Raw genomic sequence first — 72089 nt, 5'->3', positions numbered from 1 at the left:
CAAACATACTGAATAACTCAACTCAGTTCTCTTCCAAATCAGTCCCATTTCCCCCAAAATGTCCCACTGCTATACCGAGAAGAAGACCAAGAAAATCACCCAAGCAAGTTCCAGGAAAGGTTGTATGAGAGGCAAAGGTGGCCCTGAAAATGCTACCTGCTCCTACAAGGGCATTTGTCAGCGTACAGGGGGAAATGGGTGGCCGAGATCCGTAAGCCCAACCGTGGCGCTCGCCTCTGGCTTGGTACTTTTAGGACTTCTTATGATGTTGTTGTGGCTTACGATTATATTGCACACAAACTTTATAGTTATAAGGCCCAGCTCAATTTTCCTGACCGTGTACACGCCAAAACCAAGCCCAGAATTCAACTGGCTCTAGCAGCTCGTCACACAGTGGAGTTCCAGACACTGTGAATATGGTGAATGTATCTTTGTCCTTTAACAATGGTTTTGAAAACAGTTGCTACTCTGAGGGGCAAGTTTCATATCAATTACTTGATATCAACAAAAATGTTGACAAGGATAACAATAAAGGTGTAGGATTTGGTGAAGTGTGGAAAGATTTGAATGTGAACTTTCCGGGGATTGATGATTCCTCCATCTGGGCAGAGGCAAAAGCCACAATTTCATTCCAAGCAGTGAATGAACCGACAATATTTGCTGGCAACCTAGACGAAGGGGTCAAATATTCTCCATGGTATTCTTATACTTGAAGAAATGCATGCATATAAATGCATTTATACATGTATAGGTATTAAGCATATATAGTTAGTTATCTTTAAGTTGTGTAAAAGGTTTTCTATCTTGGGCATGATATGACCATGTATGGGGTGTTCATGATGTCATAGGACTACTGTGTAACAAAATGAAGAAAGGAAAACGTATATATTAGAATATCAATATATATGACTTTACTTAGTAGTTTGCTGGTGTATTCATTGTTGAAACTCAATTTTGTCCCGCCTTTCTTCCAAAATAGTTGTCTGCACTTTAATATTTTTAATAATTTAAGAACAATTATTTATATTTTCTTATAATTTAGCTTTTGTTAATATCGTTATCCAACTATAGTCATTGGTTATTATCACTATTATTACCGCCATTATTATTATTATTATTATTATTATTATTATTATTATTATTATTATTATTATTATTATTATTATTATTACTACTACTATTATTGTTATTATTATTTTCATTATATTGCCATCACTCAATTTTATAATCGTCATGATCACTTTAACATTTCTATTTATCGTCTTATGCAAAAACGCATCGCATTTATTTTACTACTTACTTTTGGACTTTATAAACGTTATCGCGCAACTATTACGATATCTTGTAATAAATATATTTTTAACATTTTAGCACACGCTAATATATAATTAACTAAAGAGTGTCTTTCATCTTAATTTTTTTTTTTTTGGGGGGGGGGGGGGGGGGGGGGGCAAACAAATATAAGGAATAAAGCATATTAAGTCCAAGATAAAAGACCTCGTACTAGCCCAATTCATACAAAAAACCTGATCCTTGACTGGGCCACTTAAAAGAGCAAAACAGCAACCCCAAACGGCCATAATGTAAACCAATCAACCCACAAATGTTTTTCAGACCAGCCCATTGTCACCAGCCCGCCACCGTTTAAACCGACCCGACCCATATCTCTTTTATTCATCATCAAAACCTAAAATGAATTGAGCGGCGCCTCTTCTCTTCTCCTTATCTCTCTCTTCAACGAAAATGGAAAATTCGCAGAAGCCTTTCGCTCTCACAGACCGTGCATGGTTGTTTGGGGGAAGGGAAATTAATGCCTCGTCCTTCCCCGTCAGGCCTCAACCGTTGAAGAGGTGATTTTTTCCCTTTTTTTTTTTGTTTTTCATCTGAAGATCCTTAATGGGTTTTGTCCATTTGCTAATTTGAATGCTTGCTTGTGATTGGCTGTTCAACATTGGAGGGATTTTTCCCTCTATTTCTACTCGCCTCACAACTAAATCGGGGATGAAATATAGGGTTTTCGGGTTCTATATAAAGAACCCCATCCCAGTGTTGAGGAGGAGTTCTGGATACTGAAATTCCTAATTGAGTTTTCTTTAAACTTAGTCCTGTTTAATTAAGAAGTCAACTTTAAGTAGAATGTCCACCGAGTCTAGTTTGGTTTCTCTTAGTTTTAAATTCTCTTCTTTTTTTTTCGTTGTGTTCGAGTGTGTCGAGGGTCTTGGAAGAGATTTCAATTCCACTCTCGACGAGAGTTGCACTCGAAAAGATCTGAGCATCGTTCGTGTTCGAGTGTGCATCGGAGATTCAAAGCTCCATTTCACTGCCTCTGAAAAAGGTAATATTCACTCCCTTTTTATTATTTTTCTTGTTTTATTTTTGTTTGTGTGTGTTCTAATTCCTGTTTGTGCTTTAGTTCCATGCTTAATGTAGCTAGTTAGTGTTCATCCTAGATTTTCATGTTAGCTGTTTGATTGTCTATTTTTGGTTCGGTTCCCTGTTTAATATAGCTAAATATGGCTTAAAATTAGTCTTAACTTGATGAATAGGTTGATTCTCCCCTTTGTTGCATTCTGAGTTGTTTGAAATAGTATCAACATTAGCATGTAATACCCTGTCCCTTTTTCTGTATTTTTATAGTTTTTGTTTCCGTACTGTTTGGCTTTCTTATTGTTTTGTTATGGTACTTGATTGTTGTTTCTTATCTAGTTAGCTGCATCTTGTTTCCTGTTAGTTAGTATTGTGTTCAGCATTAGTGTTCAATTTCCTTTTCTTGATTGGTTAGTCATACCCTGTTGGCTGTGGTATTTGATGTTTGTTTAGTTTAGTGTCATTATGTTAGTTATAGTATTTAAGTTCTTGTTTTCTGTTTAAACTTAGCCACTATCATGTTTTGTTTTCCTTTTCCTGGTTTAGTTCAGATCTATCCTATTATTTATAGTATTTGATCTTATGTTCCTTGTTTGATTAGTTTTGTCCTGTTTTAGTGAAAAATGTTTGATTTATTGCCTCTGTTCGGCAGGCCTAATGTGAGTTTTAGCTTCCTTGTCTCATGAAATATCAATTCTATCATGTTCAGTCTGAAGTTGTTAAACTCTTATTTTGGGTTCAATTTGGTCCATCCCGTTTAATTATAGTGTTCAGTTGTTCAATGGTTCAGTTTCAGTTCACTATGCTAGTTATAATGTTTGGCTTGCCCTGTTGGTTTGTTTTGCTCACCATGTCTAGTTATGATGTTGGCTCCTTTGTTTGTTTGGTTGGGTTCACTATGTTTAGTTATAATGGTAGTGTCCCTGCTTTGTTTTACTCAGCTTACTGTGTTGTCTAGTCCTTCTGTCCTTCTGTTTGGGTTCCTCATGTCTGGTTGTTGTATTCAAGTTCCTTATTCCTCTGTTAACTTAGTTCAGCATGCTTAGTATGAATGCTTAGTGTCACTGTTTTCCCTGTTTAAATTCCTCATGATTAGGCAGTGTTTAATCTCCCCATTTCGGGTTATGCCATTAGATGTATGTCAACTAGTTGGTCTGCTTAACCTCTGTTAACTGATTAGGAAATAAAGGGTTCAGATCTGTATAGCATGTTGTAGTTCTGCGCCTGTTTAAATTCTTTATATGTTCGTACATTGCAAGTATACTATGTTTTGATTATGTTTATGTGTGTATATTTAGAGTATGCTTTAGTTAGTACATTTATAGGGAGATTAGTTAGTCATTATGGATTAAGCTTGAACCCTCCCCGATGTTAGCCATGCCTGGGGTTCATGGAAATCCCTTGGAACTTGTGCAACACCGGGAAGACGGGAGCAAAAGCTTTCCAATATTAACCCTCTAAACATCCTTATGAATGTGTATACACGAAGTATACTCAAATATATATAATGTATACACAAGTCACTGGTTTGTTTTTTAATATTGCAACTGCTCTGTTACTGGACCTCTTTAGGATTTATGAGCATGAGTTTTTCATAAAAGTTGTTTGTTAGAACCTGAGCATGAGGGAGCCAAGTTTCTTTCTCAGTTCCTGTTTATACTTTAACAAGATGAATTGTAAAACTCCTTTGGGATGTTCTCTATTTGAGGTGATAATAAGTAGCAGTTTATTTGCCTGAGTGAGATGCTTCACTTGACAATTTAGATTCCCAACTTCAGTTGTTATCTATGGAAGTTGAATATCTTTACATCTTTTCACAAAAGCTGCCTCCAATTGCATGTTTAAGCCCTCGAGAATAGACAAAATGTGGATGTGAAATAGTTAGCCTGTTTGGTAAAGTCAAAACTGTTAAAAGAGTTCTCTGCCCAAATATACATCAACTGAGTGTTAGTGTAGCCTTCATTCTGTTTTGTTGGTGCTATGTTATGAATAGTTGTATTCTAAATGAAATCAAAATCTGTTGTCAACATACAAGTTATAGCAGAATATAGTAGTTAGGTGTCCGACTGATTTTTTTTAAGATTTGCTGCAACTTTCTGCTACTGTTGATGTGTCTACGTGGAAATTTAACATCATATGTGTTTTGGCCTTATTTAATAGTTATGTACTTTTCTAATCCTCTTTATCTTTCCTTTTGTTACATGTACCCTCTTGGGAGCAAATCGGGGTCTTCGTAAAAGACTTTCATTGCCACAAGAAGTCTCGTTTTGAGACTCAACATGCAGCTCAGTTTTGCATCCGTGTCTACTCTACACTTAGTTCCCTCCTTGTGAAAACTTTCTAACAGAAACAAAGAGAGGGGCTATTGTCCATTTTAGCTTGCCTCAGGATTAACTAACTCTTGTCTCCTCATATACGTTTATTTGGTTACCTTAAGACATTTGACCTTAGAACACTTAGAGTATATGGGGTAGTTGACATAAGGGAGAAACTAGTAGTTAATTCCGTTGATTTCTTTCTCTTCTTCTCATTTTAGAGTTGCTTATAGTACCTACAACGTTTTTCTTTGAAACATTCAAGTCTATACTTGTGACTTTCTCTTCTTGTCACTATAAGCTTTGAAAAGAAGAAGATGTGATATAATTTTTTACTAGAATAACTGATTTTCAGGGGCATGAGCATATATCTTTGAATTAAGAGTATCACGTTTTGTTCTTTATTATTTTAGAAGTTTGAAATGCCATTGATGTGCAAATGTGAACTCAAGTATATTTTTCATAAACAATTCTTCAAGTTTGGTCCAGTTGTGCGTGTTTTTATAATTGAGCATAGGTTTTAAAAAAAAAAAACCAAGTTCAAGTTCAAAAATTATTTAAACCCTGCAAGCAAGTTAAATATTTGGTGATTTTCTTCAACTGGAAATAAATGCCTTCACGCTCTTTTGATACATTAAAAATCAAAGTTTTTTTTAAAGTTAATTTGATTTCTCTTTTAATTTGCAATGGCTTTACGTTCACTTCGTTTGAAAGTTTATAAATAAAGTAAGCAAACTTTATGCATTACCGTATTTAAAAGCGAATCCGCACCTAGTTATAATAGATATTTTATTTTCTTTAAACTCTTTAGTAATACATTTTAACCCTTTTGTGTTTAACCTAAGTTTGGTCGGTTAACCGTATTTTAGCGGATCTTAAAGGATGCCTTACCCCTTCCCTTTAGGATAACCAAGAACCCTCACCTAGAATCATTAAGTTAAGTAGACTACTAATCGGAGTTGATTTTTAGCATTTACTTAATTAAAATAGGTGTCCTAATTCACCTTTAAAAATAATTAGGTGGCGACTCCTTAAATTAAATAATTAGGAATCACCAATATGTTATACTCCACTTTGACCCGATTAAAATAGGGTATAACAGCTTGGCGACTCCGCTGGGGACATTTAGGTTTTTAACCATAACGAACTTAGGTTAATTAAGTTATTGTGCTAGTTGTTCCTCTTATGTGTTTTTTTTAAGAATTCTATGTGATATTTTTTGCTTTAACTATTTCTTTTATGAAAATTCTTGTAATTATGTGTTACCGCTTTCTTTAACTGTCATTCCGTTCATATTTTCTCTACTTTTGGAAACTCACACTATCACACGTACACGCGAGGTGTGTTTTGCGCGCCCGCAAATTTTTTCAAAAATCCCAAAATTTAGGAGAGTTGGCATATGCGCGGGGTGTCCGAATTTCCGGTGACCGCGTAGCCTTCTCACTCGAGTAGTCCGCTCGGCAACCTTGTGTCTAGTAAGCCAAATCTTAGAAAACTTAAGATAGAGCTATGCCACAAATTCTATTTAGATCATACATGCATAAACCTTAGGTGGGTCGGTCCTAGGTATCGACTCCACAATTAGGAAACCTACCAAATTGTCGACGGGTTTCATAACCCAACGACCAACAAGCATATTGTGTGTAACGTGATAATGATAGAAGGATCCAAGCCTAACCTTGACATGTCGAGTTTGGAAAATCATTTCCTTTTCTTTTTTGTAAGATGGATTTCGTCCCTCAGATCCCCAAAATTAAAATGGTCAGTGGTGTCCCGAGCAAGCTGAGGATATGGTGGGAAGATTTGGACTTGGGTAGTAGACTGGCTGTTACGAGGATGTTGAGGTTCCTCCCTTCCCTATTCCAGATCACTCCCGACAAATATGTAGTTAGAGCCTTACTTCAATTTTGGGATCCAAATCGAGTTGTCTTCAAATTTAAAGACTTTGAACTCACGCCCACATTGGAAGAAATAAGTTATTTCACAAATTTAAAATACCAAGGGAGGGGTCAGATTATCCCGCACAGTCAATCAGGAAAGAAATTTCTCTGCTACTTGGGGTTGAAGAACACTAAGGAACTCCGATGCTTCGAGAATAACTGGGTCTCTTTGGATTATCTGTATGAGAGGTATGGTCGTCAGGATGGTTACAAGATGTTCAAGAAGGAATTCTCATGCACTCCCGCCCATTGGCAAGCTAGACGTCCCATTGTATTTGTTGCTGCCTTACTTGCAAATATTCTGTGGCTCGAGCACTTTTTGAAGGAGTTGATGGCGCGCAACTCACTTTAGTTCCCATGATTTTAGTAGAAATACTCTGAGCTTTGGGAAAGTGTAAATGGGGTGAAACAAATTTCTTTGAGGGTTGCAATGTCCTCCTCCAGATATGGGCAATTCAGCATTTTTACCAACTTTCGAATATGGCAGACATATGCTTCAGTGAATCAAACAAAATTGGTAGTTTTTATGAAAGGACAAAACCGTTTATATTTCCAGTTGGCACTCATGATTGGTATGAGTTCTTGGCTTCCCGAACTGGTGATCAAATCCAATAGAAGTACCCCTTGCTATCACGTACCACGGCCTACATAAGAGGTAGGAGGCTTTACTATGTTGAGCTTATTGGGTTGAAAGGACTCCAGCCATACGCTCCGGTGCGCATACTTCGACAGTTCGGTATAGATCAAGTAATCCCTCTCCAAGCTAATATGAGTGGTTCTGAAATCCTTTTTGGGCCATACTTCAATGTTCCTAGAGCTGGCCAAATTCTCGATGAATGGGTTAATATTGATCCGATAAGTATTGGGGCTGGACCGGCAGGAGGTATCCTGGAATATCATGCGTGGCTGCAAGAAGACTATGGTAACATAGATCCTAGCCCAGCAGGCGAACCAGGCTTCGAGGATAAAGGGAAGACAATTTGGATAAGACATTCTCTCTTAGGGACTATGGTTGTCACTCCCGAGATGTGGGCTCAAATGGCGAATATAATGCAGTATTTTGGAAATGCGGGAGCAGGTCCTAGCAATGACGAAGCATCATCTTCATTTCCGCCAGCGTGATCAAGCGCAAAGGATCTAGGCCAAGTCTTAGGATTGTTTTACATTATGTCATTTTTTATGTATTTTGGTTTATTGTCTCATCAGTGTATTCGCTTTTGTTATTTCAATGAACACTTGGCCTTTTATTTCCAAACTCAAGTGTCTCGATTAAATGGCTTGGATCACTCTATCATAATCTCGACTATTTGGCGTTAGGCCTACCTCTGGCACAAAAGAGGTCCCGTGCCCGTGCATAATAGGTCGCGCTATGATTGCTATATTTCTCTTTTACTATGTGATTTGTTTGCTATGTAATATATGCTTCATTCAATATTATTTGTCAAATGTTCGCATTAGTTTATTTAAAGCAGCAATCATTCACACTATACAAACGTAGTTTTCTTCATTTTTGAAGGTTTTCTTTTATTTTGATTATTTCCCCAAAGGTTGATTCGTGTTAACTGCGAACTGGCGGATCAACCATACTTCAAAGGATCGAAAGCACGAGCATCCGACAATATGAATGATTCACGTGAATCTGAACAGACTGGCTTTGGACTTATCACCGTTCCGAGAGACGAACCTGAGGCTTCGGAAGGAAGGAATGATGAACTCATCGCCCAATTGACGCAACAAATGGCCAACATGCAAAGTGAAATTGCGCGACTGCGAAATCTCACCAACCTGTCCATTACCCTCAACACTCTTCATCATGAACAGAGAACAAGTGCGACAATCCCACCATCCTCTTCACCTGTTGACTCTCCTGCCCCTCAGCCCTTTCCCTCAAACCCTCCACTCCATACAATCAATCCAAGCACTACTAATTGCCCCCCCCCCTCCCCTCATCCCATAACAAACTAATCTACAACAAACCATCTCACAACAATCTAATCCACAACAAGCCGTCCCACAACCGATTAACTCACAACAAGCCATCCCGTAACAAATTAACCTACAACAAGCCATCCCATAACAAAATGACCCGCAACAAGCCAACCCACAACAAGTTAACTTTCAACAAGCCAATCCGCTACCTTTTACCACTCCATATAGTCCTCAGCCTTCAGTCATCCAAACTACCCCACTTACCCAAAGCTACCAAGTAACTCAACACATATCATTGGCACACACCTCTAACCATAATACGCAGTATGTACCACCGGTATATGTAGCGGAAGCTCAACCTTTCACTACCCAATTACAGGCCGTGCAGCATCCAGAGGCTGATCCTTATAAGGAGATGGAAAGGGGAGCTGGGGCGAAAGCAAACGAGGGTGTTGCAAAAGAGATTCATAGTCTGAAGGAAGCATTTAAAAGCATCCAAACCCACAAGGGATGTGAAGGAATGGAATACGAGGATTTGTGTATTCATCCTAATATTGAGTTGCCTGCTGGATATAAGGTGCTGAAATTTGATATGTTTGATGGAAAAGGAAATCCTCAAGCTCACTTGAGATCGTACTGGGATAAGCTTGTAGGAGTAGGGAAAGATCAAGACATTAGGATGAAACTTTTTATAAGGAGCTTGACAGGAGAAGCACTTGATTTGTACACATGCGAAGATCCGCCGAAATGGCATAGTTGGGGAGAGATGGCACAAGAATTCATGGATAGGTTCAAGTTTAACACTGAGACTGTCCCAGATAGATTCTATTTGATGAAGTTGGAAAGGAAGTCAACAAAAACTTTCAAAGAATATGCTATGCGTTGGAGGGCAGAAGCCGCAAAAGTCCATCCCCCAATGGCGGAGAGTGAGATGACGACGCTCTTTGTACAATCTCTAAAAGATGCAACATACTATGAAAGACTGATAACTGTCATAGGGCAAAAGTTTTCTGAAGTTATTAGGATGGGAGATTTCATAGAAGAAGGTATCAAGACGGGAAGAATCACAAATTTGGCAGCCTTGCAAGCAACAAATAAGGCAATTCAATCAGATTCAATTAGGGGAACAGCTAAGAAGAAGAAGGACGAAGTGTCTGCGGTATGACCATCCAGGAACGTAGACCAAACCAGATGTTAACCTACCAACACCCTTCATCCCAGCCTTCATATTACAGCCAATATGCCCAAGCCCCTCAGTCTTATTATCAACCTCCAACCACTCCCCATCCTGTTTACCACACCCAGCCAACATATTACCCACCTCGAGCACCTGCCTATCAAAGCCCATCACAATACCAGCCAACCTACTCGCCTCAACCCCAATACCAACCACAAAACCGTCCAAAAAATGCACCCAGACCTCGCCCAAACTTTGAAAGAAAACCAACCAAAACTTATACACCATTAGCCGAACCCTTAGCCCAATTATACGAAAGGTTGAGAATCGCAGATATACTCCAACCGATTCAAGGAAGAGTTCTTAACACCTTTCCTGGATGGTATGATGGGACTAAACATTGTGCGTATCACTCAGGAGTTGCCGGACATGATATTGAAAATTGCCTTACTCTCAAAGATAAAATCAAGGCATTAATCAAAGAAGGAGTCATCCAGCTCAAATGAGCTCCCCCAAATATAAACAACAATCCTCTACCCAATCACGGTGATGCAAATGTGAACATGATTACCATTGATGAAGATTGTGACTTGGAAGGGACTATTGTATCGGTCAAAAAAAATGTTGAATCGTCAGCCTTTGTTGCTCCCGTAATCACAGTCCAAATGAGGGCACCAATTGAAGTAGAAGTGTTTACTCCAAGGCCTAGGATCACAGCCTTAGTTTCTCAGGCACCTTCTTTCAACACCAAAGCAGTTTCTTGGAATTATCCGTCTGATGAATGGAACAAAGAAAGGGGAAAATTGGTTGTAGAAACTGTTGCTACTGGATTAACAAGATCTGGGCGGTGTTATGCCCCCGAAGAGGTAGCACGAAGAGCACCGAGCAAGGAAAACGGCCAAAAGAAGGCTGTAATCGAGGCTGAAGTTAAAGAATTCTGGAGGAAAATGCCAACAAAGAATTCTGTTGTAGAACAACTAAAGAAAACACCAGCCCAAATTTCTTTATTGGCATTGTTGATGAATTCTGAAACTCATAGGAGCGTTTTAGTAAAGGTACTGAATGAACCTTATGTTCCAGCTGAGACCTCTAGCGAGAAATTTTCAGCCATGGTTGGAGAAGTCCTAGAAGCCCACAAAGTCTCTTTTCATAACGATGAGTTGCCACCTGAAGGTTTGGGGCACAACAAGGCATTGAACATTACAGTCAAATGCAGGGATAAATTCATTTCTAAAGTGTTGATTGATGGGGGTTCAGTTGTTAACATATGTCCTGTCATTACTCTCTGAGCTTTAGGAATTGATATCGGGAAACTTCGTGATAGTCACGTAAGGGTTAAAGGTTTTGATGGAGCTCAAAGAGGTGTTGTAGGGGAAATTGACTTAGCATTGAAAATTGGACCCGTGGAGTTTACGGTGGAATTCCATGTGATGGATATATCCACTAGTTACAACTTGCTGATAGGAAGGCCATGGATCCATATGGCTGGTGCAGTCCCCCTTCTACCCTGCACCAAAATTTGAAATTTGTCTAGAATCATCAGGAAATTGTGATCCATGGAGAAGGCAACAATTCGATCTATCCCGAAAACTCAATTCCTGTTATTGAAAGTGTAGAAAGGATAGATGGATCTGTTTTCCATATTAAAGAAACCATGTGTACTACTCAAGCTGAAAGGGTAAAATTGCCACGTGTGTTTATGATGGTGGCTTGGGAAATATTGAAGAATGGTTTTAAGCCTGGTCGAGGTCTCTCGGTGAACTTGGATGGAATAGTAGAACCAATTCAATTGCCCGGTCAGAAGGATACTTTTGGTCTTGGATATGAGCCCACTCTTGAAGAAATCTCATTGGCTAGTCTCAAAAAGAAAGGTGATATTCCCTTGCCAAAGCCTGTCCCTCTCTTGAATCAGTCATTTTTTAAGGCGTCCGTCACCCAAGTATCAGAGGAAGCTGCTGAAGACAACCTCGTGGAAGGTCTCAAGAATCTATTCGTTGTCGAGGAAGAAGTTGAATGCAATGTGATTCTGGATGATTGCCCTGAAACTCCAACTATCTGGGATGATAAGCCTGGAGATGCTTTAAACAATTGGACTTGTACCCCGCCCCCAGTTCTCTGGGAGTCTTGGTAGATGATTTGTATTAATATTTGATGAAACAACGCGATTCAAAATTGAGGCCTGAATCGTGTTTATGCTTTTGTTGTGTTTTGCCTCCACTTTTTGAAAGCTTAAATGCCAAATCCAAACTATGCTTTTCAATTTCTTATTTCGTCTTTATTTAATTAATTTCTCTTTTATTTTTTCAGCAATCAAACTAGTAAATCTGCTGATACTGTGAATGTGACACATAATGAAACAAACGAACCCATCGTAAATGCCGAACGAGACTCTAAAGAATATGAAGAGGACATGTAACCTGAAGAGTTAACTAAAGATTTTGAACATTTTGAGGATAAGCCAAAACCAAATTTGGATGAAGCAGAGACCATAAACTTAGGAGATTCAGAAACAGTAAGGGAAACAAGAATTAGCGTCCATTCAACTCCGTCACAAAGGGAATAATTGATCAACCTTTCGAGACAATATATAGACGTGTTCGCTTGTTCTTATGATGATATGCCGGGTTTAAGCACAGACATTGTTTCGCATTAGTTTCCTATTGATCCATCTTGTCCTCCGGTGAAACAAAAGAAAAGAAATATTAAACTAGATTTGAGTTTAAAAGTCAAGGAAGAAGTCTCCAAGCAATTTAATGCAAATGTCATTCGAGCTACAAGGTATCCGACTTGACTAGCGAATATCGTGCCTGTACCAAAAAAGGATGGCAAAGTCAGGGTATGCGTGGATTATCGGGATCTCAACAAGGCTAGCCCAAAAGATGATTTCCCCCTCCCAAATATTCACATACTTATTGATAACAGTGCGAAGCATGAGTTACAGTAATTTGTTGATTGCTTCGCAGGATATAACCAAATTCTAATGGATGAAGAAGACGCTGAGAAAACAGCATTCATCACGCCTTGGGGAGTATACTATTATCGAGTGATGCCTTTTGGACTCAAGAACGCAGGTGCCACCTATATGAGAGCCATGACTACCATTTTTCATGACATGATCCATAAGGAAATTGAAGTCTATGTAGACGATATCATCATCAAGTCACGAAAGAGTTCAGATCACTTGACGGATTTGAAAAATTTCTTTGATAGGTTGAGGCGATACAATTTGAAATTAAATTCCGAAAAGTGAGCATTTGGTGTTCCTGCTGGGAAGCTGTTAGGTTTTATTGTGAGCAGGAGGGGCATAGAATTGGATCCTTCGAAGATAAAGGCTATTCAAGACTTGCCTGCCCCGAAGAGCCGAAAGGACGTGATAAGTTTGCTCGGTCGACTCAACTACATTAGTCGGTTCATAGCACAATCGACAGTAATATATGAACCAATAATCAAGTTATTGAAGAAAGATGCTGCTACCAAATGGACGGAAGATTGCCAATGAGCTTTTGATAGATCAAAGAATATTTGTCTAATCCGCCTGTTTTAGTGCCTCCAGAAGCCGAAAGACCTTTGTTATTATATTTGTCTGTGTCAGCGAATGCATTTGGATGTGTGTTGGGACAACATGATGAAACGGGAAAGAAGGAGCAAGCAATATACTACTTGAGCAAAAAGTTCATGCCTTATGAGGCCCAATATACTTTGTTGGAACGCACTTGTTGTGCCTTGACTTGGGTTGCACAAAAATTGAGACATTACCTGTCTGCATATACTACTTATCTCATTTCAAGGATGGATCCACTCAAGTATATCTTTCAGAAGCCTATGCCTACTGGGAAGTTAGCCAAATGGCAAATTTTGCTAAGCGAGTTCGATATTGTATATGTTACCCAAAAGGCTATCAAAGGGCAGGCAATAGCCGATCATCTTGCTGAAAATTCCGTAGATGAATAATACATGCCCCTTAAGACATATTTCCCGGATGAAGAGGTGTTGTTTGTTGGAGAAGATATCTCAGAGGAATATCCAGGGTGGAGAATGTTCTTTGATGGGGCTGCAAACTCCAAAGGATTTGGCGTTGGAGCAGTCTTAATTTTCAGAGTCAGGCCATCATTATCCAATTTCAGCAAAGCTCAGGTTTCCGTGCACCAACAATATGGCAGAATATGAGGCTTGTATTCTCGGACTTGGAATGGCCGTTGTTATGAACATACAAGAATTATTGGTTATAGGTGATTCGAACTAATTGGTTCACCAGGTACAAGGCGAATAGACCACTAAGAACGTGAAGATACTTCCATACCTGCATTGTGTGAAAGATCTGTGTAAGAGATTTATCAAGGTGGAATTTAAACATGTTCCAAGGGCTCAAAATGAGTTCGCTGATACTTTAGCAACCTTGTCCTCTATGATTCAGCACCCGGACAAGAATTACATAGGTCCTATCAAGGTGAATGTGCAAGATCAGCAAGCTTATTATTTCTATGTAAATGAAGAACCTGATGGAGAACCTTGGTACTATGACATTAAGAAGTATCTCAAGGCAGGAGACTATCCAGAAAGCATAACCAGTGTTCAGAAGAGAACACTTCGAAGATTAGCAAGCCACGTTTTCCTAAATGGAGAAATCCTTTATAGGAGGACCCCAGATTTGGGATTGCTAAGGTGTGTTGATGCCAAAGAAGCGGTCAAGTTGATTGAAGAAGTACATGGCGGTACGTGTAGGCCTTATATGAATGGTTTTACTCTGGCTAAGAAAATTTTGCGAGCTGGCTATTTCTGGATGACTATGGAAGCAGACTGCATTCGTTTTGTGCAAAAGTGTCACCAATGTCAGATTCATGGCGACTTGATTCGAGTCCCACCAAATGAGTTAAATGTGACGAGTTCTCCGTGGCCATTCGCAGCTTGGGGCATGGATGTAATTGGTCCTATCGAGCCGGCCGCGTCGAATGGACATAGGTTCATTTTGGTAGCCATCGACTACTTCACAAAATGGGTAGAAGCATCTTCGCACAAGTCAGTGACGAAGAAGGTAGTGGTAGACTTTGTTCGCAATAACATCATTTGTCGATTCGGAATCCCTGTGTCAATTCTAACAGATAATGGAGCTAATATTAATAGTGGTCTGATGCATGAGATTTGCGAAACATTTAAGATTACTCACCGCAATTCCACCCCATACAGACCTCAGATGAATGGAGCATTTGAAGTAACCAACAAAAACATCAAGAGAATATTGCGGAAGATGATTGATAATTACAGACATTGGCATGAAAAATTGCCATTGGCCCTTCTCGGTTATCGCACCACTGTAAGAACTTAAACTGGGGAAACGTCTTATCTCTTGGTCTATGGGATAGAGGTTGTGTTACCTGCAGAGGTAGAGATACCATCTTTGAGAAATATCCAAGAAGCTGAGTTGAGTGATGCCAAGTGGATACAAAATCGATATGAACAATTGATGCTCATTGATGAAAAGAGGATGAATGCAGTTTTTCATGGGCAACTTTATCAGAACAGAATGGCCAAAGCTTTCAACAAGAAGGTGAGACCGAGACAATTCAAACCGGGGAAATTGGTGTTGAAGCGCATATTTCCGCACCAAAATGAAGCTAACGGAAAATTTGCACCTAACTGGCTAGGGCCTTACATGGTTCATCGAGTACTGACTGGAGGAGCGCTAATTCTAGCAGAAATGGATGGCGAAGTATGGCCGAAAACTATCAATGCAGATGTCGTCAAGAGATACTACATTTAGGAGCTTTTCATTTATTTTATAAGTAATATCCTGCAATGTCTTTCTTTGTAATGAAAACTACGTTCCCTCGGTGGGATACGTAAGAAACCCATATCGGGTTTGTTCTTTTAAGATAGAAATTTCTAAAATTTTCGTTTGCTTGTAATATGAACTACGCCTGACCTGATTCCCGCGGTGGGATACGTAGGTGGCCTACGTAGGCTTCGGTCACATTATTAGTAAACCTCGATTTTATTTTGCCTTGTATTTTTGAACTACGCTTGACCTGATTCCCTTGGTGGGATACGTAGGCAGCCTATATAAGGCTCGGTCTCATCATGTTGAAAGTTCAATATCGTTCTATGCCAGAAACTGGGACAATTTTAAGGGCGTCATTGCAAGACGACATCGAGAGACATGAAAGAGTATATGGTCGACAGAGTCATCAGACAAAGGAAAGACTTTGGAGAAAGGACGTTCGCTTTGTTTCACAATGTGTCACAGTTCCAAGTTCAGCAGAAATTATTTATCACTATATACATTTTTTTATGCATATTTCCTTTTGAAATAATATGATTTTTAATCAAATAGTTTTATTAATTGGCCAAGACTTAGAAATAGGCGGAGATTACAAGTCCAGACAAAGCTAGAAGCATGAAGCATCAGGAACTGGATCTTCAAAGTCAACGCGAATCAACCTCCCCTGAAACTTACAAATTTTCTTTGAGTGCAGGTTTTCAAATTGCGGAAGCTGAAAATATGTAATGTTTACAGCCTTGCAAGGACTACGCGTCGAACGGTTTGAGTTTTCTTATAACATTTAGGAGAAATTATGCCTCTCAAGTGTCAATAATTCTCGAAATTTACGATAAATTAATGCTTAAGTCTTACAAATGATTTTTCAAATGTATCGATGTTGACACCCAATTTTGCCCCTCCTTTATTCCAATTTATTTCCTTGGGTTTCTGAATTTATTAACAATCTAAATATTTTATTTTCACTACTATTTTTATTTTACTACTATTAATATCATTACTTTCATTTTCACTATTCTACTATCAACATTACTAGTATTACTTTATCACAAATTTTAAATGGATCGTCGTTGTTTCATTTTAAGATTTGTACTCGTTAAATTAATTTTACTTTATTAAATCCTTTACTTTCTACATACTAATTATTAATTGTCTTCACATAGTATACATTGTACTATTTATTAAATTAGAAGCCCAAAAAATAATTAAATAGAGGAGAAAGAATCAAAACTTTCAACCAATTTATGGCCCAAACGGAGCAGCCGATTACCCTAAACTACCCGACCAGCCCATCACCCATTACCCGACACGCCGGCCCACTTCTTCTTAAAACTGATTCAACGTCTAACCCTAATATCTTTTCATCAAAACAAACGCAACCGCTCCCTTCTTTCCTTTCCCTTTCCTCTCTCTCTCATCCCTTTCTTATTTTGAACAAAGGTTCACTTGCTTTCAGCCATGGCAGATGCCAACAGCACCATTTTCGTGCAAGTTTCCCCACATATCAAAACCAGAGCAGAGCAGACCCGACCTCAAACAAAATCTCACCACTTTGAGTACAAATCTGACCAAATCACGTGAACAGGACAGGTTCGTCCAAAAGCTCCTCAAACGTTCGAATTTCAAACAAGTTTGAGGAGATTTCAAACTTTTAAGTTTCAAATCCCGCCCAATTTCGAACCTCAAAAACCCTAACAATCCCATATAAATAATCATTTTTCGGAAGTAGAAGGGGGAGTTCTTGAATAGCCGAAATTCCCTATAAATAGAGTTCTTTTTAGCCGCCTTAACCTTTCTTAAAAATATTGACATTTCTTCACTATATCTGGGAATAGTCATTTGGGAGTATTAAATTGTTTTACTCTTATCAATTCGGCTGTAACTTTGGAGTCGAGTGTAGATCGGAGATTTAAAACCTCGTTCACTGCACCCGAAAGAGGTAAAATCCGTTCCTTTTAGTTTAATTTTAGTAATATTCAGTATTCTTTATTTGTATGTGTTCTTGCATGTTTTGATTAACCTTAATGGTCTGTTTAGGGTTCATCGTAGCATGAATATGGTTTAATCTCAGAAACTAATCACCATTTGTTTCGTTTTAGCTTAAGTTAATTAGAACTCAATATTAGTGTTAAAACCTGGATGTATATGATGATTAGTTTAGTATGTAATTCTCTCGTTATTTTTGCGTTTTATTTCCTCTTAATTCCATTGTTGTCCATTATGATTAATGCTATAGTTTTCGGGTTCTGTGTTGATTCCACATAAATCATTAAAAATCACCTTTGTCCATTTTTCTCTCCTTCTGGTGTATGATCTGCAGTCGTATTGATGTCGGCGTCGATTCGGTTTGTCTTTGAAGTAGCTTAAAGTGAAATCTTATTTGAGTATGAGTCAAAGTATTCAAGTATCTCTTTCTGTTTTCACACCATGTCACTGATTGTTTGTTAATTTCTCCATACTTTGGGTTGAAAGTTTGAACCATCAAATACCTTTTGTCTTAAATAATATAGTAAGTTGGAACGGTTTTTCATAATGTACATCTAGTTTTGTTTTGATAATAGCAAACTAGGCACTTCTTGATGTTTTGAATACATAGACAGTTTTGTTAAATTTTAAGTTCATTTCCTTGTCTTTATGTTCAACATGTCTACTGTTCCAAACTGCTAGTTATTTGACGTATGTTTAAACTAGTTCAGGTTTGAGTTAATTAGCCGCTCTCTTGTCCCTTCTTTTTTTAGTTTAAAATATAGGTTCTTGGTTGGGATAATGACTTTAGAAAGTTAAGGTTGAAATATCTAATTTAAAGTCAGATTCTGGATTTTCTTTAGGCTCGAGCCTTGTTGCTAGACTAGGTGTGGATGCTTAACTGGGCTAAAAATAACTAAAAATGGAAAAAGATTAGCATTGTAATTTTCGTTCATCTTCACAATCAGTTGATCCTCTATTTGTATGATCCTAGTGATGTTTAAATTCAGAATTTAAGTTGAGTTCGTTAAGTTTAATACTTTGTGCTATTACTTTCAATTTTCTAATTAAGGGATTGTCTACTCTTGTTTGCTTTTATCTGACTAACTTTAGAAGCATAGTTAATAACTGAAAACATGTCTTTATGATAAAGTGTTAAGTCTTTTGTATTTGTTATGTTTAAAAGGGTATGTTTTGTTCATTAAAATCCTTAAAGAGGGTCTGTTATGTCTAAAGTGTGCTAAGTCCAAGCTAAGACATTATCCACCAGCTAATGTAGAAACATATCCATTTTGAATGTTGAGTTCTTATCAAGTGTAGTTAAGTATGGATTTAGTCTCCTGTTAATACTAAAATTAGCTTAAAAGATCTTCTTGATAGATGTTTGGTACCTATGTATTGTTCAAAACAAAAAACAACTGATGTAATCTCTTTTTATTTTGGCATTTACTGCTTTTCCAAGTTGCGTATTAATTTGCTGTTAACTGTCTTTGTTGTCTCCTCTGTGTACAAAGCATATTTGAGTTCATTATTCTTCCTTCTTTAAGTTATGATATTTTGCATCACTGAGTACCTTCACTTTACTAATCATTTTCTTTCATTTTTATGCATGACCTTCGCGTACGAGTCCGAGGGACTTGTCTTCTTCCGCATTCGATGTTGGGCTTTATTTCTCTATGGAGTTAGCCCCCATCAATTGTGTAAAATGATTCTGGGCCGAGGCCCATAACAGCAGCCACAGTCCGCAGCAATATAATGAAAATTTGTTGGGCCAAAGCCCAACAGCAAACAGATCGCAGCAGTTCCATAAAATGGGCTGAGCCCATTTAATTTTATTTGCTCCTTATTTTATGCATTTAAATTATATTGTACAACTAATACTTTACTTGGCTTGTTTTCTTAGCTAGAATGAACCTTAGTGGAATTAATAGGTCAGTTTTAGTACGATGAGTAGTTAATTTAAAAGAGAAACTAACAATTAGTTCATAGGTTTCACTCCCCTTTTATGTTAAAATTATTTATAGTATCTATAATGTTTATTTTTTAGAATAATTGATTTTCAAAATAGCATAACTACATATTTTGAGTTAAAAGGAGCAAGATTCACTCTTACTATCTTAGAAATTTGAAACGTCACAAATTCTACACTAACGTTAGCTTATTTTGAGAAATAAAAAGGTCAACTAGTTCTGTGGATAACTTCTTCACTTTAGCTCTTTTTCAACACTTGAAATATGTATTTATTAAAACAACATTTACATAATCTATATTGAACTAATAGTCTTTCTATAAAACCTTTAAAATTTTATTAATATTAATCTTACAATGACTCTTTAAATTTGTTAGTCGGCATAACTTATTTTCTCCAAATATTTATAAAACGCTGCACTATCCCGCACTTTCTTCAGTTATTCATAACTAAACTCTTTTATGCAATTATTACTTTCCTACAAGTTTTATTTTAAATAGCATTCTATTTCTATCTATAACTTTAGTAATACTTAAAAAATATATTTTCTTAAATATTGCAAAATATTATATTCTACAATTTCAGCCTTAATTAATTAACATAAGTCCGGTCGGTTAACCATTGTTAATGGGTCTTAAAGGATGCCTAATACCTTCCCTTTAGACTAATTGAACTCTTACCTAGATCTTTTTGGTTTCGTAGACTTTACAATAAAATCAACTTTAGATAATTACTTTAATTAACCTTAGGTGTCCTAATTCACCATAAATAATTAGGTGGCGACTCCTGTACCTTAAATAACCCCGGAATTACCGGGATGTTGTAAACTATTTTGACCCCGGTTAAAATAGGGTATAACAATCGACGCACAAATATTTTCTACTGTTTTCAAACGCTTCGCGTAAATGCTTTCAAATGCACTGCACATGCACTATTGCTTTCAAATGCTCTGCATAAATGCTTTCAAACACACTGCACACGTATCGCACTACTACTTTCAAATGCCCTGCAAACGCATTGCATAAATGTTGTCGAACGCACCGCACATGAACCGCACTACTGTTTTCAAATGCACTGCACACGCATAGCACTACTGCTTTCAAATGCTCTGCATAAATGCTTTCAAATGCACTGCACATACATTGCACCACTGCCTTCAAATGCTCTGCATAAACGCTTTCAAATACACTGCACAAGTATTGCAATACTTCTTTCAAATGCACTGCGCATGCATTGCATTCAAAATGCTTTGTATAAGAAACACTGCACACGCACTGCGCAAATGCTTTCAGTCGCTTCGCATAAATGCTTTCAAACGCACATGCACCGCACAAATGCTTTAAAAATTCACTGCATAAATGCTTTACACCATGAATCATGTTGGTTTGAAAAACCTCATTTTCATCAATCATTGGGTTTTAAAAAAAAAACCTCATTATTCGGCTTAGAAAGCCCCATTTTCATAAATCATTCGGCTTAAATAGCCTCATCTTCATATCTGGTTTAAGGCCTCATTTTCATTAATCATCGCCAAAGGCATCATTCTCATGAACCATCGGCCTAAAACCTCATTTGCATTAGCCTTATCTAAGGCTATTTTATGTCGCTTTACCTTCAATAATTATCTACTAACTTTTTATCTAGCTTAAGTTTCGCAGGAGCTCTAGCGCAACGTGGAACTATTTCTTCGGCAGTGAACTGGGGCAAATTTGTTGGGAAGGATAATCAGACTTCCCGACAAAGGTCAAGGATCTACCTCGAACGCTCGTTGCTACCCCCACATATTCCGCCTACGTCCATAACCGATCATCAAGTTCACACGTATTCATAGTCCAAACTTCTCGAGTTTGGTATATTACCTCAATCATAATACCCAATGTCATCATAATTCAACACTGGGGCAATATTTTTTAAAAGATTTGCATCAGTCATGATTGCTCATTCGCAAGTGTCGTAGCTTCCCAGAACTACACACAGCCTGATTCTCGTGCAACTCGAGATATGTAGGCAACTCGGAGACCGGAGTTCGGCCACAATTCTCTCAAATTTTCTATATCCTTAGGGTCTCCCAAATTCTTTTAGTCGGGACAAAATGGGCTACTAAGTCAACGTCTTTACCCGAAAATTCTTTCATCATTACCGGCCAAAGAGGGACAAGTTGTTGACACCCAATTTTGTCCCGCCTTTCTTCCAAAATAGTTATCTGCGCTTCTAATATTTTTAATAATTTAAGAACAATTATTTACATTTTATAATAATTTAGCTTTTGTTAATATCGTTATCCAACTATAGTCATTGGTTATTATCACTATTATTACTATTATTATTATTATTATTATTATTATTAATACTACTATTATTGTTATTATTATTTTCATTATATTGCCATCACTCAATTTTATAATCGTCATGATCACTTTAACATTTCTATTTATCGTCTTATGCAAAAACGCATCACATTTATTTTACTACTTACTTTTGGACTTTATAAACGTTATCGCGCAACTATTACGATATCTTGTAATAAATATATTTTTAATATTTTAGCACGCGCTAATATATAATTAACTAAAGAGTGTCTTTCATCTTAATTTAGGTGGTGGGGGGGGGGGGGGGGGGGCAAACAAATATAAGGAAGAAAGCATATTAAGTCCAAGATAAAAGACCTCATACTAGCCCAATTCATACAAAAAACCTGATCCTTGACTGGGCCACTTAAAGCCCAAAACAGCAACCCCAAACGGCCATAATGCAAACCAATCAACTCACAAATGTTTTTCAGACCAGCCCATCACCGTTTAAACCGACCTGGCCCATATCTCTTTTATTCATCATCTAAACTTAAAATGAATTCAGCGGCACCTCTTCTCTTCTCCTTCTCTCTCTCTTCAACGAAAATGGCAAATTCGCAGAAGCCTTTCGCTCCCACAGACCGTGCATGGTTGTTTGGGGGAAGGGAAATTAATGCCTCGTCCTTCCCCGTCAGGCCTCAACCGTTGAAGAGGTGATTTTTTCCCTTTTTTTTTGTTTTTCATCTGAAGCTCCTTAATGGGTTTTGTCCATTTTCTAATTTGAATGCTTGGTTGTGATTGGCTGTTCAACATTGGAGGGATTTTTCCCTCCATTTCTACTCGCCTCACAACTAAAACAGGGATGAAATCTAGGGTTTTCGGGTTCTATATAAAGAACCTCATCCCAGTGTTGAGGAGGAGTTCTGGATACTGAAATTCCTAATTGAGTTTTCTTTAAACTTAGTCCTGTTTAATTAAGAAGTCAATTTTAAGTAGAATTTCCATCGAGTCTAGTTTGGTTTCTCTTAGTTTTAAATTCTCTTCTTTTTTCTGTGTTCTTTGTGTTAGGACATTAAAAGTCTATTACGCCATCAATTTAGCTAATAGTCATTTATACCACGGGGCAATTATAACCATTATGAATGTTTATGAGAAAACAAGAATGATGTTTGTAGAGGTAAGGAACAAAGAAAACTGTACTATAAATTTGTGTTGTAAAACCAAATGTATTACCGGAGGAAGAAATGGAAAATAGAGAATATGTTGATAGAAGTGAAATAAGAACAATGATAAAGACAAGGATAATAAGACATATATTGGTTGCATAATGGACTTTTAATGTCCTGGAGATAGAGTTTGTCTGAACCGTCAATCAAACGTATAAAAAGAAAAAACTAAAAAAGGTAAAAAGAAAAAATTGATTGTTTTAGATTTACATAGTAAGTCAGAAATTAATAATTTAAAAGGGGGAAAAAAGCAAATGCAAGATAGAGCTCATCATCACTTATTCACACCCTATGCCTCTTTTATCTATTTCATGATCAAGTCTCTTCCTCTTATGACACATCTCATACCTTCCAAACATTAATCATTTTCTAATCCTTCCATTTATCTTTGTTGTTCTTATTTCCCCTCCTATCACCCTATTCAGTCTTTCTCATTTCTTCCTCTGTTACTACATTTGGTTTTATAATATAAACTATTAGCTAGATTGATTGCGTAATAGACTTTTCATGTCATGTTGGTAATTTATTTGAATTGTCAATCAAAATACAAAAGAGGAAAAAATACAAGAAAAATGATAGTTTAGATTCATAGAGTAAAACAGGATTAAAAGGGAAAATTTAAGCAAGAGTAAGATATCTCATCTCCATATATTCATACCATATACACACCTATTGTCTATTCCATCATTTAATTATTCTAAGATAAACCATAGAAATGGAAAGGTGGAAGAAATAGAAAAGAGAGGGAAAATGTTTAAAATACTCCTCTGGATAAGCATTTGGTTTTATTCAACAAACTCAAAATTATGGTTTTCTTTCTTCCTAACACTTTTTTCAAAAACCATTCTTATTCTTTGCCCTTCAACATTCATAATGGTGCTATATAATTGCCACGTGGTATAAGAAATTTACTAAATTGATTATGTAATAGATTTCTCCTATCCTATCCTGCCGGTAGAGTTTGTCGGAACTGTCAGTCAAATTACACAAAAGAATTGCCACGTGGTACAAAAAATATATTGAATTGATTGTGTAATAGAATTCTCCTGTCCTGTTGGTAAAGTTTGTCTGAACTGTCAGTCAAAGATACACAAAACAATTTCCACGCTGTACCAAAAAACTGTTAAATTGATTGCGTAATAGGCTTCTCCTGTCCGATCGGTAGAGTTTGTCATCAATAAAAAATACACAACAACTGCCATGTGGTACAAGAAATCTATTAAATTGATTGTGAAATAGACTTCTCTCGTCCTGTCGGTAGAGTTTGTCTGAATTGTCACTCAAAACACACAACTATTGTGCAAGAAGTAGGAGAAAATGATAATCAGATGAGGTAGTAATCAGGAATCAAAGTTAATGAGAAAAAAGAGTAAGTAAGATATCTCATTATCATGGATTCATGCTCATATATACTTCTTTTATCTATTCCATCAGCAATTCTCTATACCACTCAACTTCATCTTCCCTAGCCTTTTCTCAAATTATTCTTTTTTGTCCTTCAATGTTCATAACGATGATCAAAACAACCATATGGTATATAAGAACTATTAGATTGATTTTATTATACGCTGCTCCAATTCTATCGCTAGAGTTGTCTGAACTGTCAACCAAAAATATGGAAAATACTTGCGCAAGAAATAGGAGAAGCTGATGAAAAATGAGGAATTAATAGTTTCAAAAGAAAAAGAGCAAGAGTAAGACTTCAATACCAAATTCATAAGATATATATATATATATATATATATATATATATATATATATATATATATAGACACACACACACACAATAAACAAAACTACATACTACATAAATTCCCCAATATATTTAAAAGGGAAAAAGAAAAAGAGAAACACTGATCTTAGCCAGAATCGTTAAAGTTGCAGAAATTAGTGAAACTCAATATATACACTGGCGTTAATTTATAGCACACGATATTTAACTTTCTTAGCACTGGCCATTTTAGTTGGTTTCTTGGAAGAAAGAGAATAGCATCTGTATGAGCTAAAAATTCAAGAAAAATTAGGACAAAGAAGACACCATCTAACTACTAAGTAGAGTCCTACATATTAATATATTCTAATATATACTTTTTCCTTTCTTCATTTTGTTATATCATTTTGTTACATAGTAGTCTTATGACATCATGAACACAACATACAAAGTCATTTCATGCCTAAGATAGAAAACATTTTAAGTTCCTTGTACTCAACTTAAAGATAACTAACTATATATGATTAATACCTATAAATGTATAAAGGCATTTATATGCATGCATTTCTTTCAACTATAAAAATGCCACGGAGAATAATTAATCTCATCGTCTAGGTTACCAGCAAACATTCCCGGTTCATTCACTGCTTGGAATGAACTTGTGGCTTTTGCCTCTGCCCAGATGGAGGAATCATCAATCTCCGGCAAGTTCAAATTCAAATCTTTCCACACTTCACCAAATCCTACACCTTTATTGTTATCCTTTTCAGCATTTTTGTTGATATCAAGTAACGGATATGAAACTTGCCCCTCAAGTAGCAACTGCTTTCGGAACCATTGTTCAAGGACAAAGATTCATTCACCATATTCACAGTGTCTGGAACTCCACTGTGTGATGAGCTGGTAGAGCCAGTTGAATTATGGGCTTGGTTTTTGGTGTGCCCACGGTCAGGAAAATTGAGTTGGGCTTTATAACCATAAAGTTTGTGTGCAACATCATCGTAAGCCACAACAGCATCATAAGAAGTCTCAAAAGTACCAAGCCAGAGGCGACCACCACGGTTGGGCTTACGGATCTCGGCCACCCATTTCCCCCATGTACGCTGACGAACGCCCTTGTAGGGGCAGGTAGCATTTTCAGGGCCACCTTTGCCTCGCATACAACCTTTCCTGGAACTTGCTTGGGTGATTTTCTTGATCTTCTTCTTGGTATAACAGTATAACAGTGTGACATATTCAGGGAAATGGGGCTGATTTGGAAGAGAACTGAGTTGAGTTATTCAGTATGTTTGAGAGGTTGTATTTGTAGGTAAGAAGGCTGAAAATTGAGGAATTTGGTTTCTCTTACGTGTTTATACACCTGTGAACTTGTGAAGTTCACTGAAACTTGTCGAAAGCAATCAAAAATGTTGCTTGTAGTAGCAAATAACAGGATGCTACGCATGCGGTTTTTTTTTTTTGTTTTTTGTTTTTGGTCTCCTGCAAAAGTTAGCAAAGAGTGGATAGTGTTTTACACCTTAGAATACTTCTTTAGGTTTTCTTCCTTTTTTAACTTTTTCAATTTCAACACTACCAACCAAACCGTTACTTCTTTTTCTTCTTCTGAGGTGGATAATCTGGAATATATTAAACAAAAGAGATAACGTAAACTCTGACGACAGTCTTACCCTGAACTTCAGAAAAAGTCAAAAAGTATGCATGAAGTAAAAAAAGAGTGAAAAAGAAAAACTTGATTACATGAGAAAGTTGAATGTGGATAAGTATGGAGTAAAGAGCCTGAGACAGCAAATGAGTGCTGTGAACAACCGTAGTAAAAGGCACACTTTTATAAGAGTTCATCTACATTAACTCACAATCTTGTGACTTCGACGAAATGACCTACTATCAAAGCTACCCTCTATCAAGTACAAGCTCTCTTCCATTTGGGAACGAGGGAAGGGTGTGTAGTCTTCTCTTCCCAACACAAATAAAGTCTTGATAAGTGAAATGACACAATATTGTTTGGTAGCAAATAAAGTATCACATGAACAGTAGAAGAGAAAAATAAGTTACATATGAGCTATAGGGATACTTTTAAATGCTGGACGGACTTTGTTCGCACCCTGACAAATCTTCCCCCAAACTAAATCTTGCATTGCCCATTCTCGAAGATTGAAGGGCCACTCAAACTAGTACTGCATTGCCCACCACCAAGACTAACAGGTTTATCTGGAGATCCATTATGTGGCACCCACATTGTCAAAGTATTTTTAAGGTCACATTACCCACAGACTTCTCCTTATATGCTTCTCTGACGGGTCCAAGTGTTCCAACTAACTCCGTCTGCATCATCCTTATATCTTCATACTCATTCCCTTTCATATGGACATATGATATTGTTCATTTTGAGCCAGACCAACACATTTTTTTCACAAAAGGCGTCATACCCTTGAAGAGTATCCATTTTTTATAGGTAAATAATATATTGTATAAAATATTTGCACTAAGCCAGTGCAACAGGCGTAATTATGGTCTGTGGTAATGTGACCTTAAAATAGTTTGACAACAAAAGCAATCAACAAAAAGTATCTAAGTTAAGGCACCGAATGTTTCTTTTCTTTTTTTTTCCTTCAAAAATTATGTTGTCTTTCTACCCTCTAAGAGTATCTCTACACCTTAAATGTAACTTTGTTTTTCCCTTTCAATTCAATTATGAGCGTGGGCCGTTGTTTGCACTCGTAACATACTATGAGTCGTGGAGAGCATCTACTTGAGTAAAATTATTCCTAAGATCTAATTCCATTTTTCTAGCCTCGAAAATCTAAGAAGAGATTTTGAAAAGAAAAAGAAAAAACAATTGTACATTAATGAAATGTGTAATCCAGCAAGTCCACAAATATGGGAAGTCACAGGTTTTCACAAACTCGTTAAATCAAACATTAAAAAATTACTTAGCAAAAAAGTAAAGAAAGTGATCATCACCGCCGTGCAAAACTATGATAAATCAAGTACAAATACTGATATCAAACTCCCATTAAATTAAATTTCAGCAGTATAAGGAGTAACTGATAATGTACAATGCTCTTGGTTTTGGGCTTTTTTAGGCTCCTGATGTTACAAGATCAAAAGATGTAAAATACAACTATACAAGTCATTGGTGAAATATTCTTAAACATAAAACTATATGTTCTTTTTTCTTTTCTTTTTCTTAAGTGAATAGAGCAAAAGAGCAGGAGGCGCTTGAATATTGAGTCCGGAGCCAAAATAGCATATTTTTACAGCAATTAGACCAAAATAGGCTGTCTTTTTTTTTTATACCCAAATGGGTATTTCGTTGATCATTCAACGAAATACCCCAGTTACTGTTCATAGCAGCAACTCTTTTTTTTTTTTTTTTTTTTTTTTTTTTTTTGCTATTTTGTGGATTGTTCCACGAAATAGCTTTTTTTTTTTTTTTTAATTTCGTGAAAAAAATGATTTTTTTTTTACATATCATGACACAATCCACGAAATAGATGTTTTTTTATTTTATTTCGTGAATAAAAAAAGAAATAGGAAATTATAATTTTTTTTTTGTTTTTGCATTTCGTGTATTAAAAAACGAAATAGGATAAATTTTTTTCTAATTTCGTTCGTATAAAAAGGAAATTGGAATATATATATATATATATATTATTTTGTGTATTAATGAAGGAAATTGATTTGTTTTTTTATTTTTTTTTGCATTTCGTAATCTAATGAACGAAATAGGTTTTTTTTTTTTGTATTTAGTGAATAAAAAAACGAAATAGGAAATTATATACATATATATATATATATATTGCATTTCGTGTATTAAAAAACGAAATAGGAAAATAAAAAATAGGAATATATATATATATATATATATATATATATATATATATATATATATATATATATATATATATATATATATATATATATATATATATATTTCATTCATGTACCAATGAAATAGGATGAATATATATATATATATATTTTTGTGTTTCATTTATAAAAACATTTATATATTCACGAAATAAAAAAAATCTTATTTCGTTTTTTAATAAACGAAAAAAAAATAGTTGTAAAGTCAAGACATAACTTTATTTTAAATATAAATATAATTCTAAAAAATATAGGGAGAAAAACTAGTTGTAAGTCGTCAAACTTTAGATGGTCATAACTTTGCGCTCGGACGTCCGATTTACGCGATTTTTTTTTTATTTTGGGTAATTTTCCGAGATCTATGCACACAAACTGCCACAAGGCGGTTTGGCCGAGCCGATTTTTAAAAAAACGCCTTTTATCACATTCAATTTCAATTTTTCCCCAAATTGGCATGAAATTTTCAGTTTTATTTACTTATAAGATGATGATACGCAATAGATTTCAACGTAAAAATCCAGGGATAATGTATCTGTGAATGTCAATTTCACTTCTGCGGTTTCAATTTTTGAAAATAAAGCTGACTAATTTTCTCGATATATAAAGTTGACTAAAATAACCTTACAGTTAAACACTAAGTTTTTTGAAAAATATATTTTAAAAAAATTAAAAAATGGCTTTTAATCAATACGAAATATGTTTTTTTTTTATTTTTTATTTTGCATTTCGTGGAACAATCCACGAAATATTTCATTGGTACATGAATGAAATATATATATATATATATATATATATATATATATATATATATATATATATATATATATATATATATATATATATATATATATATATATATATATGTATATAATTTCCTATTTCGTTTTTTAATACACGAAATGCAAAATATATATATATATATATATATATATGTATATAATTTCCTATTTCGTTTTTTTATTCACTAAATACAAAAAAAAAAAACCTATTTCGTTCATTAGATTACAAAATGCAAAAAAAATAAAAAAACAAATCAACTTCCTTCATTAATACACGAAATAATATATATATATATATATATATATATATATTTTCCAATTTCCTTTTTATACGAACGAAATTAGAAAAAAATTTATCCTATTTCGTTTTTTAATACACGAAATGCAAAAACAAAAAAAAAATTATAATTTCCTATTTCTTTTTTTATTCACGAAATAAAATAAAAAAACATCTATTTCGTGGATTGTGTCATGATATGTAAAAAAAAAAATCATTTTTTTCACGAAATTTAAAAAAAAAAAAAAAAAAAGCTATTTCGTGGATTGTTCCACGAAATGCAAAAAAGAATTAAAAAAAAAAGCTATTTCGTGGAACAATCCACGAAATAGCAAAAAAAAAAAAAAAAAAAAGCTATTTCGTGGATTGTTCCACGAAATGCAAAAAAAAATTTAAAAAAAAAAAAGAGTTGCTGCTATGAACAGTAACTGGGGTATTTCGTTGAATGATCAACGAAATACCCATTTGGGTATAAAAAAAAAAAGACAGCCTATTTTGGTCTAATTGCTGTAAAAATATGTCATTTTGGCTCCGGACTCCTTGAATATTAAACTAAATAAAGAGTCAAAGGTGTGAGTCTCAACAACCTATGTTACATAAATTTGTACATATCAAAATGAGTGTGTGAAAATATTCGGCATGGGTACATCAAGTTTATTTTTGCTAATTTTTAGTGTATTTTGAGAAATTCGCGTAAAGTACATGTTACATAAATTTGTACATATCAAAATGAGTGTGTGAAAATATTCGGCATGGGTACATCAAGTTTATTTTTGCTAATTTTTAGTGTATTTTGAGAAATTCGCGTAAAGTACTCATACTAATATCACCTCTGTTGTACAGATAGTCACTGCAAACAAAGTATTCATACAAAATAATAGCAATTGCCGGCAAGAAACTGCTGCATGGTGCATACACAGAAGTCCTGTACTCTTTGACTCACAAAGTAGACCGATAGATTTTGTCTCTGGTGCTCCATAGGGTCTATCGGAAATAGTCTCTCTACCTTTACAAGGTAGGGGTAAGGTCTGTGTACACTCTACCCTCCCCAAACTCCACTTGGTGGGATTATACTAGGTATATTGTTGTTGTTGCACTCCACAATGCATCCGAAAAATTCATAATGAAGGGCCATGTAACATCATCTTATGACACGTTAAAGGCAGCGTATCATTGTAATGGAATAAATCCTCTTCATGTCTTCTGACATAAAGTTGCAAGGGACATCATGGGAAAACCTTCACCGGGGGAATCCCAAATAAAATGTAAATACAAATTTGTCTGAAATCAACTCTGTTTTCTAGTTAGGCATATGAAAGCCATAAACTATGCACACGTGATGAGTACAAAACAGAATATACAAGTGGAAATTTATTTATTTTCTTTCGCTTTTCCCTCTGGTGGACGGTTAAAATTAATTCAAATGCTCTTTGACAACATATTGTTTGGCATTTATTTTTTATATGCAGAGGTGGATCTAGGATTTAAACTTTGATGGGTTCAACCTTTAAGATTCTTATGATTGATCTCACTGTATTGTTAATATTATGGATTCAAATCTAATATTTGTTAAAATTTTAATGGGTTTTCACATGTATATCTATACTCTATGTCGAAAATACTCGATTACGATGACTCATAGCCAAAAGGATACATACGCCTCTGTGTCACAGCCAATGTATATAAATTAAATCTCGGTAACTAAGCATGTTGCGAAGAATATTTAAATGAATAATACCAACATCCTTCTCAAAATGATGGCAAGAAAGTGGAGGCAGCACTCAAAATACCCCTTCAATTGCCCTCATTAATAAGGTTAACCAAGTCCATCACTCTTGAATTCTTTCCCATCTCAATTTCCTTCCCGCTTCCCGAATTCATGAAACATTAATATCCACAGTATGAAGTAAACAGATAATCATTTCTAAGAAATCTCCCAAGTGCCGCACGGTTCGAAACTCGGTGGATAATTCCCCCTCCCCCCCCCCCCCCCCCCCCCCCCCAACCCACACACCCTACTCTAATTATATAGCAGCTTTTCACTGGAGTCCAAACCCAGAAATTCATTCCTAAGTTCAGTAGGTTTGGGTGGGATAGCCCGTTGCAAATTGTAAGGAGCCTATCAACCTTGAGCAAGTGCGGCAAGCACTTAACTCTAGTGATGTGAGGAGGCATTTTTAACGAGACAGAAATGATCAAGCAAGTGGGCTCACACAGGGAAGGAGCAAATCAAAGCACAGATTGTTAGGGTGCGGCAAGAAGGGACACTTTGAACGAGATTGCCCAACGTCAAAGTCTAAGGAAAAGGCGAGTGCATCCACAGTTAAACAGGTACATGATTCTGATAATGATTATGTACTTACAACATCGTGCAATAATGGAAGTTATGGAAACGAATGGGTGTTAGACTCTGCTTGTACTCCGCATATGACGTTCCGAAGAGACTGGTTTAGCAACTATGAGAAAAGTGGAGGAACCGTAGTAATGGGAAATAATGCAACTTGTGCAACTGTTGGCATTGGCTCAGTTCGGGTTCGCTGCCATGATGGAGCCGTGAGGACTATTACACAAGTCCATCATGTTCCTGATATGAAGAAGAATTTGATCTCCCTGGGTACTCTGGATGAACAAGGCTACATATACATGAGTGAAGGAGGAACTATGAAGGTGACTAAAGAACCTTTAGTCATGCTTAAAGACAAGCTGGAGGATGGCCTTTACACATTGGCAGGAAGCACCATTGTTGGCTCTACAAATGTATCTATAGTGCAGTTATCTAATGATGACAAGGTAAGATTATGGCACATGAGATTAGGTCGTATGAGCGCACATGGACTGAAGATGTTGAGCAATCGTAACCTTTTGAAAGGTGAGAATATCAAAACACTTGAATTTTGTGAGCACTGCATTCTAGGGAAGTAGAAGAAGGTCAGCTCCAGCACTGGCAAGCACAAGGCAAGAGGAGTGTTAGACTACATCCATTCAGATTTATGGGGTCCCTCTAAACTTCCCTCGAAGGGCGGAAAGAGATATCTTCTCACTTTTATTGATGATTTCTCACGAAAAGTATGGGTGCGTTTTTTAAGGTAAAAAGTGATGCTTTTCAAGCATTTAAAGAGTGGAAAATTTTGGTTGAGAATCAAATGGAGCGCAAAATCAAGTATCTTCGCACAGACAATGGCTTGGAGTTTTGCATTGAAGAGTTTAATGATTTCTGCAAGGTTCATGGAATCTCAAGACAGGACTGTCAGGCACACCCTACCGTAGTGGAGTTACCGAGAGAATGAACAGAACTCTTCTTGAAAAGTCTCGTTGTATGCTTTTACAAGCCAAAATGTCGAAAGTATTTTAGGCTGAAGCAGTTCATGCTGCTGCTCATATTGTCAATCGATCTCCAGTATTGGCGATTGACTTTAAGACTCTGAATGAGGTATGGTCAGGTGAACCCTCTAACTATTCATACTTACGAGTATTTGGGTGTCTAACTTATTATCATGTTAATGAAGGAAAGCTTGAACCAAGGTCTAAGAAGGTCTTATTCGTAGGGTATGCGGATGGAGTAAAAGGGTACAAACTTTGGTGTTTGTCTTTACTCAATTTTGTAGTTAATAGAGATGTTACCTTTGATGAATCCTCTATACTTAATCCTCGTAAAGTTTATATGGAGTTTTCCGGAAACGAGAGCAACGAGCAAGTGGAGCTTACCAAGGAAAAGGATTAAGAGACTCAGGTTGACGATGAGTCAAAAGATGTAGATCTTGAAGAACTTGCTCTCTATGAACCATACACAATTGGAAAGGGAAGGGAGAAGAGGAAGATATGAAGACCGGAACGCCTGATAGATCAAGCAAACCTAATTGCATATAAGTTCGTAGTTGTAGAAGAAGATATTAAGGATCTGGAGCCCTCCTCGTATGTTGAAGCAACTTCTTACGAGGATGCTGCACAATGGCGGTTAGCCATGACTGAAGAGATGAAGTCTCTTCACAAGAATCAGTCATGGGTCTTAGTGAAAAGGCAAAAGGGGAAGAGGACTGTTGGATGCAAATTGTCACGACCCAACTAGGGGCCGCGACAGGTACCCGGGGCTAACCACCGAGCACCAATCGTTCTATGTCTCATCATACTAATTTAATACTCTTTTATCACTTTTATACTCAAATCGTAAGAAAGTCATGTTCCATATAAAACATATATACTTATATATATATATATATATATATATACATATGCCTCTTGGCCATCAAAATAACATTTATACTAAATAGCATTTCGTGAGACCATCTAACCCACACTGCATATCTACGAGCCTCTACTGGAGTGCTAAACATAAGGACGGGACAAGACCCCGTCATGCCCAAAATACATATATACAAAAAGATAATCATAAGCACCTCCGAACAATGGAGTGCTCTCAAATCAGCTGCTAGCTTCTATGAGTCTGGATCAAGCTCACCTTCCTGTCTACCTGTGGGCATGAACACAGCGTCCAAAGAAACGGATGTCAGTACGAACATTGTACTGAGTATGAGAGGCATAACAATGAAAATACGTCAATGAGATGAATGAAGCATCAATAAGGACGCAATTGTATATGACTGTAACTTATAGAAGAAATAGCACATGCTGACTTACTCATAATCATCATCATCTCATGTATGCAATAATGTATAAGCTGCCCGTCCATATAGGTACGGTGTGATAATGTATAAGCTGCCCGTCCATGTAGGAGCGGTGTGATAATCATAGCCTGCGTCCAGGCCTCCCGCGTCCGGGGTATAAGCTGCCCACTATAGTGGTGTGTATGTCTGCCCGTCCATATAGGAGCGGTGTAATATCATCATCATAATATGCTCATCATTATATACTCACCATAATACATGCATAAGAACTCAAGGACAACTATACTTTGTCAGGGTGACGTAGGGTCGTGATCCCCCGACTTTATTATGGACATCTACAAGTATTCTGCCTCACCATGAAGGAAGTAGTGTATAAGGTGAGTGTATGCCATAACAGACATCTGTAACTTAATAATGTTCTACCTCACCTTGAAGGGACAATACATAAGGTGAGTGTATACAATACAAGACATACTTAACTTAATAGTATTCTGCCTCACCTCAGAGGGAACAATGTATGAGGTGAGTATATACAACATACGACATCATTAGCGTTATAGGAATGCCATAACATGAACTCTAGAGTCTTTAGACTCAAGCTTATCATCATTGGACTCATAACATATCTCTTATCTCATATAGCTATTCATAATCATAGACTCTTGACTTTCCGGGATATATATAGAGAATTCACGTAGAGAAAGGAGAATCATACCATCGGATTCATGCCATAGAAAGAAAGGAATAGCCTCACATACCTTTTACGTTTAACTATTCTATCGCTTGCTTGTTCTCCTTTGATGCTCACGTTTCTACCTTCAAGAGAAGTCGCATTAACATTAGTCAATCGATTACTTAAACGTGCTTACTATTTCTAGGAAAATTTGGGCAGCATTTCCTTCGTTTCTACTACTTTTCCCATGTCATATTTCGACTCCCAACACTCACAATATTACTCACAATATCACAATCCACAATCGTCATTTATGTACATTTAGCAAAATCCACCATTTTCTTCCAATTAACTCACATTTATGGTTTAGGGTTCATCATCGCGTTTTCGCATATCTAATTCTTATTTCGTGGTTTAAATATCATTTATAACGTGTTTGTAATCTCAACATATCCATTTTCATGATTTTCATATAATCTCATCCATTCAAGACCCACTTCCCATGCTTTTCTAAAATTCAAGTATACTAGCTTTCCAATACCTTAAATAATATGGGAAAGTCATGAAATTTACCTCAAATGATAGTGGAACAAGCTTGGAGTAGAATTCCTCCTTTTGCACCAAAACCCTTCTTCACCTTCCTTGGGATTTCTTGAAAGAGATGAACTTTCAATCAAGTTTTATACACCTTGTTCCATGAATTTTGTGTTGTTGATCTTGATTTACCTTTGATTTTTCTTGTGGATGAATATTGGAGTGGGTTCTAGAGGGTTCTTAGAGAGAAGTGGTGTGGAAAATGAAATGAATTTATGAACTTGGGTCCTCTTTTTAATGGCTTGAAATCTGATCCTTCGGGCAACTCTACGCCCATTTTTACGGACCGTCAAACTGTTTGACGGACCGTCAAAATGGACCGTAAAATTGCCCAGCAAAATATGAGTTTCTGTGACCGTTTTACGCTGGTCTGGGTCCATTTTACGAACCGTAAAAATGTTTTACGGTTCGTCAAAAATTTCTACGGACCGTCAAATGGTCCGTAGAACTCTTCTGCTCAGATAGTCCGTCGTAGAATGGCCATAACGTTAGATCCCGATATGCTGTGAGGGCCCACGACCTATGGTTTTTAAGCTATTTCAATTATCTACAACTTTCATCCTGTGGTGTTTTTCCCAAATTCCAACTTTATAATAGCGTTTTGGCCCCTCCAAACCAGATCATCCGAAAATGTTTTCCTTAACTCGCCCTTTTGGGTGGCTTATGCCCATATTTGGCTTATGGGTCCTTCTTGACACCTACTTAACACTTCATTACCAATATAAGGGACATTATAACTCTTCTCCAAAATGCCATTAAGCCATCATTAATTCGATACTCGAAATTCTTTCCCGATAAACAACATATACCTTGCTTTCCTTAACAACTTTCGTCTCCTACCTACAATGTCTTTGAAATCTCATTTAGAATCATTAAATATTATTTCTTACTTATCAAAACATCATATGCATCATGCCCTTCGTCAATCAATTCACTGTGCATGAACGGAAAATTTTTCGAGGTGTAACATTCTTCCCCCCTTGGGAACATTCGTCCTCGAATGTTAAACTATTCGGGATTCTACGAAATTTCACCATGTATTTTCCTTTAGCTGACTCGGAGTATCATGACCACACTATTCTTGCTTACCTCTTATTCCTTGCAAGTCGCATAATCGTTTTTGCGTGATTCGTGTACATACATCTCTATACATATACAAGTATCCACATCCGTATTTGTATTCGTAATCGTACTCATTTACCCATCATTAGACTTATTTCTGCACAACTCTCACTCTTTGTTTTAGAGTCTATATCCGTCATATCTTAGAGTCTATTACTTCAATCTCTACACTTATATTACCTTTACTCGCTTCCCCCCTTTTAGGATTTTACTTGTACCATTCTCAAATCTGTTACCTCACCTTCAAACCTTTAATTCATATATCTCTTATGTCCCATGCTCTTTTACTCTTGATTATACCAATCACAAACTACTACGACTTTGCCATATCACTTTTCTCTAATTTCTTTTTCAAGTTGGCTTCCCTTTTTGTCATTGCTTTCTATCATCTCTTGTCATTTAAGAACCTCTGTGCTGGACTTTCCTTTAACAAGGTCTTATAAGCTTTCTCATCTACTGCTCCAGGGCTCGCTTGTTGGTTTCACACTTGCATTCACTCTTTATTCATATAGAACATGTCACGTCGTTAGTCATTTCCTCCCTATACTTTACTTACCACATAAGTTATCTCACCAATGTATTCACATTCATTATAACCCCTCATATTCGTATCTCTATCTCCGCGATGCTGCTACTTTATTTTGCTAATAAACTTATCATATTAATCTCCTTTGTTCACTCTAGCATTTCTCTTTACCGTATCAATGTCGCTCTTATAACTGCCATTACTATCAATTCAATAGTATCTAGCTCAATTCTTGTAGTCATTAACGATACTTCTAGCTTAATCTCATTCTGCCATTACTCTTTTGCACATCATCTTTTCTTGTTAGGACATATTACAAGCTTATTTCTTATCTCTTTTGGATTCTAGGAAAATTCTGGCAGAGTTTCCTCTATATTTCTTACTATCCCAAAACCTGCACGCAGCAAATACCAGTATTGCCTCACAGGGCCAATATATATATATATATATATATATATATATATATATATATATATATATATGTATATGTATATACGACATATCTCAGCCACACAGGGCTCCCATTTTCAAGTAAAAGCACAAAGATGTCGTAACGTACCTCATACATCACACTTCGAGATGTACCTGATCCTGTAGCGATCTGCCCTGTTACCTCTTCCCATTTACTTTCCCTTTTTCACCCTTCAGCTTTAAATTTCAATCATATCTCAATATTCTTATTTTATTCGACACATATCTTTCGTACCATCGCTTACCTTTATTCTGATTCATTCAATTTGCTGTGTTCTCAACTTATAACTGAACTTATCATCAAAAGGCACCTTTAATCAATTCCTCTATCATATGAACACTAACTTACTTTCACAACAATCCATTCATCATCATAGTATTACATATTTCGATAACGTAACCTCAACGAAGGGGCTTACCTCCGTAGCCTTCATTGTTATCGATCGCTTTCTTCTATCATTACCATTCTTCTGCAGCAATTAGGGGTTAGTATAAGGAATCTCATTTCCTATGGCTTAGCTCTATCGCACGATCTCATAAAAAGAAAGATGGTCATTTTTCCTAAATGCCCTGTAGCTTCTTGTTTATTGATGTGGCGCGCAACACACCATAAACAAGACTCTACTAGACACGACTCGTAGACACTTCCTAGGACTGAACTGCTCTGATACCACTTTTGTCACGACCCAACTAGGGACCGCGACAGGTACCCGGGGCTAACCACCGAGCACCAATCGTTCTATGTCTCATCATACTCATTTAATACTTTTTTATCACTTTTATACTCAAATCGTAAGAAAGTCATGTTCCATATAAAACATATATACTTATATATATATACATATGCCTCTTGGCCATCAAAATAACATTTATACTAAATAGCATTTCGTGAGACCATCTAACCCACACTGTATATCTACGAGCCTCTACTGGAGTGCTAAACATAAGGACGGGACAAGACCCCGTCATGCCCAAAATACATAAGCTCTTGACTTTCCGAGATATATATAGAGAATTCACGTAGAGAAAGGAGAATCATACCATCGGATTCATGCCATAGAAATAAAGGAATAGCCTCACATACCTTTTACGTTTAACTATTCTATCGCTTGCTTGTTCTCCTTTGATGCTCACGTTTCTACCTTCAAGAGAAGTCGCATTAACATTAGTCAATCGATTACTTAAACGTGCTTACTATTTCTAGGAAAATTTGGGCAGCATTTCCTTCGTTTCTACTACTTTTCCCATGTCATATTTCGACTCCCAACACTCACAATATTACTCACAATATCACAATCCACAATCGTCATTTATGTACATTTAGCAAAATCCACCATTTTCTTCCAATTAACTCACATTTATGGTTTAGGGTTCATCATCGCGTTTTCGCATATCTAATTCTTATTTCGTGGTTTAAATATCATTTATAACGTGTTTGTAATCTCAACATATCCATTTTCATGATTTTCATATAATCTCATCCATTCAAGACCCACTTCCCATGCTTTTCTAAAATTCAAGTATACTAGCTTTCCAATACCTTAAATAATATGGGAAAGTCATGAAATTTACCTCAAATGATAGTGGAACAAGCTTGGAGTAGAATTCCTCCTTTTGCACCAAAACCCTTCTTCACCTTCCTTGGGATTTCTTGAAAGAGATGAACTTTCAATCAAGTTTTATACACCTTGTTCCATGAATTTTGTGTTGTTGATCTTGATTTACCTTTGATTTTTCTTGTGGATGAATATTGGAGTGGGTTCTAGAGGGTTCTTAGAGAGAAGTGGTGTGGAAAATGAAATGAATTTATGAACTTGGGTCCTCTTTTTAATGGCTTGAAATCTGATCCTTCGGGCAACTCTACGCCCATTTTTACGGACCGTCAAACTGTTTGACGGACCGTCAAAATGGACCGTAAAATTGCCCAGCAAAATATGAGTTTCTGTGACCGTTTTACGCTGGTCTGGGTCCATTTTACGAACCGTAAAAATGTTTTACGGTTCGTCAAAAATTTCTACGGACCGTCAAATGGTCCGTAGAACTCTTCTGCTCAGATAGTCCGTCGTAGAATGGCCATAACGTTAGATCCCGATATGCTGTGAGGGCCCACGACCTATGGTTTTTAAGCTATTTCAATTATCTACAACTTTCATCCTGTGGTGTTTTTCCCAAATTCCAACTTTATAATAGCGTTTTGGCCCCTCCAAACCAGATCATCCGAAAATGTTTTCCTTAACTCGCCCTTTTGGGTGGCTTATGCCCATATTTGGCTTATGGGTCCTTCTTGACACCTACTTAACACTTCATTACCAATATAAGGGACATTATAACTCTTCTCCAAAATGCCATTAAGCCATCATTAATTCGATACTCGAAATTCTTTCCCGATAAACAACATATACCTTGCTTTCCTTAACAACTTTCGTCTCCTACCTACAATGTCTTTGAAATCTCATTTAGAATCATTAAATATTATTTCTTACTTATCAAAACATCATATGCATCATGCCCTTCGTCAATCAATTCACTGTGCATGAACGGAAAATTTTTCGAGGTGTAACATTCTTCCCCCCTTGGGAACATTCGTCCTCGAATGTTAAACTATTCGGGATTCTACGAAATTTCACCATGTATTTTCCTTTAGCTGACTCGGAGTATCATGACCACACTATTCTTGCTTACCTCTTATTCCTTGCAAGTCGCATAATCGTTTTTGCGTGATTCGTGTACATACATCTCTATACATATACAAGTATCCACATCCGTATTTGTATTCGTAATCGTACTCATTTACCCATCATTAGACTTATTTCTGCACAACTCTCACTCTTTGTTTTAGAGTCTATATCCGTCATATCTTAGAGTCTATTACTTCAATCTCTACACTTATATTACCTTTACTCGCTTCCCCCCTTTTAGGATTTTACTTGTACCATTCTCAAATCTGTTACCTCACCTTCAAACCTTTAATTCATATATCTCTTATGTCCCATGCTCTTTTACTCTTGATTATACCAATCACAAACTACTACGACTTTGCCATATCACTTTTCTCTAATTTCTTTTTCAAGTTGGCTTCCCTTTTTGTCATTGCTTTCTATCATCTCTTGTCATTTAAGAACCTCTGTGCTGGACTTTCCTTTAACAAGGTCTTATAAGCTTTCTCATCTACTGCTCCAGGGCTCGCTTGTTGGTTTCACACTTGCATTCACTCTTTATTCATATAGAACATGTCACGTCGTTAGTCATTTCCTCCCTATACTTTACTTACCACATAAGTTATCTCACCAATGTATTCACATTCATTATAACCCCTCATATTCGTATCTCTATCTCCGCGATGCTGCTACTTTATTTTGCTAATAAACTTATCATATTAATCTCCTTTGTTCACTCTAGCATTTCTCTTTACCGTATCAATGTCGCTCTTATAACTGCCATTACTATCAATTCAATAGTATCTAGCTCAATTCTTGTAGTCATTAACGATACTTCTAGCTTAATCTCATTCTGCCATTACTCTTTTGCACATCATCTTTTCTTGTTAGGACATATTACAAGCTTATTTCTTATCTCTTTTGGATTCTAGGAAAATTCTGGCAGAGTTTCCTCTATATTTCTTACTATCCCAAAACCTGCACGCAGCAAATACCAGTATTGCCTCACAGGGCCAATATATATATATATATATATATATATATATATATATATATATATATATATATATATGTATATGTATATACGACATATCTCAGCCACACAGGGCTCCCATTTTCAAGTAAAAGCACAAAGATGTCGTAACGTACCTCATACATCACACTTCGAGATGTACCTGATCCTGTAGCGATCTGCCCTGTTACCTCTTCCCATTTACTTTCCCTTTTTCACCCTTCAGCTTTAAATTTCAATCATATCTCAATATTCTTATTTTATTCGACACATATCTTTCGTACCATCGCTTACCTTTATTCTGATTCATTCAATTTGCTGTGTTCTCAACTTATAACTGAACTTATCATCAAAAGGCACCTTTAATCAATTCCTCTATCATATGAACACTAACTTACTTTCACAACAATCCATTCATCATCATAGTATTACATATTTCGATAACGTAACCTCAACGAAGGGGCTTACCTCCGTAGCCTTCATTGTTATCGATCGCTTTCTTCTATCATTACCATTCTTCTGCTGCAATTAGGGGTTAGTATAAGGAATCTCATTTCCTATGGCTTAGCTCTATCGCACGATCTCATAAAAAGAAAGATGGTCATTTTTCCTAAATGCCCTGTAGCTTCTTGTTTATTGATGTGGCGCGCAACACACCATAAACAAGACTCTACTAGACACGACTCGTAGACACTTCCTAGGACTGAACTGCTCTGATACCACTTTTGTCACGACCCAACTAGGGACCGCGACAGGTACCCGGGGCTAACCACCGAGCACCAATCGTTCTATGTCTCATCATACTCATTTAATACTTTTTTATCACTTTTATACTCAAATCGTAAGAAAGTCATGTTCCATATAAAACATATATACTTATATATATATACATATGCCTCTTGGCCATCAAAATAACATTTATACTAAATAGCATTTCGTGAGACCATCTAACCCACACTGTATATCTACGAGCCTCTACTGGAGTGCTAAACATAAGGACGGGACAAGACCCCGTCATGCCCAAAATACATAAGCTCTTGACTTTCCGAGATATATATAGAGAATTCACGTAGAGAAAGGAGAATCATACCATCGGATTCATGCCATAGAAATAAAGGAATAGCCTCACATACCTTTTACGTTTAACTATTCTATCGCTTGCTTGTTCTCCTTTGATGCTCACGTTTCTACCTTCAAGAGAAGTTGCATTAACATTAGTCAATCGATTACTTAAACGTGCTTACTATTTCTAGGAAAATTTGGGCAGCATTTCCTTCGTTTCTACTACTTTTCCCATGTCATATTTCGACTCCCAACACTCACAATATTACTCACAATATCACAATCCACAATCGTCATTTATGTACATTTAGCAAAATCCACCATTTTCTTCCAATTAACTCACATTTATGGTTTAGGGTTCATCATCGCGTTTTCGCATATCTAATTCTTATTTCGTGGTTTAAATATCATTTATAACGTGTTTGTAATCTCAACATATCCATTTTCATGATTTTCATATAATCTCATCCATTCAAGACCCACTTCCCATGCTTTTCTACAATTCAAGTATACTAGCTTTCCAATACCTTAAATAATATGGGAAAGTCATGAAATTTACCTCAAATGATAGTGGAACAAGCTTGGAGTAGAATTCCTCCTTTTGCACCAAAACCCTTCTTCACCTTCCTTGGGATTTCTTGAAAGAGATGAACTTTCAATCAAGTTTTATACACCTTGTTCCATGAATTTTGTGTTGTTGATCTTGATTTACCTTTGATTTTTCTTGTGGATGAATATTGGAGTGGGTTCTAGAGGGTTCTTAGAGAGAAGTGGTGTGGAAAATGAAATGAATTTATGAACTTGGGTCCTCTTTTTAATGGCTTGAAATCTGATCCTTCGGGCAACTCTACGCCCATTTTTACGGACCGTCAAACTGTTTGACGGACCGTAAAATTGCCCAGCAAAATATGAGTTTCTGTGACCGTTTTACGCTGGTCTGGGTCCATTTTACGGACCGTAAAAATGTTTTACGGTTCGTCAAAAATTTCTACGGACCGTCAAATGGTCCGTAGAACTCTTCTGCTCAGATAGTCCGTCGTAGAATGGCCATAACGTTTGATCCCGATATGCTGTGAGGGCCCACGACCTATGGTTTTTAAGCTATTTCAATTATCTACAACTTTCATCCTGTGGTGTTTTTCCCAAATTCCAACTTTATAATAGCGTTTTGGCCCCTCCAAACCAGATCATCCGAAAATGTTTTCCTTAACTCGCCCTTTTGGGTGGCTTATGCCCATATTTGGCTTATGGGTCCTTCTTGACACCTACTTAACACTTCATTACCAATATAAGGGACATTATAACTCTTCTCCAAAATTCCATTAAGTCATCATTAATTCGATACTCGAAATTCTTTCCCGATAAACAACATATACCTTGCTTTCCTTAACAACTTTCGTCTCCTACCTCCAATGTCTTTGAAATCTCATTTAGAATCATTAAATATTATTTCTTACTTATCAAAACATCACATGCATCATGCCCTTCGGCAATCAATTCACTGTTCATGAACGAAAAAATTTTCGAGGTGTAACACAAATGGATCTACAGAAAGAAAGGGAATTCCTGAAGTGGAAGATGCTAGATTCAAGGCGAGATTGGTTGCAAAGGATTTCAGTCAGAAGGAGGGAATTGACTACAATGAGATTTTATGTCCAGTCGTGAAGCATAGCTCAACTCGCGTGCTACTAGCATTGGTTGCACAATTTGACTTGGAGCTTTAACAGCTTGATGTCAAAACTGCATTCTTACATGGTGATCTAAAAGAGACAATCTATATGGATCAGCCTGAAGGTTTCTTAGCTAAGGGAAAAGAAGATCATGTATGCCAACTGAAGAAATCTTTGTATGGCTTGAAGCAATCCCCTAGACAGTGGTACAAGAGGTTTGATGCATTCATGACTACCCATGAATTATCAAGGAGTGTATTTGATAGTTGTGTGTATCACAAGAAAATGTCTAGTAACTCAATGATTTATTTACTGTTGTATGTTGATGATATGTTTTTTGTCGCTAACAACATTACAGAGATAAACGCTTTGAAGAAACTGCTGGGTAAGGAATTTGGCATGAAGGATTTGGGAGCTACAAATAAAATCCTCAGTATGGAGATTTCAAGAGAAGATAGTGTTGTACATCTTTCTCAGAAGAGGTACATCAAAAGGGTTCTCGAGAGATTCAATATGCATACGTGCAAACCGGTAAGTACATCGTTAGCTCCTCATTTTAAACTTTCAGAGTTACAAATGTCTCAGTTTGAGGATGATGTGGAGTATATGTCAAAGGTTCCTTATGCCAGCGCAGTTGGTAGCATTATGTATGCTATGGTGTGTACACGTCCAGATATTGTTCAATCTATAAGTGTGGTAAGCATATACATGTCCAACCCAGGAAAGAGGCATTGAGAAGTTGTCAAGTGGATACTGAGATATCACAAGGCAACTTCTAATGTTGGTCTGACCTTTCGAAAAGGTTGTGGAGGTATTTCAATTCTCAGTTATGTGGATTCTGATTGTGCAGGGGATCTTGACAGAAGGAGCTTCACAACTGGATATATCTTTACTCTTGTTGGCAGCGCCGTTAGTTGGAAATTGACTCTGCAGTCAATTTTCGCTTTGTCTACGACAGAAGCAGAACACATGGCAGTAGCGGAAATAGTGAAAGAAGCTATCTGGTTCGAACATTTGGTGGAAGAATTGAGTTTGGTTCAGCAGGAATCAACTCTTAGATGTGATAGTCAGGGTGCTATCCATCTGATTAAAAATCAAAGATTTCATAAGCGCACTAAACACATTTATGTCAGATTCCATTTTATTCGAGATGTTGTTGAAGAGGGAACTATCAATGTCATGAAGGTTATCACAGACGATAACGCTGCAGACATGTTGACCAAGATAGTCCTGCTCGCTAAGTTTGCACACTGCAAGGACTTAGCGTGAGTACGCATCAACTGATGCAACTTCGAAGACAACAGTTGTTAGGTGGAGGTGGTATGTTCAACAATGGCTTGATTTTTCTTGTTTCTTACAACGGGGTTGCCCAGTACGCTTAGAAGTTTTGGCTGGAGTTGTTCATACCCATGCTCGTGATGCAAACCAAAGTGGAGATTGAAAGAGTTGGTTTGGACAATGTGGTAGTAAATCACATATGCCAATATACTTGGTTAGCAAGTAAACTTGGGGAGCAAGTAAAATTAGTGGAGGGCAAATTTTGTATTTATTTTTCCTGTTCTGTTTTTGTGCTTGGAGCCCAAGTTTAGTCATCTATAAAAGGATGACCATTCTTCATTGTTGAACCATCCCAAAAATATACAATCTATTGTAGTGAGTAGAATGTTGAGAGAGCAATTCTCTTAGGTGTAATTGGGAAATCTCTCCTTCCTTTGTTAATAATATAAAGGCAACTGTTCTGTGGTGGACGTAGAATCATAGTGATCCGATCCATGTTAAATCTTGTGTTCTTTCTTTTACGTTTCCGCTAACAAGAGGTTATAGTGTAATTCGTTGATCTCATCTACAAGTGAATACTGAATGAGCGAGACATTTTTGCTAATGAGCACTTCCTCATTACTGATACAGCTGGTAAATCCTAGGCTCGCCCCTCTACCCTTCTCTTAAATACCAAACCTTTGTCAGCAACAGGATCCGAACCTGTGATGTATGTTTAACCCATACATCACGCCTCGTGCTCTTACCACTAGACTAAAGTCGTGAGCAAAGAAGTTGAAAACTTAACAAATTTAATAACCTATATTCGGTGCTTAGATGACACGTATAATATCCACATAAATAATGACAATGCCACACCAAACTTAAATTCCATGAAATTAGGCCTATGACAGTCTAAGAAAAGAACAAAGAGAAGCAAGTTATCAATTCTATAAACAGCACTAAAACAACAACAACAACAACATACCTAGGAGGCAAGGGAGTTGATGTGGAGGAAGATAATAAGCAGGATACCTGGCACATGGGTGAAATTACTAACCAAAAAAGAGAGGCCAGATTCAAACAACTGTATATCCAATGATCTTGCCAACAATAACTTGCGCTCAAGTATGCATTTACCTGCTATACAGAATTACAGAGAGTTGCACACCCATAAAAATTACAGACAACAAAATGGCATAAACGGAGACTTCACTGCCTACCACTTTGGCAGATTGAGAAATTATTACTAATACAACTGTTCCACCTGCTTTCAACACTCTAAAGATGTACACAAATGAATACAGCAATATCCATACACGAAGGCTCCGCAGACCTGCAATAACCAGTTAATATGGAAAAAGTTGAGATATTATGCTCAATAGGTAAAACGACAGAACTAGAAAAGAAGTTTGAAATTTGCCAAGTACTCGACAAAGGGAAAAATGAGCTACTCCAAGTAGAAGGGGAAGCAAGTTACGTTCTCTCCTAAACCAATTTGGGAATCAGTTTCCCTCTAGTCACGGATGGTTCCCTTCTTTCTAGTTTAATGTTCTTATGTATATAATTGCACATAAAGAACAAGCACGATTTCTCTGATAATATATTCCTTTTGACACCCGGGCTATCCTCTGGATGAAAAGACTTTTCAAGAACTAGCATTCTCACTCTATTTTGGTGCCCTATGTTTGCAGCTGAAATCACACACAATAGAAACAGTTAGCTTGTACTCTAGTATCTGTGTGAGATACACAACTACTAACATTTAAGTTTGACAGAAGGCTCGTTTGTCACCATTTTTGTTAAAAATTAAAATTTTATAAAATTTGTAGTCAGTATTCCAACAAAGTCTCCGTTTTATTTCTCTCGTTTTTGATAAGTCCTCCTACAATAGCTTATTAAAGGCTCTATTCGTCACCATCCTTCAAGATAAACCTGGTTCACTTCATAAATCTTCAAACCTCAATTTCCTTCGTCATCTAAATTCCTGATAACAATCTCCGCCGAGAAAAACTATGAGGATTATGGAAATGAATAGACACAGACCAAATATCATAAATCCTTGTAATATACATATTCAACAAGGGGCCGACACAAAAAACAACGAACTGATATTGAATCACCTGACAGTGATAAACTAATCAATCAATGAATCGATTACACCCCAATCGCAAACTAGTTGGGGTCGGCTCTAATAAACCTCTGCATCCACTTCCTCTCTATATGCTAAAGGCCTGCTTTGACATTACTCGGAACTTCCATATTTGTAAACACGAACTTCAGTGTCAGCAAATACTAGTGTCACTCTAAGTATTTGCAAATACAAGACTTCAATATTTGAATTTCGAGTGAAATATTGAGATACTAGTTGAAGGTGTATTTCAAGAAAAATACCAGTTGTCAATCAAATTTTTTTAGCTTTTACAAACTTTTTGTCCAAGAGAAGTTCATGCAAAAAAGCAACTTCAACTTCCACATATTTTTTTTTTCCAACTTCAGATATCTTTTGTTCAACTTCAACTCAAATATTTACCGAACGCCTACTAAAACTTGTCTTTTCAAGTCAAATTAATGGATAGTGATGAGGACCAAAAAAAAAAACTACATCAGTAAGAAAACCAGACACTTCAGTTATCCAAACAAGAAAGAGTATTATCACCACAGAAGAGAGAACAAAGTAAACTTTGCAATGAAACTTGATTAACAATGAAAGGAAGCAACTTGTCAACTCCCTCCATCTTCACAATCCTAAAACCATCAAACAGTGCAATAATTGGTACCATAACATCTTCCAAAAGCACCAACATACTGACTCCAACTGAACCATCCTAGAAAAGAATCAAATCCAAATTAAAAGAAAAACCATAATCATTTCATATTTACGACAAAAAGATAGTGCATACACACACCCAAGGGTATGGCCTAGTAGTCAATGAAGTGGGGCTGAGAACCATGAGGTCTCAAGTTCAAATCCTACCAGAGGCAAAAAAGGTAGGTGATTTTTTCCTATCTGTCCAAACCTTCGTGGACAGAGTTACCCGATATCTCTACGGGTGGGATATAGCAAGTACCATGGAATTAGTCGAGATGCGCGGCCCGAACACCACGGTTATCAAAAAAGAAAGTACATACACGCAATCAAACTAGTAACAACTAGCTAAAAAAAGTGTCACGCTGAGTTGGTTGACTACCTTAACTTTCACCTTATTGGTGAAGGTTCAATTTCCCACCTTGTAACCCCTGATGCATAAAAAAAAAAAAAAAACACTAATAACGACTCCACAGAGCAAATACACCATAAGATGGACCAATTTCAGCTCTATGTAATTCAAAACTTAATAGACTTTTTTGTATTTATAAAGCGGCTACTTTTACTGAATTGCATCTTCTATGTGCTTTATTAATAAAATTCTTATTGATACATCAAAAGGAATCAGAGAATCACTCTCTAAATCATCCAAAGTTCAAAAATCAGGAAACTAATCCAATTTCTTTTAAGACATTTCCGCTACTTGATGAAACTACAATTACACATACAGTGAAAGTACCTCATTTCACCTACTTGATGATAATATAATAAACACATACGGGTGAAAAATATGAAAAAAAGAAAATTGAAAAACTGTAGTAAAACATAACTCATCATGAATTCAATGAACAGATATAGAATTTCACTTCAAATAAAATTACAATCCGTGATTATTTTCTGAGTGAAAATAAAATTGACAAAAACAAGAAGCAAATACTTACCGTAATGCTGCGGAGATTCCAGAAATGTGCCTGTTTGTTTTTATTCTTTTTTTTTTTTTTTTTTTTTTTTGGGAGAATGTAATTGTTTACTACTCTTCTAAACAAGTTGTAAATGCGGAAAAAACAACAAAGAAAAACCAGGTTCCAAATCCAACTGTAAAAGCGGGAAAAAAAAACAAGAAAGAAAACCAGGTTCCAAGAAACATAAACGGTTAACTTATGTGGGTCCAGTTTTCACTGATTATATGGAATAGTAATTTATGAGATAGAAAGAAATTAGGTTTCTCCAAAGAGTGAATAGGTTAATGGCTTTGGAACTAAAAACAAAAACATTAAAGTATTTGGTGTTTACAGAACCGCTTGGATTATCGTGAACTCATATAAAAATATCCGCGGAGGAATATGACGTGATATGTAAATATCGAGCTCCAAAAGCTCCTCCAAATAATTTCATGTGGCAATATAAATGGAAAAAAATTGAATGTCAAGCAAACTCAATTTTAAGACTTTTTTCATCTCACACGAGTTTCTCGACAAGTTATCTCAAACATTTTGTCACATATTCAATTAGGGAGCTGGAAGGGGGGAGCTATGATCTAGGGGTAACAGGAATGTCCAATAATATAAGTATGAACCTAGGAGATTTTAACATATTCTCTTCTTTTTTAAAAAAAAAAAAAAAAGCAAATTATGTTCTGTTACAAGAGATTTTAACTAGTTCACTCTTTTCTAAATGATATTTTCGACAGAGAAGTACCAAATTGTTTTTAATGACATAGATAAGGATATGATCTATTATTTCGTTCGAGGTATCGTAATTTTTAGGTTTTAGTATGAGCGTATGACTAATTGAAGCTAGCTAAAAGATGTATGGCGGAACGCATGATATATAATGGTGTGATTGCCCATTAGAAAAAAATACATCCCTATGTGTCAACATAATCTATATATAATATAAAGCTAGACATAGACAATGTGATGTAGCACCTCTCTATGGCCTCCATTTCTATTTATCTTTTTTTTCCTTTTTTTTTTTTGACATATTCCACCATTTTTTGCTTAATTTAGTCTACTTACCAATGGAATAATAAAAGCCTCATAAAGCTCAATTAAATGTAGCAATGTCTTCATCATTAATAACGTGAATAATGCCACCTTAAATGGTTATTGGAACAGATTTGACATGTACTTTACGCTCAGATTATGAAGCAAAATAAGAAGCACCCGTTGCCTAATCAAACAACCCAAAAGTCTCATCATATATTTTGCCTTATACTATAAATTAAAGCTCTAAAGTCTATAACAAAAACAAAACCAACAGGAGTTGAAAGCTAATGGGAGATCTGTACATGTCGTGTTCTTTGATCTGTGTAATTCGAGTTTTCGGCAGATTTGTATACAATTACATACCTACTTTTTAGATGGTTAGATTTTTTGGCAGGTCAATATACATTGTTATTTTTTTAAATAAAGCTGAGACCATGGTATAATGGAGTAAATTACTTTAACTTATGAATCCAAAAAATCTTGAATTTGTTGAATGATTTGCAACTGTTGGCTTGATAATCAACCAAATATTGGATAACGTAAAAGAAAATCTTCCCTGGCATAAAATTACAAATTTTACATCTTTCATGTAAGAGTTATGTGCAAATTGCATAAATTTTATCATACCCGAATGGTAAAATTGGCTTAGGATACTTGCTAGGTTATATGGCAAAACATGGGGAAATTGGCTTAGGATAGTAAATCTTAACAATACCAGTGGTAAAACTTTATATAAAGGTATGTTTTAAAATCATATCCAATGGCATATAGTGTAATACAAATCGGATTAGGGAAAGTACTTTTTACTAAACAAAGCTCGGGTCATACCTTCAACTTTCAAGTGAGAATTTATTTATAGTTTGGTAAAAACTATACTTTGGGCACCAATGAGTAATGTCTGCAGTGCCGGCTCCAAGCTAAGGCAACCAAAGCAATGGCTTTAGGCCCCAAATTTTTTTTTTTGGGGGGGGGGGGGGGGGCATTTTCACTAATAATAAATTTATCATCTTAATATATGTGATACTTTTCGCTTTTTAAGATTCAGATAATAGTAACTTTGACCAATATTATAAGATGTATTTTTTAATCATATTTATATGACAATAGTTATTACTTAGTATTACTTTTATTATAGTTTTCAAATATATAAATATTAATCTTGAAGTTTTACTTCAAAATTTAGTCAAATTGATTCTCGATAAGCAAAAAGTATCACATAAATTGGGACGGAGGGAGTAGTATTTAAAAGTAAAAAGGTAGTACTTATAATTTTAACTAAAAAAAGGGAAGAAAACTTTATATTTGTTACTAATGTTGATTGCAAAACTTTATATTTGTTACTAATGTTGATTGCATCCGTAAGAAAAATATATTTCATAATAAAATTTAAAGAAAAGTTAGGGCCTCTCATCAAGATTTAGCTTTAGGCCACCGAGGATGTTGAGCCGGCCCTGAATGTCTGAATTACTTATTTATTATTAATATTTTTTCGTTTGCATGTATAGCTAGGAAGATTTTTTTGATAGATTTTGGTGGTGTCCAATTGTCCATTCTTCTCATTTCTCAAAAAACGCTTAATGCACAATAATGAATCATTCAACATGATTGTTGCTATTAATTTTATTACAATTACTTAAACTACGCCATCAATTCTATTACATTACTCGACCCTACTAATTCTAATTGATAGTGAGATGATATGTTTATATAACAAACTTTGAGGATACTTAACAGATGCAAGATTCAACTCTTAAGTCTTGTCAATGCTTCGAGCTAACTTACTTTTCTCCTCCCCATCACATAGTGAATTTTTATGTTCTCTTTCTCAACGGAATCCCACTTATAATTACCAATTCTATTATAATTACTCAAACTCTTTTTCATTTTTAAGAAATTAAAAGGCCAATTGAGTAGGATATACATATCAACTTTCCATATGTTAATTGGCTCATTTATAGAAATTGGGACATTACAGCTTGTGACATGTGCCTTGCTTAAAGTATGAAAATCGCATCCATGGCAATTGGAAGTCATTTAAAATACTCATATTACTGAGTTGACTAACTTATAGAATTAGTTATGTAAGTAGATATATCAATTCTTCTTTATCTCAGCTAAACATATAAAGGTATCATTTCTTAAATTTATTAATATTTCTAAAGACCGCGCGAAGTGCGGATAATTTCACTAGTCATATAGAAGAGGGAATAAGTTTTGTAGTCCTCACATACTCTTTGATCCTATAAGACTGCGACCTGTGGCGTTGCTTTTCCCTACATTTTTTACCTCATTCATTTTCTTATGACTATTCCCGCTAGGGCCTTTGTTATTTGACTATATTGACACTATATATAGTAATCTTTTTGTGGATCTTTTTTTTGTCCCTTATTAGATTACTCTTTCCGTTTCTGTTTGCTTTTCCTTATACTAAAAATAAAATTTTCTTTTTACTTGTCTATTTTTAGTATATCACGAAAGATTTATTAATTTCTTCCTATATTACTCTTATTATTAAGTAACTACATAAAGTATTAGCAATCAAACTTAAATTTTCAAAGCATAACTAATAAGGGTAATTTAGTATGTTTTACTCCGAGTAAATAATTTGTTAAGGGAGGTGCAAAGTTAATAGGGAAAAAAACATAACTAGGCAATAGTTAAAAAATAATTTCACGATGGTAGCAACATTAGTTAGTTTTCATTTCATAGCAAGTAAATATTAACTTCTCAAAAAGAATCCCTAGAATTAAGCATGAGGATTGGTCCTAAAAGAAACTGTTCCTTTTTTTTTTTGGACAAATTATTTATCTTTCATAACTAAAACAATCACTCAATATTTTTTTTCGTTCTTTCCTTTCCTAAGATGTATTTTGCATATAAAATAAAATTTCCCAACCTTTATGTATATATCTAATAAAATAAAACTGCCCAGTATTTGTGTATATATATCTAATTATACACATAAACATATATATATATATATATATATATACACGTAACATATATTACAAATATACTTTGGTATTTTTGTAAAAATATATTTATACCATAAATATATATATATGATATTTTCACAAGAAATAGATTTATACCATAAATATACATGGTATTTTTTCAACTGAAAAGTATTTTTTCATGTAACATATTTATCTCATAAATATGCATAGTATTTTCAGTATAATAAAGATATAAATATATATATATATATATATATATATATATATAAAGTATAATAAAGATATACCTAGTATAACAAAGACATAGATGGTATAATAATATATTATATTTGAATTATATTAAAGGTATATTTTTTTAAAAAAAAAATCCAATATTTTATGTGTGTATGTCTAATTATAATTACAGTATAATAAAGATATACATGGTATAATATATATAACCAAACTGAAAACATGGATAACTAGTTGTAAACAAATTTCTTAATTACTGGAAAGGAATATGTACATATTAATTAGAATGTAAACTAATTTCTTAGTTAGTTAGAAAAATGATGATGAAAGAGAAATGATATGTACTAATTAGGATATAACTTAATTCCTTAGTTACTAAGATGACGAGAGATTAGGAACAAATTTATAAGGATTGAAACAAATCCCTTGATTTGTGGAAATTCTATCACAATACGTTTGGCTAGCAATATATATGAAGCTGCTATTTTTGAAAGAAAAAAATAGTAATGTGACTTTTGAAAATATTTATAAAATACTTACTCAGGACGTAAATTTCTCAAGTTAATAAGAGAAAAGTAAAAAAAGGAATCGAGGGGGTACCATTTACTCCGTTTCATTTTACTTGGCTCTTATACTAAAAATATATTTTCCTTTTTATTTGTCCATTTTAGCAATCAAGAGAGATTTATTATTTTCTTTCAACATTACCCTTATGATTAAGTAAACATATAAAGTAATAGTAATCGAACTTCTATTTCCAAAGCACAATTAAATAAAATAAACCCGTAATAAATAGTTTTTTAAGGGAAGTCTCAATATGTCAACAAGGGCGAAGTAAAATGAAACGATACATTATTTGTTATTATACATTTTGGTAAAACTGTGCAACTTTGGAATCACAATTTCATTCACAATCATAATATTTATTAGGTCTTACTAATTAATATGTCATATTCTTCTCTTTGGGCGTGTTTGGTACAAAGAAATATATTTTTCAAGAAAATATTATTTTAAAAATATTTTCCAGTTCAAAGATACTTCAGAATTGTCACGACCCGACTAGGGCCGCGACGGGTACCCGGGGCTAACCACCGAGCACCGCTCGTTTCCTCACTTGTCATAACCATTTTACATTTCTTTATCATTCATAACCTCATAATCATAAGACAACCATTTTTCATTTGACAACACAAATGATTTTATATGCATGTGCCCATTAGGCCATCAAAATAACATATACAAATATAATATAGTAATCTTGTGAGACCATCTAACCCGCACTGCGTGTCTACGAGCCTCTACTGACATATTATACATATAGACGGAACAGGACTCCGTCGTGCGCGAAATACATAAAGGAACCAAAAGAATAAACATAAGCACCTCCGAACAATGGAGTGCTCTCAATCAGCTGACAGCTACTAAGAATCTGGATCAAGCTCACCTCTCTGTTTACCTGTGGGCATGAACACAGCGTCCGAAGAAAACGAACGTCAGTACGAATATTGTACTGAGTATGAGAGGCATAAACAATAACAATATATCAATGAAATATGAAGGCATCAATGAGATAAGGAGGCCTCAAGAAAGAGCAATCTGTACTGGCTATCAAAGCTAACTGAAATAATGCATGCTGACATACTCATAATCTTTATCATGTCATGTATCTATACATATATAAGCTGCCCGTCCATGCAGGTACGGTGTGATAATGTATAAGCTGCCCGTCCATGTAGGAGCGGTGTGATAATTATAGCCTGCGTCCAGGCCTCCCTCGTCCGGGGTATAAGCTGCCCACTATAGTGGTGTGCACATCTACGTGCCTGCCCGGCCGACTATAGCGCGGCGCGGTGTGAGAAAATACATACGTGTATATATATATATATATATATAAAGCATGCATAAGAGCCCAATCAAAGCCATAACTATATCGGAGTGACGTAAGGTCGGTGGCTTCCGACGTCATTATGGAACATTCATTGACATCCTGCCTCACCTTGAAGGAATTAGCATATAAGGTGAGTGTAAGCAATAAATAGCATCATTAACATCATAGGATCATCACAACATGAGTATTGGGATTTCTATACTTTACTCATTACCTTGTGTGGCTAATTATGGACATAGACTCATATTTTTCGGAACTTAAGGAAACTCATGGATAAAAAGAGAGTCAAGCTATAAGATTCATGCCATAGAAAGAAAGGACTAGCCTCACATACCTTGAACTCTATCTAATGTCCAACGTCTACTTCTCGAGCTCGCAGGTCTAAAATTAAGACAACATATGCCACGGTTAGATTATCCACATCACTTACTAACCAATCCAAACACGAATGAAACTTAACAAAATTCGGGCAGCATTTCCCCTGTAAACTTAACAATCCTCGAAATTCCAACTTAGCCAAACATCAATAAAAATACTAACAACAACAATACCAACAATTTCATATCAAACTAGAATTAAATCCATTCTTAAATCACTTCCAAAACAGCCCATAAAATCAATACAAGTTCTAGCATGACTTAAGTTTTCCTCTCACAAATTCAACATCCATCTAATTGTATAAAGACCAAAATCATCTCTAGAACATGTAGGAGGGAATAAACCTTACCTCAACAACTGGAAGAAAAACCTTACTAGCAAGCTTGACCTCTTAAAATTCTTGATCTCTTAATGAACTACTAATTAATTTATAAGGGGCAAGTTTTTCCTTGGCAGCAACAAGCACGTCCATGGTTGCTTGTCCGTTGCTGCTGTTGGCCTTGTTTTTCTTCAAGAAATAAATGGTTTCATTTGTAATGAAAATCCAAAGGACCCCTCCCTTCCATTATGTATATTAAAAAAAATGACACAAAGTCATCACTACTTTTTCCTTTTACACGTGCACCATGGTTGGCCAACTCTTTTAATAGTCATTATCCATTTGACACCAAGACACAAACGTGTATGTATATATATTTGCAAGCTTGCAGCCCATTTTAAATAAAACACGTGGACTCCTACCACTTCACTAGCTACTCATTTGATTAATTAGTCACTATTATAATTTAACAAGGTCACTCCCCAAAAGCCACATTTATCTATACTTATAATTACACAAAAAAAATGATCTTTTCCCACATGAGACCCACGTGGACATATTGTCCCCTAAACATTACCTAAGTGCTTTTACTTTTCAAAACAAGATTGCTAAGTTTGCAAACTTTTCCATGGAAAAATCGTTACTGCCCAAATATTTTACTTAGAATTGTTTCCCACTAGAATGATCTCTATATAAATCCTTTTATAGTGGATTTTGGGGTCCACTTAGCTCATAATGATAATGATCACACTACACCAAAATATGTCACCCATTACATAAATTTGCATAGTCATATGCTGCTCATTTCCAAGACTTCCACGTAGAATGGTTGGCACGTAATATTATCAAATAACTAAGTATTTAATTCCTTCATCCCCACTATAATCCAGCATTTAACCAATTACACATATAATTAATTTCTTGATCTCAATTCACTTAAATGGTAATCATTTTCGACACACTTCATATACTCATTACCATGACCGTGTAATATAACACTAGTCCATAACCTCATTTGCCACACATAAAATATTATTTCAAGTCATCACACTTTTCCATCTTAAATCATCTCGGGGCTCCATTTCTTGTGTACACCGAATTCTTTTATTTTCATGTTTGACTATGACCAAATCTTACAATCGGTACAATTTGCTCATCCTAGACACTTCGATTTCCTAGTCCAAAAATACAGGATATTATAGCTTGGACTGTATTTCATTTAAATAAATTTTGAACCTCGACGAAACTTATTTTCTTAGCTTTGTTTAACTTCTAATATTTATAACACATCTGTACCATCAACACCGCCTATAAGGTTGAGGGATAACCTCGCTTCCGTTACTAATGTCATTTAATTCGCACGCTTTCCAACGCACGAAAATACGGGATGTAACAAGAATCCACTGATATCATCAATCAGTCACATAAGTCATCACATAATTGACTAAGTACTTATATGTCAGCGGTAAGTTGAGGTGCATCGGAGGGCGAGAAGGACACAATGAATGTGGCATGCCACTTGTGGAACTTGATTTTTCTATTTCCTCCAGGGAAGTCATTTTACTCATTTCAAAAAGTATTTTTCTAGAGAAATGTTTTTCAAAAACTTTGACCAACCAAACATAAGAAAATTGAAAATATTTTTCAAAAGATGTTTTCCTCTAAATCGAACGAACCCTTTATATATTTTAAACCTCCAAAGTTTTGCTTCTTATGAATATCGAATCATGTGTTTCTCTATATTTGCTATTTCTCCTTCCAAACTTCCTTCCTCATAAATAATTTGTTCTTTAAAATTTATTCATTTATATGACTAAGAAAATTTAATAATTATGAAAACATACTAACAAGACATAATTAACGCTTCACTAGATTAATTTAATTATGCAATAAAAATGTGGCATAATTTGTATTTTCTAAATTAAATTTACTACTTAATTTTGTATGGGAAATTTGCAGGATTACCCTTCGTTGGGGGTGTTCTTTAATTTTTGGCCCTCAAAATGGTGATCTTTAACTTTTTCCCTTCAGGCAGAATTCTGCCCATGCATATTCTGCCTTAAGACCCAAATTCTGTCTTGCGAATTATTATTTTTACTGAGCTGAGGTTCCAGCCCACAACGACAGGGTATTAGGCGAAGGGCAAAACTTAAAGACCACCCCAAATGAAGGTCAATCCGCGCAAAAAAAAGATTAAGTATCATGAGTAAGCCCGGGCATCATGCGACTAGTTTAACATATTGTCGCTGGTTAATTGTCCTTTTATTCAAGTAATTAATAGGAGTAATACCATATAAAATTACTTCTATTACATTTTAAGTAATTTAATTGCGTAAACATGTGTTATCAGTTCAGAGTTTTTGATTTACTATTCACTAATTTGTTATTTGTTTGTCTTTGTTTTCCAATTAGCCATTATTTGGAACATGGGATTGTTCAGCTCATTTAATGCTTCATTAATTTACGGGAAAAGTTCAAATTTGCCCTTGAAGTTTGTGAAAGACTCAATTAATCTCCGTTATAACTCACTCCCTCTATTCATTTTTACTTATCCAGTATTTCAAAATTAGATTTTCACTTTTATTTGTTATTTTTAGCATATCAAGAGAAGACAATTTCTTTTTTCCTGTTTTACCCATAATATTAAATACTTACTTCAAATCATTTTACAAATTCAATGAAAATAGGCACCAATTAATATAGGTACATCGGTAAATTATGAACTTCATTTATTATTTCTTAAGAGGTGCGCAAAGTCAAAAAGTGACAAGTAAAAGTGAATGGAGGGAGTATAAGATTGGTCAAAATTATCCTTTATGAACCAATGGTGAAAGTTTTCCAACACTGGTTTTTTTTCACAAGAAAAATGATCAAATTCATTCTTGAACTATGCGAAATAGTCCAAATTTACCCATGAACTGATAGCGTTCAAACTAGTGAAAGCAAAGAATTAATATTCCCTCCGTCCCAAAAAGATTATCTCACTTTCCTTATTAGTTTGTCCCAGAAAGATTGACACATTTCTATATTGAGCAACAATCTCTATATATTAGTAAAAAGGGATAGTTTGCCCTAGGAGTTTGACAAGTGACAATGTAGGAGAATGCCATGTGTTAGTTTTAGGACAACAATTAGTTAATTAGTTAATAATTAGTTAATTTTTTTAATTTGAATTAAAAAAAGGGATTGAAAAAGAAAAATTAAGTTTTTAGTATGTGATTAAAGCTTTTGAAAAAAAAAAAAGGACGTGGGTGAGTTTTTGGTGCATGAAGTAGACTTCTAGGGGGGAATGGGGTAATTCAGTTACATTTCTCTCTCTCTCTTTTTATTTGTTTTCCTTTTAATCATAAGAAATAAGAAATAAAAATAAAAATATAAAAAAATTAAGAAAAGTCTGTAATGTCATTAAGCTAAGTGCACTTTAAGAATATGTCACTTGACACTTTTAGGATGAATTAGGGTAAAATCTAAAAAAATACACTGTGTTTTCACGAAGTTTAAAAACTAAAGAAATGAATTTTAAATCACAATTAAAATTCGAACTCAACGTTGATAAAAAAGTTAAAGTGGTCACAGGTAGTTATAACTTCTCCAGTTTATCCTTCTCAGTTTCATAATTAATATATTATTTTTTTTAAATAGTTTGAATTAATTTTAAAAAAGCAGTTTTAAAGACTTACGGTTTTGCTGGCTAAATGGACCACAACTTTGAACGTGGGCTTTCCTTATCCATTTGAATGGAGATTTCATTGGCGTATTTCAGTACCCTTTTATCTACTTTAATGAGTCACAATATATAAATTTATTTGTGGAGATTTCATGTATGTAGGTTTCACCAACCCTTTTTTCCTCATTACTTACTGAATATCGATGTTCTGCGTTCAACAGATTCTTGAAGTCCTTCCTGTCATTCGGAGCAGTGGCGGACCTAGGATTCAATGGTCCTGGGTGCTTACCTTAAGATCAACAAAAAAATATATTGCTTTGAATAGATTTTGAACTTGTGTCCTCCATGGCTTAGCCTAAAAGCATACAACCTTTTGACTAGAGCACCAAGAACTTTTATTGTTTCTTGGGTGCTATTTATTATTTTATACTGAAATTTCAATATTTTCTATATATCTACATAGAGTATCTGCCTCGGTTAATGGGTGCTCCAACATCAAAAAATAGTGCATGGGTCCGCCGAGGGTTGAGAACATGCAATTTGAGGTTTTGTTAGATCCTTATCGATAAATGTATTGTAAATGTTGCTTGATGCTAATGGAATATTTTTATTTAAATAGCACCTCTCTGTTTAGGGATGAGTATACCTTTTTTTAGAAGGAAATTTTTGGGTCCTTCTGTAGACGTCAGCGATTAGATATCTCTCATTATTTTCATACTTTTTATTTTTTAAGGATTATATGATATTTGATCCATTTGTTAATAGTGTTAATGATGAGTCGTATGATAGGTATAAAGAAATGAGGGACGACGTTGATAAGGTAAATATCGTCAGATTTTGCAGTCGTATCTTTTACTAAATTTCTCATTGATATTTGCACTCTTAATTAGTGTCATTGGAAGAACAAATAGGAAATAAATTACCTACATGAGAATTTAAATTATTAAAAATAACAAGATCACAAGAAAAAGAAATCCTACTTTACAAAATCTAAATTTAAATATATACATATTTTACACGTGGAGATATTACAGTACCATTTTTCTATTGATCAAGAACCTAAAGTGGAGTTTGTTATGAATTTGCTCACAGTACTTGGATGAGCTTCAATGCGTGCTAATTTGTTATGTCAATTGCATATTCTTTTTCAAATTTCTGTGTTTTCCATAAGTATGTTACGTTGTCGTGACATGTTTAAATTATTAGTGTTATGTTAAAAGGTCTGTCAAGTTTTAATTTTTTTTCTACTAATGGAGATTTCAGTTTTTGTCATCCACAGATGTTTCCGAAAGAAAAAGAAAAAGAATCAAATGGGAAAAGTAATTATTGATGTTAAAACCCTGTGATAGTTTTGCTGGAATCATTGATGTAACTAAACAAGGGGAGCTACTTCTCCAAAATATTTCTTTTCCTTGCATGTATCTACAAAATAAAAACGTGATAATAATTGTTTGAAGAATTGCAGTTTTTATTTGTTGGAGAAATTGAAAAGAAAAATTATAAGTCAATTATTGTATCTGTCAAAATAGGGCTGAAAATAATAAAAGGTAAAATAGACATTACATGAATAAAATGTAGGGAATGTTGTTTATTGTTGGAGAAGGGACTTTGTTTTACTTCACAAAGTTGAAAATGAAGAAGATTCCAACAGGTGCCAAACATTTATATGGATATGAACATGAATTTGTGTTACAGTGGGATGGTTTTTGAAATGCCACCTAAGTAGTTGTGTTATAAATAAATATGAATTGTCATTATTAGTTGATTTTTTTTAAATTTAATAAGGCTATTTGCAGATGGAGTAGTAAGTATATATGAAATGGAAAAAGAAGATTAATGAACAATATTCGTTAAGTTAATGAACTATATCTATCGTATGACCATAAAAAATAATTGCTTAAAATTTTGATAATTCAGAGTTTACTAGAAGGATAGACTCATGACTTGTGTCGTCACTTTTTCTTTTTAATGGTAGAGTTTGAGAATTGTCCGTCTACGACAATATTTAAAATTTTGAAATCACAATTTGGAATTCTAAATCATACTTTTTGAAAAATATGGGATTTGAAATCATGAATTTAAAGTTAAAATTTTGTGCAGATTTCATAAACAAATGCTGATGTGAAATCAAAATATGAAATCAAACTTCCAAATTGCATGGTCAAACGCCTACTAAACCATTTGAAATCTCAAATATTGAAAAAATTTCAAATTGCGTAGATTCGGAAACCTCATGATGATGGTGCCATTAGGAAAATTAGAAATTGTGGGCATCACTAATATTTTTAAGATAAATTCAATTTTTTTTTCGGTTCTACTTCATGTTATCACGATGTTATGTTAGTATAATTTCTTAATCTATTAACACAATTCAAAATGATCAGAATTTAAAGCCAAAATTGTTAGAATTTCTCCGCTCTTTTTTTCTTCGACACGATCAGCGCATCGCACGGGTACGGATACTAGTTTAACTTTATGAGAGGACTTACAACCACACAAATATCTAAGGCTTGTTTTAGATCACACATTTCAAAAGTCTTCTTTTATTTTTTAAACTTTGTGCCAAGTCAAACTAAGACAATCTTTTTGGGACGGAGGGAGTAATAATTTTTAGGGTTTTTATTATTTTCAAATCAACAAACCTAAGCACAAGATGATTAAAGTAACTAAAGATACGGGTCGCCTTAAACTAAAAAAAAAATCCGACTGCGCATCGCTCTGCTTAGTCTTTGATCAGAATCCATCATCCAGGCTAAGTTCACCTTGTGATGATGGGGGTTTGGCAAGACTCCTACCAGTATATATTTACCTAAAAATATACACGAAGGAGGATATAAACCTTAGCCTCCAAGGATACATGTAAATTGAGGGTCCTTACCCTATTAAAATTCTGTGCAAAAGAGTAATTCATGATAAAAGAGGACTCCTCTTTTGTTATACAAATCTGAAAGCAGTTAACTATGTAGAAAGGTATAAACCAACCAAGCATCAAGTCGAAAGTCATTGACCAAAACTGAATTGGCCCGTCTTGATCTTGGTTCTAAAATGGATGTAGCCTCTTTGATCATTCTTCAGAGACACTTTAGCCTTCATAGGAAGAGTTATAGCTTGTGTGAAGAACCTATTGAATTTTTTCTTTACACCAATATTAGCCATTGCATCTGCCACACAATATGCTTCCTTGAAGGAATGGTACACCTGACTTTGGCTCTGTATCATCAGGATTCTAATCTCCTCAATGTATTCCATGAGGTAAGCTTGAATTTTATTATTGTCATTGATCATGTTCACCAACAAAAGAGAATCAGTGTCACGCCCCGAACCATGGCCTGGGCGTAACACGACACTCAGTGCCTAATTGCATGTGACCGAGCAAACCTATATGCTAGCTGAATAAGCACGTGATATCAAAACATGCAATACTAAGGAATAACTAACACATGATGATTTACTAAAAAGTCTAGCTGAATATATATATATATATATATATATATATATATATATATATATATATATATATATATATATATACGGAAATACTGGTTTAAAACTGGACATTTGAATAAATAGCCAACAAGGCTAAAACATAAAAGTCTGCCAATATCTGACTAACTAAACTATATCTATGAAGCTACTAAATATAATTGTCTAACTGCTGGGAAGACTGAGGCAGGATAACACCCCGGAGGAACTGGAGCTCACTAATAGCTGATACGAACGGGTCCTAGCTAGTTGGATCGTCAACTTGTATGTCGTCGCGATGCAGGGCTCCTAGCAATAAAAGGGATATCAGCACATTTGAATTGTACTGGTATGTAAAACAACTGAAAGAAAGAATATAAGTATTGAAACTGAAACTGAACTAAACAGGAAGGAAGAATCTGAAGTAATCCCTGTTCTGAATGAAGAATCACCTGTAAAGCTGTAAATATAACTGTGGCCTAGGGCCCAAATAATGTGCAAAAGAACTGTGGCCTCAAGCCCAAGAAATACGTATGCATAAACTGTGGCCTAGGGCCCAAACATACAGATACAGGTGTTCAACATTAAACAATTTACAAGACTGAGACTGGGCTATAGCTGATAGCAAGATAACTGTTTCTGATTATGGAACTTAAGAAACTAACTGATTATACACTGACTGAGACTCATGTGATGTCAATACACAAGTCTATAATGATTACGTACTGAGTTCATAATATTCAAAATGATCACCATGTACGAATTATGAAATTATAACCCTAAAAGATAGCAGTTCTACAAGTATTCAAGAAACTAGGGCTAAACTGTATTATGAGTCAAATTACTGATAAGCATGTATAATGAGGCGTAGGGAGAATCATAAACATTCCCTAACGTAGATAGTTAGCCTCACATACCTGTATATGCTCCAAGTCTTGTAACTACTGGTCTGAAATTGAGAAGAATCCAAAAGTCTTGAACCCTTAGGTGGGTTTTCTTGAAAACCCTAGGTTAAGAACAATGATTAGTTAGGTTAGATGAACACATGATTTAATCCACTTGGAATAGATTAGGATAGCTTACCTTAGTGTTCTTGATAGTGGAGGAGGAGAGCAGGTTGTTCTAGGGTTTAGAGACTTGTAAAAATAAAAAGTAGGACCGAACTAGGTATTTATAGGTTTTGGTACGGGTTGGGAAATACGGACCAAAATACGGTATGTATTACAAAGTACGGCCTATATTCTGGACCGTAATTAATGATGTTCAAAAAAACAGTAGCACTGCCTTAATCCTCTTCTCAAATACTATCTAAATTATGGGTCATAAACCAAATTATGGTCCATAATTAACAATATAATTTTCCCAAGAAAAATTCCAGAATGTATAGTGAATTTGGATGGCATTTAACGATTTGAAATACGGGTCGTATAATGAAATAAGGTCCGTAAATCTGGGCGTAAATCCCCATCTGATAATAGTAGAGAATTCTCCAATTCTAACATTCTCTAACTGATTTTCTAGGTCTAAAATCATGGTCAAAGCTTAAGTTAAAGGTCTGCGGTGTTACAATATCTCCCCCTTTGGATCATTCGTCCTCGAATTATGGATTTAGGTAAAGAGTGACTGCTAAGGCATATGCACACTAACTGACATGAACACATGAATACTGAACTAAGAAGGGCTGAACTAAATTATCTGCTAAACTGAATGACTACAGAACTGCCTGACTGCTAAACTGGCTGAATATTAGGAACAGGGAACCATGAAAGGAAATCTGAATGAGAAGATAATTTACCTTCAACGTTTTCTGCTGACTCTTCAAAGAGATGGAGATATCTGGACTTCATGTCCTCTTCTGCTTCCCACGTAGCTTCTTCAACTTTCTGACTCCTCCAAAGGACTTTCACTGAAGCAACTTCTTTCGCTCTCAACTTGCGAACCTGACGATCAAGGATTTTCACTGGGACTTCTTCTTAAGTCAAACTATCATTAACTGTTATGCTATCAGTCGGGACAAACAACGAGGGGTCTCCCACACACTTTCTCAACGTGGACACATGGAACACTGGGTGCACTGCAACCAAGTATTGCAGCAGCAACTCAAGCTCATAAGCCACTTGACCAACCTTTCGTAGAATTTTGTATGGTCCAATATCGCGGGGACTAAACTTCCCCTTCTTACCAAATATCATGCCACCCTTCATAGACGAGACTTTAAGAAATACCCAGTCATTAATTTGAAACTCTAAATCCCTTCGTCTCACACCTGTGTAAGATTTCTGGCGACTCTGAGTCGTTTTCAACCGCTCCTGAATTAACTTGACTTTCTCCATAGCCTGATAGACCAAGTCTGGTCCTAACAATTCAGCTTCACTAACCTCAAACCAACCAATTAGTGATCTACATCTACGCCCATACAAAGCATCATACGGTGCCATCCCAATACTAGCATGGTAACTGTTATTATAAGCAAACTCAATAAGAGGCAAGTGATCATCCCAATTACCTTTGAAATCAAGGACACATGCCCTCAACATATCCTCAAGGGTATGAATAGTGCGCTCTGCCAGGTCATCTGTCTGAGGGTGAAAAGTTGTACTGAGGTTAACTTTTGAACCTAATCCTTTCTGAAAGGATTTCCAAAATTTTATCGTGAACTGAGCACCACGATCTGAAATAATGGACACTGGAGTCCCGTGAAGTCTGACAATTTCACGAAGATACAACTTGGTATAGTCCTCCGCTGCATCTGTGGTCTTAACTGGTAAGAAGTGCGCTGACTTCGTAAGTCTGTCCACAATCAGCCAAATTGAATCATGCCTCCTAGCTGAACAAGGTAGACCTGTTATGAAATCCATAGTTATCATCTCCCACTTCCAAACAGGAATATCAATATTTTTAGCCAAGCCACCAGGCCTCTGGTGTTCGGCTTTCACTTGCTGACAATTTGGACACTTAGCCACAAAATCTGCCACATTCGTTTTTCATATCACTCCACCAATAAATCTCCTTAAGATCATGATACATTTTCGTGAAACCTGGGTGAATAGAATACCTGGAATGGTGAGCTTCTGACATAATTCGCTCTCTGAGTCCATCTACATCTGGGACACATAACCTGCCTCGGTATCTCAAGGTACCATCATCTCCCCCTTGTTCAAAAGTTGTCGTATTATGCTTGTGAATCTCTTTTTTCAGCTGCAACAAGTAGGGATCCTTATACTACTTCTCTTTAACTTCAACGACTAAGGAGGAAAGGGCTCTATTCTGAACAACTACACAGCTAGAGTCCAAAAGTCAAACTCCTAGACTGGCCAAACGATGAACTTCCTTGGTCATGACTCTCTTGTCTACATCAACATGAGCTAAACTTTTCATGGAACACTGACTAAGAGTATCAGCCACTACATTCGCCTTCCCTGGATGATAGAGAATATCCATATCATAGTCCTTAAGCAATTTGAGCCATCTTCTCAGCCTAAGATTTAACTCTCTTTGCTTGAAAAAATACTGCATGCTTTTATGATCAGTGAAAATACCCACATGCACTCCATACAAGTAGTGACGCAATATCTTAAGTGCAAAAACCACAGCTGCCAATTTCAGATCATGAGTTGGATAATTCTTTTCATGAGCCTTAAGTTGTCTAGATGCATAAGTCACAACTTTACCATGCTGCATTAAAACACAGCCAAGACCAACTCTTGAAGTATCACAATAAATTGCAAACCTTTTGGTTCCTTCTAGTAGCTTCAACACTGGAGCAGAAGTCAATCTCTTCTTCAACTCTTCGAAACTTTGTTCACATGCGTCTGACCATTGAAATTTGGCCTTCTTCTGAGTCAACCTAGTCAACGGAGCTGAGATAGAGAAAAATCCCTTAACAAAACGCCTGTAATAACCTGCCAGACCCAAGAAACTTCTGATGTCTGATGCTAAGGTGGGTCTAGGCCAGTTCTTAACAGCGTCAGTTTTCTGAAAGTCCACTTTAACACCTTCGCTTGAAATCACATGGCCTAAGAATGCCACTAACTTTAGCCAAAACTCGCACTTTGAGAATTTTGCATAAAGCTCACGATCCTTGAGTGTCTGCAATACTATCTTGAGGTGCTCTTCATGGTCAGCCTCACTACCAGAATACACCAATATATCATCAATAAACACAATGACGAATAAATCGAGATAAGGCTTGAAGACTCTGTTCATAAGATCCATAAAAGATGTTGGTGCATTCATTAACCTAAATTACATGACAAGAAATTCATAATGACAATAGCAGGTTCTAAAAGCGATTTTCAGAATATCAACCTCCTTAACCTTCAACTGATGCTAGGCTGATCTGAGGTCAATCTTGGAATAACACTGAGCACCCTAAAGTTGATCAAATAAGTCATTGATTCTAGGAAGAGGATACTTGTTCTTAATGGTGACCTTTTTCAGCTGGCAGTAATCTATACATATAAGCAAGGATCCATCCTTCTTTCGGACAAACAAGGCCGATGCGCCCCAAGGTGAGAAACTTGGCCATATAAATCTCTTGTCAATAAGGTCCTTCAACTGAACTTTTAACTCCTTCAATTCTGCTGGGCCATTCTATACGGCGGAATATATATCGGCTTAGTGCCGGGAAGTAGATCAATTCCAAAGTCAATTTCCCTATCGGGAGGAACTCCAGGTAGATCATCTGGAAAGACTTCTGGAAACTCACTGACAACTGGTACTGACTGAAGAGTTGAAGTCTGGGCATCTGTATCCCTGACTTGGACTAAGTGGTAAATATACCCCTTGGAGATCATCTTTCTGGCTCTAAGATAGGAAATAAATCTGCCCCAAGTGCTGCTAAATTACCCCTATATTCTATAAGTTCATAGGAAAAATCAAAGGTTACTATTTTGGTTCTACAACCCACTGAGGCATAACAGGATTCTAACCAATCCATACCCATGATCACATCCAAGTCTACCATTTTTAATTCTACCAAGTCTGCTATAGATTTGCGATGATAGACTAATATTGGACAGCCCCTATAAATACGTCTAGCTATAACTGACTCCCCAACTGGTGTGGCTATTTCAAAGGGTTCACGCAATTATTCGGGTTTTATCCTAAACTTCTTAGCAATATAAGGGGTTACATAAGATAGAGTGGATCCTGGGTCCATAAGAGCAAAAACATTGAAGGTGAAGACTGTTAGCATACCTGTGACAACATCTCCATTGGTCTTTGTATCCTGACGTCCTGATAGTGCATACAGATGGTTCTAACCACTGCCCGTATTTCCAGACTTTGCTACCCCACGCCCCTGCTGGGCTTGAGAATTTCGAGGAGCTACTGAATTAGTGGACTGAGCTACATTATTGTTACCTTCGATATTTTGTCTTGCTGACGGACAATCCCGCAGAAAGTGACCTAGCTGACCACACCCAAACCAGCCATCCATGCCCGAACGATATCCTTCTGAATGTTTTTACTACAAGTGTTGCAAGTAGGGTGTTGGAAACAACGGTTGGTCACGCAAGCCTGTGACTGTGAGCCTGCTGTTCCGAAGTTTCAGCCTTTTTGATTAAACTTGGACCTCTGAGATGAGGCGCTAGCTGTAGAAGGAGCAGGTCCTAATGACCTATTCTTAAAAAACTGACGGCTCCTACCTCCTTTAGATCCTCCCTAACTGAAATTACCAGCAGACTTAGCCCTCTTGTTGAACTCTCTATCTTTCTGCTTCTGTAGGGCTTCTTCTTCCTTCAACCTAGTCTCGTTACCTTGCACAAATGCCAGTATCTTAGAAATAGTCATCTTGTCAGTCTGAGCAGCCGTATTGGCATCTATGTGCAATTCGGGTTTGAGCCCAAGTACAAACCTTCTAACCATGGCCCTCATATCCGGAATCATGTGAGAAGCATGCCTGGACAATGACACAAACTTGAGATAAAATTCCTGAACAGTCATGTCATTCTGCCTTAGATTCTCAAACTCAGTAGCCTTGTCTTACCTAACCTCAATTGACATGAAGTGCTCAATGAAAGCGTCTGCAAATTCATCCCAAGTAGCAGAAAATGCATCCTCCCCTCGACACTGTTCCCAAGCCTCATACTAAATATGGGCCACATCTTGCAACTGAAAAAGCTCCAAGTTCTGATGCCTCTGTATTAGTATCATGCATCACACAAAATACTTTCTAGAGTCCATCAATGAAATTCTGTAAGTCCTCCTCCTTCTTTGACTCTGTGAACACTAGGGGCTTCATGCGAAGAAACTCTTGGGTTCTAGAACTGGTTGACCCATTGCTAACACATAATCTAGGAGCTTTTTCTTGTCGCTGGGCCTGGTTTGCCAAAATCTGAGTGAGCAGCTGAATAGCTCCTCTAACACCGCGTCTCAAGCATTGGGAGGCATAGGTGTTGCATTAGCTGTGGCAGCTGTTTGAGCCTGAGTGTTCTCTTCTGTTGCTGCATCAATGGTAGCCCTCTAGCTAGTAGCTATATTCCTCTTATTGTACTTTCTTTTCGGAGCTATTTCTGAAATACGTAATTCGCACGAGTTAGAAAAAATTCCTAAAAGTACTGCTCTAACTGCACGAACTAGAGTATGAAAGAAGTGAAACAAATCTTGAATGTCTTAGTGGTCAACTGTTTATATGTGTGGGGCCCTGACACATAAAGCGACCCCACTATACACGGCTTCATAGACTCCCTAAGACACTTGAACCTAATGCTCTGATACCCAACTTTGTCACGCCCCGAACTATGGCCGGGGCGTAACACGACACTCGATGCCTAACTGCATGTGACCGAGCGAACCCATAGGCTGGCTAAATAAGCACATGATAACAAAACATGCAATAATAAGGAATAACTAACACATGCTGATCTACTAAAAAGTCTGGCTGAAAATATATATATAAATGCGAAAATACTGGTTTAAGTCTGGACATCTGAATAAATAGCCAACAAGGCTAAAACATAAAAGTCTGCTAATATCTTACTAACTAGACTATATCTATGAAGCCTCTAAAGATAATTGTCTAACTGCTGGGAAGACTGAAGCAGGATAACCCCCCGGAGGAATTGGGCTCACCAATATCTAATACGAGCGGGTCCTAGCTAGTTGGATCGTCAACCTGTATGCATACCCCCAAGCAATAAAAGGGACATCAACACATTTGAATTGTATTGGTATGTAAAACAACTGAAAGAAAGAATATAAGTACTGAAACTGAAACTGAACTAAACAGGAAGTAAGAAACTAAAGTACTCCCTGTTCTGAATGAAGAATTACCTATAAAGCTGTAAATATAACTGTGGCTTAGGGCTCAAATAATATGGACAAAACTGTGAACTTAGGCCCAAGCAATACGTATGCATAAACTGTGGCCTAAGGCCCAAAAATATAGATACAGGTGTTCAACATTAAATAATTTACAAGACTGAGACTAGTTGTAGCTGATAGCATGATAACTGTTTCTGATTATGGAACTTAAGCAACCAACTGATTATACGCTGACTGAGACTCATGTGATGTCAATACACAAGTCTATAATGATTACGTACTGATTTCATAATATTCAAAATGATCACCATGAACGAATTATGAAACTATAACCCTAAAAGATAGCAGTTCTACAACTATTCAAGAAACTAGGGCTAAACTATATTTTGAGTCAAATTACTGATAAGCATGTAGAATGAGGCGTAGGGATAATCATAGACATTCCTTAACGTAGATAGTTAGCCTTACATACCTGTATATGCTCCAAGTCTTGTAACTACTGGTCTGAAATTGAGAAGAATCCCAAAAGTCTAAGTCTTAAACCCTTAGGTGGGTTTTCTTGAAAACCCTAGGTTAGGACTAATGATTCCCTAGTTAGGTTAGATGAACACATGAATTAATCCACTTGGAATAGATTAGGATAGCTTACCTTAGTGTTCTTGATAGTAGATGGGGAGAGCAGGTCGTTCTAAGGTTTAGGTACTTGTAAAAATAAAAAGTAGGACTGAACCAGATATTTATAGGTTCTGGTGCGGGTTGGGAAATACGGACCAAAATACGGTCCGTATTCTGGACTGTAATTAATCATGTTCTAAAAAATAGTATCACTGCCTTAATCCTCTCCTCAAATACGATCTAAATTACGAGCCGTAAACCAAATTATGGTCCGTAATTACCAATATAATTTTCCCAAGCAAAATTCCAGAACGTATAGTGAATTTAGATGACATTTAACGATTTGAAATACGATCCGTAAATCTGAAGTATAAATCCTCATCTGATAACTATAGAGAATTTTCCAATTCTAACATTCTCTATCTGATTTTCTAGGTCTAAAATCATGGTCAAAGATTAAGTTAAAGGTCTGAGGTGTTACAATCAGTCTCCAGAATTAGTTCCTTATGACCATTAGCAATGCACCACTGCAGGCCTTTAAGTAAAGCCAAAGTCTCTACCTTGTTGTTTCTACAAACACCAAAATAAGAGAATAAGCTCATCACCATATTGACTTTGTCATCTCTAAGTATACCACCACCACCAGCTTCCCCAGGGTTCCCTTTACAACAACTATCAGTATTAAGCTTCAACCTGTTAGGATAGGGTCTGGTCCATTTGATGATTCTAATATCCAGAACTTGTTTAGCTCTTTCAGCTTTATCATAGATATCTGTCCATTTGTAAGAACATTTGAACATAGGAAATTGATTGTTGAGAATGATCCCGATCAGCCAACTAACTTGGTTGATAATATTTCTAGGAGAGATGTTAATTTGATCAAATCTCTTTCTAACTGTCGTGTTGTGGCATTTGATTCCTGCATAGTTAAAAAAAAAAAGACAAATTTGTTTCATATCCCTTTCTCTGAATAAATGATCAGTAGTCTCAAGAGAAGGGGTTCTACAACAGTTACAAATAGAGGGATCGTGAATCCCAAATTTCTGAATCTTATCATCATTAGGAATTCTGTAATGAAGAAGTCTCGGCATGAAGAATGAGACTTTAAAAGGAAGCTTTTCATGCCTTATTTTCTTGCCAATGAGAGAAGTAGATCTTGGAGTTCTAAGAGATTTCCAAGCAGACTTGCAAGAAAACTCCCCAGTTTCATCAACCAACCAAATGGGGTAATCCTTTTTGTTGTGGTCAATCTTG

At 35.9% G+C, this 72089-nt stretch overlaps 2 protein-coding genes and 1 long non-coding RNA gene across 13 annotated transcripts; all 3 read right to left on the bottom strand.

The window, feature by feature from the left end:
• Window positions 1-24747: 24747 nt before the first annotated feature.
• LOC132612147 (dehydration-responsive element-binding protein 2D-like) lies at window positions 24748-25943 on the bottom strand (the record flags this gene model as incomplete). The annotated part of the gene is made up of 2 exons (XM_060326477.1): window positions 24748-25485; window positions 25527-25943. Coding segments are annotated over 2 exons (669 nt in total), but the record flags the coding sequence as incomplete, so codon positions are not given.
• A 4000-nt stretch (window positions 25944-29943) lies between these two features.
• LOC132609375 (uncharacterized) lies at window positions 29944-49577 on the bottom strand. Of its 11 annotated transcripts, none has more exons than XM_060323334.1 (5): window positions 49006-49577; window positions 47915-48083; window positions 46479-46591; window positions 46291-46398; window positions 29944-30827 (listed from the first exon to the last, which is right to left on the bottom strand). In XM_060323334.1, exons 2-5 carry the CDS (start codon window positions 48060-48062, stop codon window positions 30816-30818), a joined length of 381 nt encoding a protein of 126 aa, XP_060179317.1. In that variant the 5' UTR covers window positions 48063-48083; window positions 49006-49577; the 3' UTR covers window positions 29944-30815. The 11 variants fall into 11 exon arrangements, with proteins under 11 accessions (XP_060179317.1, XP_060179318.1, XP_060179319.1 ...); XM_060323335.1 differs by having other exon boundaries at window positions 46291-46395; XM_060323336.1 differs by having other exon boundaries at window positions 46291-46395; window positions 46523-46591.
• Window positions 49578-54370: 4793 nt separating this feature from the next.
• Window positions 54371-56367, bottom strand: LOC132611430 (uncharacterized). Its single transcript, XR_009571635.1, has 3 exons — window positions 55856-56367; window positions 55463-55509; window positions 54371-54696 (listed from the first exon to the last, which is right to left on the bottom strand). It is a non-coding gene; the product is annotated as an uncharacterized LOC132611430 (long non-coding RNA).
• Window positions 56368-72089: the final 15722 nt, after the last annotated feature.

Source organism: Lycium barbarum, chromosome 9 (assembly GCF_019175385.1).
Source record: "Lycium barbarum isolate Lr01 chromosome 9, ASM1917538v2, whole genome shotgun sequence".
Classification (NCBI taxonomy): Eukaryota; Viridiplantae; Streptophyta; class Magnoliopsida; order Solanales; family Solanaceae; genus Lycium; species Lycium barbarum.
The sequence above is the reverse complement of the archived record's forward strand: the minus strand, read 5'-3'. Positions and strand labels throughout refer to the sequence as shown.

What these genes read in the sequence shown, in the direction of transcription:
- LOC132609375 (XM_060323330.1), bottom strand. Translation starts at nt 48,062, where the DNA reads ATGTTGGTGCTTTTGGAAGATGTTATGGTACCAATTATTGCACTGTTT. An exon ending in TCTGTAATTCTGTATAGCAG is followed by an intron (nt 46,291 to 46,395) that starts GTAAATGCATAC and finishes CCCATGTGCCAG; the next exon opens with GTATCCTGCTTATTATCTTC. An exon ending in TCAACTCCCTTGCCTCCTAG is followed by an intron (nt 34,058 to 46,243) that starts GTATGTTGTTGT and finishes TCATGCCCACAG; the next exon opens with GTAGACAGGAAGGTGAGCTT.